This window comes from Sciurus vulgaris (assembly GCF_902686455.1).
Source record: "Sciurus vulgaris genome assembly, chromosome: X".
NCBI classification, from domain to species: domain Eukaryota; kingdom Metazoa; phylum Chordata; class Mammalia; order Rodentia; family Sciuridae; genus Sciurus; species Sciurus vulgaris.
Genome location: NC_136471.1, coordinates 99,495,725 through 99,567,813, shown reverse-complemented (window position 1 = coordinate 99,567,813; position 72,089 = coordinate 99,495,725). Strand labels below are relative to the sequence as shown.

Below are 72,089 nucleotides of genomic sequence, written 5' to 3'. Positions count from 1 at the left end.
AGAGTGAGACAACTTAATGACACTATGTCAATATTCTTAGATATCAAAAAAATCAGAGTTTTACTGATTTTAACAGAAGTTTTGTCAAGATTTAATATCCAGGGGTCTTTATTTGCAAATTCTCTGTTATCTCTTATGGATGTGCCATCCAGTTATTTAATATGTCTGCAATCTCTAGCAGCAGATAAGATAGGAAATGATTGATAGATGTTGACAGGTTGATAGCTGTGGAACTATATGTATAATTCTTGTGACAAATTGCTCTTTATTCAGGTCATAAATGTGTGCAGAAATATTATGAAAATAAATCAATTCTTTTTTCCAAAACATTGTCAAAGGCTAAAGCAAAAATATTGCTCTGAATGACTTGCTGCCTTTATCTGACTTCGTCTAGAATACTATGGACTCCTTGAGCCATAGCTTTTGCCATATAACAAATGACTCCAAAATGAAGGTGGTGAAAACAATCCATTTTTAGCTTATAATTCTATGAACTGATCTTATAGTTTGGATCTGGAATGTCCCCCAAAGGCTCATGTGTTGAAGACTTGGTCCCAAGTGCAACAATATTCAGAGGTAGGACCTTTGGGAGGTGATTGGATCATGAGAGTTCAATAGATAGGTTGGTAAGTAGATAGATAGATAGATAGATAGATAGATAGATAGATAGATAGATAGATAGACAGACAGATAGATAACTACCCTGCCCCACATGTGCTATAGCCATCTAAACCCTCCTTTCCACCCGGCACTTTCCTATCATCCTTCAGATCTCAGTTTGAATGTCTCTTCCTTGATAATTGTGTTCCAAATAAGTTAACCCCCTGAAACCAACTCTCACAGCATCCTGTACTTTTCAGGCTGAGTCCAACTGGAATGACCACCTATTACATTTGGGGACTGCTGCTGGACTCTCAAGGGCTGGTTCTTTGGCAGGAAGGCCGTTCCTTGAGTAGTAATTTATTATTCCATCACGGAACTGATAGTTGTTTTCTGGAGCAAGCCAACTCTCTTGTGGTCTTCTGAAATTCAGCATAAAGACCCCATAGCCCATCTCAGAATCCCAGAACTCACTCCCAAGCTGAAGGACTGCAATACCTCCTCCCTCATATGACCATACCTTTCCAATGCATTGCTGTCTCCAGCCAGCTCTATATTAAGGTACAACCCTTCAGTCAAATCTTGTCATCTATGGAAGATACCTGAAGATTAGCAGGACTCTAATGCTTTAAACAAATGGAACTGGAGAAATAAGATAGAAAAGAGAAAAGAAAAAGAACCTTGACTCTTACCTTTGTGCCATTCACACACACACACACACACACACACAAATGTATTCAGGATGGATTATAAACTGAAAGTAACACCTAAAATCAAGAAGCTTTGGTAGAAGAGATAGGAAGATATCTTCATGAATTTGAAGCAAGCAAATTTTCTTATTAGGGACACAGAAATCCCTAACCATATGGATTTTAGTTATTTAGACTATTTATTTATTTAGGTGCTGAGAGTGGAATTCAGGGCCTTATGCATGCTAATCACAAGCTCTTTCATTGAACTATACCCCCAACCTTAGGTTATTTATTAAAATAGGTCATTTTTCATTCTGCTATATAGCCCAAGCTGATATCCCTGATTATGTTTGACAACTGATATTCGAAATTCAATCTTCAATATAGCCTCTTTCATTTCTGAAAATTCTAAATTTTTAAAAGTTTATGCTTATTAATATCACCAATAATGTATCCTAGTGGATCCTGAATCAGAAGAAAAAATATTGTTTAAAAGACTTTATGCAGATAATTGTTAAAATTGGTGAAATTGAATTGCTTTGAGTATGCAATGTATGTATAGTTTTGCCCTGATTATATAAGAGAAGGTCCTTACTCTTAGGGAAATGCATGATAAAATATTTAGGAACAAAAAGGATTATAATGCCATTTACTTTCAATTGGTTCAGAAATATGTAGGTATATATTTAGAAAGAAAGATTAAAGTAAAGGTAGCAAAACAAAAAACACTAAGAATTAAAGAATCTAGGTGAATAATACTTGAGCATTCTTTATACTTTCCTTGCAACTATTGTGTAAGTTAGAATTTTTTAAATTTTAGAACTGTAGAAAAGAAATTCTTGCTGAAGTTGAATTCTATTTCCTAAAAATTTTCATCTCTGTGGACCTAATTCTGTCTCTGATATTGTCTTTCTGGACCAATTGATTTTTTCCCCCACTATAACAGAATTTGAGACACTAGAATAGTGATACTATGTGTCTCCCAAACCTTTTTCTCATCGAATGATCTGCATGAAAACTTCACTTCTCTCTTGCTCCTTCCTACTCCCATGTCCTCTTCTAATCAGGGTGAATATACAATATACATACTCACATAGAGACATCACATATCTGTATTAAGTGTGACATATAACTTGGGGAACCAATGTCAGTTTTCACATGTACAGAGCTGTCCATGGGAATGGACACAGAGTACTTTTCTTTCATACATAGAAGACCTCAACCATGTTCAGGGTTTCTCAATGCCATTGAAACATAGTCTGTCTGTCATACATTGCATTGGCAAAGAAAAACTGGATAGCAAAGCATTGTCTCTTTTGGCAGGATTATGAGACTAATGGAGTTTCAGGAAGTCATAATGTGTAGGAAACAGAGGGAATGAGATGTTAAAACCTGCTGTAGAGAGGTTGCTATGGTGTAATGTGTTCTTCCCCGCACCTGTTTTCAGAGCCAGAATTAAAATGAATGATGCTGAGTTCGACCGGTTCTCTCTTAAGTGAACAAACGAGGTTTTCTCAAACAAAACTGTCCCACAAAATGAATGGGTTCATCACACAATCTGGAGACACAGTCGTACCTTATGAATCAAGATCTCCACAAGCTCCAGTCAGTGCCCAGAGACACAACATAAATCTGAAGGTAGAGGATGTATATTCATGTTTAAGGTATTGACAAATGGCATGAGACCTGCCTAAAATAGTCCAGTACATTTAGCTTTACCAAAACCTGGTTATGACAACCAAAGTTACAGAAATTTATTTTTATTAAGATGACTTTAGAACTGTTTGTGCATTTTGGGATGTGGCCTGGCACGTGAGAATTGAAATATAGCTGGCCTCTTTAGGTCTCATCTACCTCCTTGATTCCAAGTACAGACCATGTGCAAACTCTGTTGTAGTAGACCATCAGCACCATCTAAAGGCTATATACCAAATGTCTTGCCAGCCTGCATATTGCACAAAATGCTTTTTGTTCTGATGATATATTTCTTTGGGGGACTGACACTCTGAAAAATGTTGCCTACCTGAAGTGAAGTGATAGGCCACTATGGCATGCCACATGTTTCTGACAGTTATATTCCTGGGAAGGTACATGTTGTCTGTAGCACTTGCCTATTTGAAAGAGGTCAAACAGTAGGCCATATTTATCAGAAGCTATGTTGGCTTGATTTCTTGTGTAGGTGCCCCCTCCTTTTTCCACTCAGCAAATTCAGTCTCCCAATGGCCTAGTTTGAACTTGACCATAAAAGCTAGGGTTGGAAAGAGTGGGGTAGGCATTCCATAGTCATTAACCTGGGCCTGAGAGATGGGAGTTCCAGTTCTGCTTTGCTATGTGCTAAAAACAACAAAGCACATAAGTTTGTGACTTTAACCTCTCATCACCTCCCATCTATAGAATAAGGCCATTCAACTAGACTATCTTTAGGGTATGACTCCTGTTCTGACATTAGTGAGGCCCTAGATTCTGGGAAAGTGGTAGAGATGGCCTGTTCTCTTCTATTTCATTGCAGTGAAGAGAATGAAATAAAAAGCTCCAGGCAGGTCTCCATTATGGAGTTCCTAAGCATGGCCAACTTTCACCCAAATCCTTTGGATTCAAGGCCAAGGAATGTCTGACTTAAAATTTCCTTGGAAAGTTTACAGGGGCCCCAGTGGCTAGCTGGAGTCCCCAGAGTCCCTAGAAGCTGGAGTGTTCCCAATAGCCTTCTAGAAGTAGGGATTGGGGCTATAAAAGACTTGGATGATAGAGGGTTTTTAGAACAAATTGACCTTGATTTTGACCCAGGTCTTTTGCTGTAGTCATCCAGTGGGAAAGTGCCCTGTCTGAGATCAAATCTAGGTAAATGTGGAGAAGGAGGGTGAATGGAGTTAAAAAACAAACAAGAAGAAAAAAATGAATCTTAAGCTTAGGAGACAGAAACATCTGTGGTCAAAGTTTTCTCCTGCCTCTTCCTAGATGTGAGCCTTGGGACAAATTATATCATCTCTCTGAGCTTTGATTTCTATGTCTGCAAAACATGGCAACCAATAAAGTTGTTTAGATGATTAAGTTAGATATTGTGCCCATGGTACGTAGCACCATGCTTGCTACAGAGTAAAGATGCCAGAAGTGATATCATTGGTTTCTTACCTTAAAATCAGATTCTCTGGCAATTATCAAGAATACAAGTGACAAGAAATGTTGGCAAAGATGTGGGGGGAAAGGTTCACTCATACATTGCTGGTGGGGTTGCAAATTGATGCAACCACTCTGGAAAGCAATATGAAGATTCCTCAGAAAACTTGGAATGGAACCACCATTTGACCCAGTTATCCCACTCCTCAGTCTATACCCAAAGGACCTAAAATCAGCATACTATAGTGATGCAGCCACATCAAGGTCTATAGCAGCTCAGTTTACAATAGCCAAGCTATGGAACCAACCTAGGTGCCCTTCAACAGATGAATGGATACAAAAATGTGGTATATATACACAATGGATATTACTCAGCTATGAAGAGGAATAAAATTATGGCATTTGCCAGGAAATGGATGGAACTGGAGAATCTCATGCTAAATGAAATAAGCCAGTCCACCAAAAACAAAGGTCAAAATGTTCTCTCTGATATGTGAATGCTAACACCAAGTAAAGGAAGAGGGAGAGAAGAATAGAAGTTCATTGGATTAGACAAAGGGGAATGAAGGGAAGGGAGGGAGGATGGGAAGAGGAAAGACAGTAGACTGAATCAGACCTAACTTTCCTATGCTCATATATGAATACAACACCAGTGAAGCACCACATCATGTTCAACCACAAGAATGGAAAGTTATTCTCCGCGTATGTATAATGTGTCAAAACACACTCTCCTATCATGTATAAGTGAAAAGAACAAATAAAAAAATTAAAAGAAAACATAAAAATAAAAATAGTGACCACAAAAAGATAATAATTTTTTAAAGATAAAGCATACAAATCATACTTTATTAAAAAATCAGATTCTCCTATTTGAGGCCACACATATCACAAAGAAAAGCCGAAGGCTCTTGTGATAGATTCCAAGCTTCAGATACACCAAACACTTGCCAGATTCCTCTGATACATAATGCAGGATTTGGCCTTTGTCTTTCCAGATGTCCTCTCTGTTGATTGTTTTCTGAGAATCTGCCATCAGCTCTGCCTTTCCCCTATGGGATTCTGCATATGCTTTCAGCACAGGTGGCTCTTCCTATCAAGGTATTTGAAGTTTTCCTTTGATGGCCCTGCAACTAAGCAGCTTAATTATGGATGAGTACTCTGCCTAAAAGGTTGCATCTCTCTTTTTTTCCTAAAATTATTTCCAGGGACTTATTTCCAGGGCCTAGATACAGAAAAGCAAGGCGATGGCTGACCAACCCACTGCTGGCTGACTCACCCCTCCCATCCATCTGCTAATGGGGCTTTTATTTTTTACTTTGTTTTGTTTTTACAGTCCTAGGAGTAGAACCCAGGGCCTTAATCATGTTATGCAAGTGGTCTACCACTAAGCTACACTCTCAGCCCATTTTCAATATTTTATTTTGAGACAGGGTCTTGCTAAATTGCTTAAATCGCCCTTGAACTTGCAATCCTCTTGTCTCAGCCTATTGAGTAGCTGGGATCATAGGAGCTCACCATCATGCCTGGCTACTTGTGGTCTTTGTTAGAAGGGAAGAGAGAGGAAGACTGAGCTAAGAGGAAAAGAGAAGGAGAAATATAATACATTTTATAGAAAATATGCTATTGTCAATTTTTTCATTCTCAAAATGAAGGATGCATTATCAGCAATTCTATCCTATGCAATGTAATATGGATAACTATGTCCTGAGATTGGTCAAAGCAAAATTTTAATGATGCTGCTATGTTACTTCCATTTATAATCATGCATATAAAATATCACTTATGCACAAACATTGACATTTTTTTATTGAACCCAGGGCCTCGTGTATGCTAAGCATATTCTCTACCACAGAGCTACACCTCCAGGCCCATGCACAATCATTGAAAAGAAGAAAAGGAAAAACAGAAAAATCCACTAAATGCAACTACAAGTTTTCTTAGTGATGAAAATGAAACAGAAACAGATTTGAACAAAATAATAACAAAAAATCTCTTTAACTTGAGACCAGTAAGTGTTAGAGGAGGTGTGTATGTGTGTGTGTATGGGTGTGTGTGTGTATACACAAAAAGCATATCATAATACAAGAAGAGAGTGTCACAATCTTGTCTAAGAAACTGAGAAATAAAATCTTAATGATTCTCTTGGGATCACTCAGTTGGTTAGTGACAGAGCTTGCAGTACATTTGTGTTTCCTGAATCTGAGGGAATTTGTGGGCTGAACCAAATTGGCAATCAAGTGTTTGATACAATCAAGTAACTATTGCTTACCAAAATTCTAAACTGGTTCATCCATAATTTACGGGCCAATCCTCTTTGCTCTTGTTCTTAGACTTGTCCACCATATCTTCCCTTGTTTCCCAGTGATTTGGGAACATTCATAAAATCTCAAAAATATATATATTTCAAATCGACATGCCTTGTGAATGTAAAATAAACACCAGACTTCAAAGACTTGGTATGAAAAGTAGAATCTAAACTCCCTTGTTAATAACTTTTCAGATTGATTACATGTTAAAATCATAGCATTTAAGATAAAGCAAAATATGTTAACATTAATTTTGCCTGCTTTTTTGTTAAATATGGCTACTAGGAAACTTAATATGATATATGAAGCTCATATAGCATTTCTCTTAGGCAGCACCGACTTAAGTAATACGAAATTATAATTTTCCAATTTTAATGTGGTATTCTAACTTTTGTTCAAATCACAGACTTGCTATAAAGGGTTCTGGCTCTGAATGAATGGCTGCTAGTTTGGAAAAATGAGAATTAATTTAAGAGACATTAAATTGCTAATCAATAATTGTGCTGTTTTTAGAAAGTACATAGATTGTGCTAATCAATACTTGTACTGTAAGAAAAATGTGGCTCAGTTGGGGTCCCAAGGCAGCTCAGACCCTTGAATCCAGGGGAGCAGGCACTCTGGGGTGCCTGGTCTGAGTCATGGTCCAGTGACAGCACCCAGAAAGCCACTCTGGACACGGGAACATACACCAGAGATTTTATTGGGTGGACAACCAGAGCGTCTGCTCTTGGGGCTGGGAGAGAGAGAGAGAGAAACGGCACAGAAGCTTCTCCTAAGTACTGAAATTTCGTGGGCTAACAAAGGACCAATGACTGAGAAGGGGACTCGCAGGCTGACTAGTGGACCAATAACTAGCCAGGATGTTCACAGACTGACAATCTAGGTTGTAAGATGGGAGGGGAAGAAATGGCTGCAGCCTAAAGGGCAGGGGAGCAGCTTTATATTATGTACTATTTTAGAAAAATAGAAATTAATGTAAGGAATCAGATGTATTAACTTGTACTATTTACTATAATCCTCCTTTTCTTGGGATAGAACACATAATCCTTGATCCTTTAGTGTTCTTAGAGTTAAAATTGACCAAAAAATTAATCTTCATGGAGGTCTTCTATCAGATCACTGCCAGGACATATATAGAAGAGGACCAGTACCTCATAACTTTAGGAAGAATTATTACGGGGGGGGGGGGTGTTGTTTTTGAGAATAATCAGATAATGGAAAGAAGCAAAGGTTGTACATTTACTTAAGAGCAATATAGGGCTGGGGGTGTAGTTCAGTGGTTGCTTAGCTTATGCAAGGCCCTGGATTCTATTCCCAGTACCAAAGAAGGAGAGAGAGAAATAATTTCTGGATATTGAGAACTTGCACATTTCATTGATTTAGTTGCTGTAATCTTAGTTGCTGTAGTCTAAGCCTGACTTAGGCAGGTAGGTGGGCACATAAAATGATCTCATAGACACATTACGTTGCTAGTTTGAATGTAACTTGAAGACAATACACAAACTAAAATTTAAGCTATAAAATAACAATGAATTCTAATTTTTTCTATTAACATAGTATTCCAACTTTTAAAAATGAAAACTTTTTATTGTAGAGTAATAGAACAAGAAATCTCAAGAATGCATAATTTTGCTGGGAAGAAAAATTAGAGGAAGAATAATGTTCAGTTTGATCAAAGCTGTATTTACCAAGTTACAACTTACCTGAGCTATGAGTGCATAAATGGAAATAATAGCTAATACTCAGGAGTGCTTATCAAGGGTCAGTCATGGTTCTAGGTCTCTAAACTTCACATATTAACTCATTTTTCAATATAGCACTGAATCCAGAATTAAAGACAGGCAATTAATGTAGATAGATGATCGGGTGGAATCAAGAAAATGGAGGCCGGTTTGGATCTAGGAAGTTGGAAACCACCCCTGAGAGATTGGAATGTTAATGTCTCCAGAGCCTTTTGATTACTAAGATTTCCTGCCTATACTACCCCTCCCAAAAGGTTGCAAAGAGCTGTTAATTAATGCCCCCTGGGCTGCTTCCTGCCTGGATCACTCCATTTAGCCCTTCCCCCTCCCTGCCATCTGCTTCTCACCTTTTGGCCACCCCAACAGCATCTCCTGGGCCTATGCAGGAAGAAGAGAGGTAAGCAAGGAGAGAGCAGGAAAACAAAGAAAATAAAAGTCTATAAAAGGGGCAGGGTGCTCTCACTTCTTGGGATACCAGAATACCAACTATGGCCCCCTTCTCCCTCCCAGGAGAAGTCTGTGTTACTACTTTTAAATAAAACCTGCTTTATGTGCTTGCCTCAACATGCTTCTCTAATGTTCAAACTTCAACATTTGAGGACGTAGATAACCGGTGGTACCAGCACCATGAAACATATGCATATTATCCTCATCTCTGCCTTACAGATGTGGAATCTGAGGCACACAGAGGCTGAATAACTTGCTCATGGTCACATGACTAATAAGAAGCAGCGTAGAGGCCTGCAAACCCAGGCAGTCTGGGCCTGGAGTTTGTGCTCTTGACATACAATGATTAACAGTATGAATTGGCAGGTAAGAGTGGACAGTCTCAGAGATTCACAGCGTTTTGTTTTCAACAACAGGAACAACAGTAAAGAATTATTGCATTGTCCATGGGAAACTATCATACAAGAATTAAGAAGATAGCATGGGTCAAAGGGGTGAGCACTGGTTGGGAAGTCAGGAGACAGAGGAGCAAGAAACTTATAAAATTAGAGTTCAAATATAGGCCTTTCACATTCCCTTTCAAACCAGCAACAGCAACTACCTACAGAGTCATGAATTGCAAACAAGAGTTGTGGAACCTAATAAGGGAAGAAGGAGACTGTCCCAATGCAAAAGGGGAAACAATTGGATATATTAGGATTATGGAAAAAAACACAGTGCTAGAGGAGACCAAAATTCAAAGAGAACACATTGTGAAGAATTTAGTTATTTAAAACTACAAGCAGGGTTTAGAATGTCAGCCCTTACAAGGAGATAACTTACCTCTTTAAACTTATTTCCACAACACATATATGTGCACTAATACTTTATCTACTCTTTACGATAACAATGGCAATATTAGTTTTGGTGATCATTTGGAAGATAATGAAGAACTCTAAGATACAAAAAAAAAAAAGCCAGAGTGATGTAGAATCATAAGCATTTACTCATACTATCTGTTGGAAGGATTAAATGAGATAAAGCAGAGAGAATACTAAGCATAGTGTCTGTTTCATTATATGCTCTTAATCCAGTTAACAATGATGATAATGACAATGATGATGATTACAGGCCACACAAATCAAACCGTTTCTAGTGACCCATGTCTAACTCTCAAGTTTTAGCTAAAACATTCACATTATACATGTAACTCTCAAACTCAATGTTCTATTCAAAAGATCACAGCAAAATTTGATAGTGTTAAACTCACAAACTCATATGTAATTTAGAATCTACTTTCTTCAGAATTTCATGGTAGGATATCATATTTCACTGCACAATCATTACTAACTTCTTTGATGTATGTTCATGAGTATTCTGTGCATTCTGATCTTATACCAAAGACAGTTCAGTAATAAATTATTGTTAAATAACACTGACACAATATTTTTAGAAAAGTTTCACATAATGGTTGCATCCTATTTTTCATAAAAAAGAATTTTCCATAAAATCTGTGAAGATTACGCCATGAAATTGAAGGACCTCCAAAAAGGAGACCCCAACTCTATCCCTTGGATCGACGGCAACCCCAATCAACCACAGGAGGCGTCACTTGATGCAAACCGCAAGAGGTGTTTATTCCAGCGCGCTGGGACCCGACTCGTGACTCACGCAGGAGTCCAAGGGTCGAGTCCCAAGCAAAAAATCTTACAAGTTTATAAAGGCAGAAAACCACACATCGGGAGGGGTCACACATGAAAGGGAGAAAAAGGGGAAAAAAAGAAAAAATGGGGGAACAAAGCTGCCGGGAAATTCCAAAGGGGGTCTGAGTTGTCTGATAACATACAACATGTTTTACAATGTTTAACAACAGGGCGTAGATTCTGGTCAATAGTTTCTGGTAATCCTACTGTTTGAGCACTATCTAGCTATCTGGCTCAATTTACTCTTTTACTCTCTGTTTGGGGCTATTTCTTGGAACAGCTTTAGGGGCTTTGTTCCCATTACTGGGAGGGTGACCTTAGGGAGTTAAGACAATGGGAGGGAGACCTTAGGGAGTTGAGATAAAACAGCTTAAAAAAATGTAAAAAAATGTTCATTCTTTAAAACAGCTTAAAAAATGTTCATTCTTTCAAAATATGGTAGTTAGTGTATTCTATAAAGTTCTGTTGGGTCAAAATTCCATATACTATGTCAAAGGTCTCCTTGCATTTTGAGATCATAGTTTGTTAATGAAAACCGATGGATAACCAACACATGATAGTTTGGTGGGTCTTTCCTTTTGTTCCCCTGCTTTAGAAAATAGAAAAAATCATAGTTGGAATCTAAAAACAGTTGTTTATATAGAATAAAGAGTAGAACAGTGACAAGAGACTGGAGAGGGCATGGGAGCAAGAGGATGGAGAGAGGTCAGTCAATGGGTATAAAGTTACAAGTAGATAGGAGGAATAAGTCCTGATGTTCTATTTCACAATGGGGTGTCTAGAGTTAACAAGGTGTTGTATAGTTTAAAATAGCTACAAGAGAACTTGTGTTTTTTTCAATATTCTCACAGCAAAGAAATGATAATATGCACATGGACCTCAGATGATAAATGCATGAGGTGATGGATATGCTAACCATGCTGATTTGATCATTATACAATATATACATGTATTGAAACATCAAATTATTGCCCCATAAATATGTACACTTACAAAGTGTCAGTAAAATGTTTTCTCCCATGTGTGGAAACTAAATCACAATAACAGGGGAAAGCATACTGGGCAGGGGAGTCCCATGAAAATAGAAAGATCAGTGGAGCAGACAAAAGGAATTGGTGGGGAAGAAGGAGGGATAGGGAAAGGAGGAACAGTGGAATGAAACTGAACAAATTACGCTATGTACATGTATTAAAATATCATAGCAAATTTCACCTTTTATACCTATCTATAAAGCACTCATTTAAATAAAACTATAAATAAACAGAATGAAGACCTGTAGAGAACAGGGAAGGAGAAGGGGAGGGAAGGAGGAAGTACTGGGGACTGAAGTGGAGCAAATTATATTCCATGCATGTATGATTATGTCAGAATGAACCCCACTATTTTGTATAACTACAATGCACTAATAAAAACATCAAAAATAATAAAATAAAATCCTATAAAGTAAAAAAAAAAGAAGAGAAAAATGAAAGTTTGGGGCCTAGCAAAGACTTTGAGGCTGGAAGATGAACTCCAGTTCCTTATCTATGAAATTTTATAATAATTAACTTTGGCCATGAGGATATTTTGAGAACCAAATGAGATATTATTGGTGCTAGTGTTGTACAAATGCTAATTTTATTATTCAAAGTCATATTTCTTTACATTAAAATGACTGCATTAAATCCAAGCACCCAGATTATTTCTTTGTGGATTATCTCATATATTTCTAGTGAACTTTGTTATAAGTCATCTTTCATCCTCTCTAGCCTATGTGCATTTTAAAAACAAGGCCATGATTTCTCATCCCACTATCTTTAGCATTTAGCATCTTACTGGTACACATAGGCACTGGCACATATTTTTAAATGTGAAGGAAACCAAAACAATGATTTGAACCCTTAAATATTATGGGTCACATAAGGAGACTAGACAACATAGCTCTGAAAATAATATACTTCTTTCCTCTTATAGGCCAATAAAAGTGCTGTTGCAGGCTCAATTCCCAAGATTCAGACATTGAGATAGAGCTTGTGCAGCTGGCTCTTTATTAAGGATTAGCAGTCTTGGAGACAAGAGGGAGAAGCACGCATAGGTAGAAAACAAAATGGAGGTAGCACACCTCAGTCAACCCTGTGGACAATTCTGGAGTAAGTACTACTCATTCTAGTCATCCTTCACTGGATTAAGAGTCCTGTACAACCTGGTCCTCCATCAGGCCCTGGACATGAACCTCCCCTGGGGAAGCATGTCCTTGGGCATAGTGACTCCTGGCAGCTAAGGTAGTCCCTGAAGGGGTTGACAACTGAGGCAACAAATCTTTCCTTGAAGGGGAACCTGGTTGGTGCATCTCTATGTTCACCATAGTCATTTAATTTAAAATGGTCTCTCTACCATGTGAGAAGATAGCTTTGTTATTTGAGAACACAGAATGACCTTAGTGAATGAGACATTTCAAACTATATTTACCATTGAATTAAAAAGCCTTGGTCTATGCTCTTATAGACTTGGGGTAGAATGGACCAAAATATTTTATTAATATAATGAAGACTTAGGAAGGCAAAGGGCTCTCACATTGATTTGTTAGCATGTAATGTCATTTTCTTATAAAATGCGTCCTTCAGGAAGTGCAGCTGGGTACCTCTTGCACATGGAAACAGGCATTACTGAGCAAAGAGCTCTTTCTGGGATGTAATGAAACAGAACTTTCCAGACCCAAGCTTCTTCGTTCTGAAGGAAATAGGTGCATCCATCCATTAGGATGTGCTTGTGATCTGGAGTCAAGAAGAGGGCAACATCAGTAGAATATGGCTTCCCTTTTTGACCTAAGCCTTTCCCCCAGTCCACCACCACTATCCTTTTCAGCCACCCACACATTTAATGATCCATCTTAGGCAGCTCTCTTGTTCAAGGGAGCATGTTTCAATGGGACCTAAAGAAATGTTATAGTTGGATCTGGAATGTCTTCCAAAGGATTATGTGTTGAAGGTTTGGTTCCCAATGCAGCAATGGTTAGAGGTGGGGCTTTTGGCAAGTGATTGGATCATGGGGGCTCTACTCTCATCAGTTGATTAATCTGTTGATGGATTCATAGCTTAATGGACTATTGGAAGGTGGTGGAAATTGTAGGAAGCAGGACCTAATTGAAGGGAACAGGTCCTTGGAGGCTATGTTTTGTCCCCAGTCCCTTTCTCCCCCACTCTATTTCATGGCTATCATGACCTGAGCAGCTTTTTTCCACCATGTCCCATCACCATGATGTTTTGCATTGCTTCAAGCCCAAAGCAGTGGTTCTGCTCATCCATGGACTGAAAGCTCTGAAGCTGTGAGCTAAAATAAATTTTTCCTCCTTTCAAGTTATTTTTCTCAGGTATTTTATCACAGCAATGGAAAACCAACTCAAGAAGTAACTGAAATCAAATACATACTTCTTCCAAGTCACAACGAACATTCTCATTTACTCAAACCACTAGTCCAAATGTGCATGCAGCCTGATCTACTTAATACAAAATAATGTATTTGGTGAATTAGTAAACACTTGAGTTTATAATAAATTAAACCACTATTTCCTCAGGACCAAGAGAGGTTGATTTGTCTGTCATTCCAAACTTTCAGAGAAAGTTCAGGAGCTTACTACATGTAGAAGATTTAAGAGATTGTTCTGGGAAACTGAAATTTCAAGAAATTCCATTAAGTTTGTAAACCTCTCTATCTTCAACTGCAAAAGTAACTCATTATTATGAAAGGCTTATAAATGATTATGATAAGGTCAGGTTACAGGAAGCTTTTCCTCCACCATTATGAATTATCATATGGATTTTTAAAATGTAAGCTACAAAGATTATAACATTGTAATTTCCCTCTTTTCATGCATAGTAAATGGGGAAGGCAAGAGAACATTTTTTAGGCATTCCAAGAATAGTGCTTGTAACTGATCAATGTTTTCATTTAGTTCTTTCTGAATCCTTAGGGGTAAACACTAAAATAAGGCTAAATATGTTTAATTTTTAAAAGATATAATACAAATTCCATAGTAACTTAATATCCAATAATGTCTGGATTCTCTCAGTTCCCAGGGCTATTTTGGGGTCTTTGGGGAAAATGTAACTCCTTTTCCTCTTTCTCAGCTTTTATATACTACCATTGAATTTTACCCTGTCTCACCACACTTTTTCCGGCCTATTAACCCTATTCATTATCCAAGATCTGAAAAGGAGCAAGACTCATTTGGTTGGTGGGCGGGGGAGCATATATGGCTGTAGGGAGTAGGAAGCCTGGGCTCTAGTTCCAGTTCCAAGACTAAATGTGTGGCTTTCTGCAAGTTCCTGGATTTCTTCAGGCCCCCATTTGCTCACACATTTAGGGAGAAAAGATGCTGGATGCCTTCTAATAGCCCTTAAAATATTACAGTCCCATGTCCTCTAATGCTGCAAGCACATTCTACTCATTTCCATGGTAGAAGTTTTGACAGTAGACTATATAATGGTATTTGAAAAGACCATTTTCTATGGCTTCTGGAGAATTTGGAAGATATGAGTCATATAACTCACCCCTCCAGTCCCAAATTAGTAGGAAGGAAATCAAGACTGCAGTTTGGGGGTATATTTTACAGTCCCAAGGCAAAAATGAGATTTCAAAGCCAAGAAGAGAGAATTTAAATCTAGAAGTATTGTTTCCACTTTTCAATTATCAACATTAAAGAACAGCCATAAATGCAACTAGCAGTTAATACTTTCATTATCGGTTAAGGAATATAACCATTTAACTTTCAGTTTTAAATTCAGTTATTTTTATGACAAAATTTCTCTTCAGGTAATGGTCTAAATTGCCATTTCACATTTGCTTTCAGAATAGGAACAACCTCCACTTTACTGGACTGGCTGGTTCCATAACCATGAAGGTTAAAATCAAGGTCAGGGTTGGATAGCATTAGTTTCATTCTGTTTCAAAGACACAAATACAAATTTAACCCTGCTGGCTTTCTAAAAAAAAAATGTGTGAAAGCAGTGCCAAAGAGTGTACAAAATCATCATCTCTATAGGAAAAGTAATTCACAGGTTAGCAGTGCTAACAGTGGGAAGTACTGTCATCTCTGGTTAACCAGGACAGCATGGTGTCAAGGTTGCCTTGGAAACTGAGTCGCCAAGTCTGGGTCAGTATTGAGATGCCTATAGTGGACATAGCACAACACTCGTGTCATGAGTATCCTTGTAATATTCAGTAGTATCATTGTATTCAGAGCACTGGACTGTCAATGGCATAGAAACCATTGTGTATTCCTGCTTGCTCTTTAGATTCATTTATAGATGCTTATTGTCTTCTGAGATTAAAAAGGAGGTGGCTTCTCTATTTCTCTCCATAACATCTAAGGAAGTCAGAATACACCAGATTTTGTCTTTGTTCAAAAGGCTAAATTTTGAGACTAGCCAAATTTCTTAAGCCCTCACTACCTTAGAACACTGATTTTTAAAAATGTCCCCACCATTCATTTTGGAATCACATCTCCTTCTTCTTTGGACCCTACTTCACAATATAGGATATGTCCAAGCACTAGCTGTATGAATCCTACAATCCACATCACTGTAGGATACTGAAGAGAAAGAACAAAAATAAACAATACTTACACAACCAAAATGTTGAAGGTACTCTCTTTTTATTTCAAAACATGGGAATAACTCAAAATTTGAGCCTCAAGGACCAAAATATATTCAAACCAAATGTTCAGAAGATGAGCCAGGCCACTATTATGGCAACAAGGCTCACATGGAAAAGTGGACATTAAAGGACGATGCCCGCAACATGGTTAAAGCTACAGCACACCCACAAATAGATTCAGACTTGGTTGTCTAATTTGCATGCATGAGTACAGTGCCTTCTCCACGCCACTAGTACATATATGCCTTTTCCAAAGTCAGTGCAGGATCCATATCTGTGCAAGTCTTTAAAAGTTTGCTCCCTTACAAAATTTTATCATAATTTATCTGCAAGAGCCTTAAAGTAACAATTCTTTATGCCACCTTTACCTCCCCAAAGTCACTTCTGAATAATAATTAGAGTTGTCAGGAGTTCCAGCATCACATGAGAGAATCTGTTTGTTAGTTATTTTAATGTCAGTTAGCTGTCTGTGAGTAAACCTTGCTAAACATATCCACATGCTTGGCATCCAGAATTTGAAATTGGTAACTTTTAGTGGCCATGGCAACCTTGGATCATAAAGACGAGATTAAGAAAATAAAATAGAAGATGTCCCAGGAAGAATTGGCCTTTCCTGCCTTCCAAAGCAAATTCTTTCCTAATATGTACCAAACAGTTACAGCCTGACACACTCTTGCACGGGGCCCCACTTTTTCCCACTAATACAGAATTGTTGGAAACCCAAACAGCATTTAGAGCCAAGGGGGAAGTGCCTGAATCTGAAAAGGAACCAAAAGAAAATGTACCAGGGAAAGGAGATGGGAACTGGAAACAAGTTCCCAGAGTTGCTCTCTGTCAAGAAGCGCATTGAGTCTTTATTACTAGAATATGCAGAATCCCCTGGGAATGACCGCATCTTTATTTGCCTTAACTCTTTTCTTGCTAGTCCTCCCCTGGTTCTTTGAACTGCCTCTGTGGTTGTCCCAGCCACTCTCAGCCGGCCTCAGGAGCTACATTCCTCACAGTGACAGGAGAGGATGTACCGGTAGGTGGCGGTGAGTCGCATGCCCCCAGAGCAGCGCAGCCGCAGAGCCTTCAGCTTGGAGGTCTGAGGCCGGCAGCAGTGACAGGAAGAACGGAAAGGCTGCTTGAGGACAGTGCTGAAGGACACCAAGGGCTCAGAGCGTGATGCCTGGCTGCAGTGCCCCTCACACCTGGCCAGGAGCACCATCTGGGGAAAGAAGAGGAGAGGTTACCCTCAGGCAGCTACCACAGCATCCTTTGAAAAGCCCTGACACTGCTTGCCAATTGCTGCTGTATAGACCCATAGATCTCATTCCTGGTTTCATATTGAAATCAACGGGAAACTCTAAAAATAAAATAAACACATCAGAGCTGAGGGCATAGCTCAGTGGTAGAAGACTTGCATGCATGAGGTGCTGGGTTAGATCCCTAGTACTGGGGGGAAAATGTCAACACCCATGTTTATGTGGGAGAGTTTTACTTGGTGGATTTCAAGCAAGTTGCCCTATAATTCCAGTGAGATCATAAAAAGTGGAACTGTTCAAACCAAAGATCAAAAAATACATATATATGCATGAAACCTTTTGACATTTACCTTATGATATTTTGGATATTTCAGGAATTGAAGACACCAGTTATTACCTCTGACATCATCCTATAGGGCATAATTAAACACTCAAAGATTAAAATAAGGGAATGGTCAACCTATCTTTCCAAAAGAAGGAAAAGATGACTTCTGGCAATTATAGATCATTAATATTATCTGAGAAGATGCTGGGGGTAAATTCAACAATCACTTAGCAACCACCAAGGAAATATGAGATTCTAAAAGAAGAAGAAAACAATAGGGCTAGGGAAAGCATAAGTTGGACTAGGCAACTGCTTTATTTTTTTCTGAAAGATCATACAGGCAGAGAGAAAATGGCAGCTGTAATCTGTTTGGATTTTATTAAAGCTTTTGATTGTATTCTACTTTCTTTTCACATTGATAGGCAAAATAAACATGATATAAAACAGGTTCTGGGAGATTATGTCATAGGTCAGCAGTATATGGGCCAGTCCCTAGTGTCCACCCCCATCTCTCTAATAAGAGAGTGGGAAAGAGAGAGAGAAAGAGAGAGAGACAGAGACAGAGACAGAGATCTAAGATCTTTCCTGGTTTCTTCTCCCCATCTCTCTTTTACATTTCACCTTAGAGCAGTGTTAAATTTGCTAATTTCTAATGTAAATCTCTATTAGGGAGATTAATCAGTTATTCAAAGTCACCTCCCTAAGGTTGGGGATTTAGCTCAGTGACAGTATTCTTACCTAGCATGTGCAGGGCCTTGGGTTTGATCCTTAGCACCAGGGGAAAAAAATCCCTTCCCAAAATGGAGTCTTTAGAGATCTGGTTTTGAGTGGATACAGTGATCCTGTGCCAAGAGACTTAATTAAGAAAAACCAAAGGTGATGTGTGGTATTGTACCTAGATGATACACACATACATGAGCCAGACATAGACCTAACAGATCAGGCCATTAGCTGCCCATAAAATTACCAAGTTATCAGCTGATGGCCATTTACAGATGAGTTAACCTGATTCTGATTTCACTAAAAGCTTTCAGAGTGTCAAGCTCCAAGTCTAGCCCACTATGAAGGACAAGAATCCCATCACTGAAGGACCTGGGGTCACCTACAATGGACCTGGCCCCTCTTCCTCAGAATTTGGACTTCCTGCACAAGAAGAATGCACAACCACATATAACAAACACCTTTAGGGTAGCTCCTCCTGGCTTTAAAAACAAAGTACAAAATCCTGAACAGGAGTCCAGGCCCTCCATGACCCAGGTGTCAGGTATCTTTTTCAGTCTTACTGACAGCTGTCCCTGATGCATCAAGCTTAATTACTTAGGAGTCCATGGAACTGCCCCAAATTCTCCTACCTCTGGCCTTTGCTCTTCTCTCTCCCAAGAATGTCCTTTCCACCTGGCTCAGCCTAATGAAATCCCACCTATCTATCCTCTTTAGCCAAATTCAAATGCTACCTCCTTTTTCTTATAGGCTTTATGGGACACTGTATCATCATGAAACAATTATTGAACCCTTGTTCTCAACACACACACACATTCCCTCTCTGGGATATCTTAGCATATAGATCTCAGCTCAAAGATGGAAAATGGATAAAAATCTAACTCTGTTTGGTGAGGGTCAAGGCAGGAATTTGGAAGATAAGATCCATAAATTGGTAACAATTAGCAGTGGAAGGATAACCATTTCCTTTCTGTGTTTACTCCTGATAGCCCATATTTTAGCCTCAGTTATGCCTCACCTGTGTTTCAGCACTTAATGAACATCTGACTAGAATGTGCATGTGAATTATCTGAGTTCTTGTCAAAATGCAGGTTTCTTTTGAATAGTTCACAGAGACTTTGAGATTTCGTATTTTTCATGAGATTCTAGTTGATATAGAAATGCTGTGCTGACACCCACAATTCAAGTAGCAAGGCTCTGGACCAATTAAAGTTTGAGGACTCTTCTCTAGACGGATCACTAGGAGCAACCATTTAGCTAATAACATTGAGTGCTCACAACATGAGTATCACATTGAATGTTTATAACAATACTACACAAAAGGTACTACAATGGGGGTTAGGGGTGTAGTTCAGTGGTAGAGTGTTTTCCTGGCATGTGTGAGGCACTGGATTTGATTTCTCAGCATTGTATATAAATTAATTAATTAATTAATTAAAGGTCCGCCAATAACTAAAAATAATTTTTTTGAAAGATACTACAATGACCTATGCTATTATTGCTGATCAGCAAATTGAGGCTTTAGAGAATTTCAGTTACTTGCCCAAACTCTCATATCTAGAAAAAGGCAGATCTGGAATCAAAACTGGTCTATCTGAAACCAAACTCTGCATTTAAACAACTGTAATACCTGCCTCCTGATAGGAGGTTTTCCCAAGGCATGAGCTGACTTACATCGTTCTCTAATCTATATTAACCTGCCTTTGGGGGCCCTGACCGTATCTAAGCACTTTCTTTCTTCCTTCCTTTCATTTTTCCTCCCTCCCTTCCTTTCTTTCTTTTCCTTTTATTCTTCCTTTCCTTCCCTCCCTCTCCCTCCCTCCCTTTCTCCCTCCCTCTATATCCTTCCCTTCACCTCCTTCCTTCCTTCCTTTCTTTCCTTCCTTCTTCCTTCCTTCCTTCCTTCCTTCCTTCCTTCCTTCCTTCCTTCCTTCCTTCCTTCCTTTCTTCTTTCTTTCTTTCTTTCTTTCTTTCTTTCTTTCTTTCTTTCTTTCTTTCTTTCTTTCTTTCTTTCTTTCATTTCTTTCATTTCTTTTTTTCCATTCCTCAGGATGGAACCCAGGGCCTCGCACATGTTAGCAAATGATCTACCACTGAGCCACACCCAGCCCCCTAACTTTTTTCTTATGGGCTTCATGAGCCACAGTGTCATCATCTCCATGTTTAAGCAGAGTCAAATCTTCCAAGCCCTAGGTGACGAAGAGTCCCCATTAGTATCAGAATAAAGATCCACTTGTCCCACATTAGGCCAACATTTGGGCTATTTTACCCCAACCAAGTGGGGAACATATTTTACCTTTTTTCTCAGGAGTGAACACTGTGTACCCCTATTTATAGGGCACTCCCTTTCCCCTGGGAATTAAGATTCATCCATGATTCTTCTCTCATTCTTTCCTTCACCAGCAGCCTCAATAAATGACTGTTTAGCTCATCTCCAGGGACTCAGCTCGACCTCCAAAGGGTGTGCGCCAGACTGAGGACACCACCAAAAGAGCAACTAGGGAACAAATTAGCATGGGGTAAAGGGAGCTTTGAAAAGCTGAGTGGAAACACAGCTCAATCCAACTGGAATCTTGTACCAACATGGGGGTCACAAATCCAACTGCCATGAAGAGGCCTTTGCGCCCAGGTTATATGTACAAGTTTCTGTTCCTCTCTCCCTTGTTTTGGCAAGCATTACAAGTGCAAACTCTCTCTCTCTCTCTCTCTCTCTCTCTCTCTCTCTCTCTCTCTCTCTCTCTCTTCTTTCTTCCCTCTCTTTCTCCCCCTTCCTTCCTTCCTTTCATGTCCTTTCTTTCTTTCCACTTTTGTGTGTCCATCACTTCCCACAGTGCCTGCACATAGTAGGCATTCAGTATATATGTTCCTATTTTTAAAATCAAGTCAAATCTCAAGTGATCCATTGTGTTGTATTCCTGACTCCCCTCATTTCTCTTACCATACTACAAACTTCCTGGGTAGCAATAGAAGATGTCTTGAGGGGGTTCCAAACAACTCCCTCCAGATCCTGAGGCTCAGCCCTTGGCATGCCAAATCCCTTTTCCTCTGGAAATTTTCAGACTTTGTCCCCTAAGCCCTTTACTTTCTCCTTCATTGCTGCCTTTTGGGCACCTCCCACTCCTGTAGCCCTTAAGGATTAGATAATTGTGCCCTGGGTTTGCACCCTCACTTGGGACCACCATCTCCCACTTCTCACCCAACTCAGACTGCACAGGCCTGTCCTACCAGCTGGCTTTCCTAACCTGGCTTCCTGAAACTCTTCCCTGACTCAGTGCCAGAACTCATCCCCCCCACCCACCCATAGTCCCTCTTTCCTCCACTCACCTGGTAAGGGAGGTCAGGCAGTAGGATCTATTTCTCTTTTTCTTTTATCTTCCCTCTTAGCACCCAGGTTAGTGGCTTACATTCACTTTGCTCTTTTACCCCACCCTGTGTCCAGTGAAAACCACAATGAGGTTTATTTTCCTAATCCTTTAAGGCTATAGGAGATCCCAACAGTTATTGAGATCCCAGTGATGACTGAAATAGAAAAGTGAGTCGAAACACCTGTCTAGTTTATAACTTCTTCATCAAGATCATAATATCATTTATTAAATGTCTGTGCTATGTTGGACACTGTGCTGGCTGTTGTACAAATATTCTCACTAACATGCAGACTTACCCTTGCCCTCAAATAGATAGACCCATTTGCATGGGAAGAAATTGGGGCATCAAAGAATGGCTTAGTCTTCCCAAAGTCATCTATTTGGCAAGCTATGAAGCTGGAATTGGGAACCAGGTCTCTGACATCAAAGCCCCAATTCCCTTAAACATTTCCTAGCAGGTCATTTCCCCTAACCACTGACCTCTTGTGTGTTCACTCCACAGTCTTTACTCACAAAGAACTTCAGGAAAACCTGGTCTTCTGGGAAGGCTGTAAATGAACCTGCCACTCCCAGGACCTTTTATACCCAAACCCAGGAGGTGTCCCTACTTACAAAGTCACTAGGTACATCCTAAACTGTGACTATACTCTCCTCCTTGGTGGGTCAATCTCTTCAACTTGACTCCAACTCTGTCCTTTCTTGAATTGCTAGGAGATGGGCACCAGGATTCTGGAACTGGTTAAGTGCAAGTTCAGGGCTAGTGTGAACAGACAGTCCCACTGGAGGCTTCCAGAAAAGCTTTCTCTGCTATTTCTTTTTTGTAGAACAATTGCTGGGTATCAGTCATTATTGTTGGAAGAGTAATCATTGCCAGCAGACCAAAAGTTGGAGCCTGGATTTCTAAAGAGTGGTTCCTACATTCTATGTGCATTTCTCTAAGGTAAAGGACCAAGTAGTTGAAAGTTGAGTGCTCTGAGACAGAAGTGTCATTCCAGGGCTATATCGCATTAGGGTTCAATTTTCCTTACTAATAAGATGGGAATTCAAATGCCTGCTATCATAGGTTTGTTGACAATGATTAGTGCATCTAAGATGAGGCTCCTGCTATATATTTGGTGTTTGAGCTGGTGACCTCCCTTCTCTGAGCCCAACAGTAGGCAAGTGTCTACTAAATAATGGCCTTGACTATAATGTCAAGGGAAAATATTTGTAGAGAGGATATTTGTAGTCTCTTCTCTCTAGACATGGGCTAAATGTTTTATCCCATCTCTAAAGGCAAACAATTTCATTAAACGAGACCCATTAAGAGAGAAGATCAGCCTGAGTCCAGAAGTTAAGAATTATAGAATATTTCCAAATGAAAACAATTTTCTTCCTGGATACATAGAGAAAATCTAATCCAGAAAAGGTCTGAGTAGCTGATATTCTGCCAGGCATATTTTATGGCCAAGGAAGAAAGGTTTATAATTACAAGCACCATTTACATAAAACTATTGCTATATTTGGGAGAGTTTGGGATGTTTGAAAACAGATTGTTCCCATGAAATTACAAACATTTCTCCTATTATCACAATTTTGCACTGTCATTTACTGTGGAATTCTGGAAAAAAAACAAAGGTGAACAACAGTAGTCTAAAGTCTGTTTCTATGAATCATGCTCCAGGTCTGTAAGTTGGAGTTAATGATGTCTCTTCCTTGACCTTCTTCAGGTCAGTGTGGTAGTTGCTAAGGGATTTTGCCCAATCTTCCCAGACTTTTTCAGACTATTTCTAAGTTTCTTTTTCTTTGTTTTTTTTTTTTAAGGTTCTGGGGATGGAACCCAGGCCCTCATGTATGCCAGGCAAGCACTCTACCCCACATCCCCAGCCCTTTTATGAGTTTTTATAGATGCCCCTTTTCTATGTGACACTTTTCTAAGTGACACTTTCTTTGAAATAATTTTAATTCCTTTCTCTTTTTAAAAGAATCACGACTATGGAAAATAACTCAACAATGGAGAATTCATCTGTGGAATAAGCAATACTAAATAATAGTGTCGTATGCTTCTGAAGGGGGAAGAGAAGAGAAACGAACAATTACTCTCGTCATCCTACCTTGGCCTGCCATTTCTAAGCAATCATGGTAGTAAAAATACTTCTCGTATTTTTTCCTCAATTTGTTTTAGTTTTGTTGTTATTTGTTTTGTGCTGTGCTGGGGATCTAGCCCAGAACCTTGCACAAGAACTGAGCTCCACCCCTAGTCCCTAGTTTCCTTTTCCTAAGAAGGAATTTTAGCCTTGCAGAAATTTACATTTGTCTATTTACTACTCTTTTATTTTTTATTTTTAGTACAAATAAGAGCTAGGACATTTTTCTTAAGTGGAAAATTTCTATTTTTCCCCCATAGTCATAGGTGTTTATTAATATAATAGTTAAATTTATTTAAGTCAAATTTCGATCCCCCAAAACTAAAACAAGTCATCTTCATTGAGCTATAATCATAGAAGTTATGGAAAATTTAAAAGCAGACTGAAGTCATGATGTTTTTAAATAGAGGGTGGAGAGACTGACTTATATGGTCTTAATTCTCATGGTTGATACTACAAAAAATTCTTAATTATACTGGCAATTTTAAAAAATACTTGCCATATGAGAATGTTTAAGTGGTTTTAGTCTCAGGACTAAAAGACAATCTCTGAGGTTGGATTAAACAAATTCTTATTTACCAAGTGTGGACGAATTTCATTCATGTGACTGGGGGTAGTGACAGTCTTGAGAACTTTCATTTGGAGTCCATTCCACCCTACAATGTGCCTGCCTTCTGGGTGGTCTGCGTGGCTGGCCATTCTTGGTGGCCTTTTAAGCATGATATTCCTTTGTACACCTTGTCTCAACACTGAGGCAGTTGCCTCTGCAAAATGCATGCCACCTAGTCAACAAAAATGATTTGGATAACCAATATAAAATAATCAATTATGATATCACCACGTTATCTTTTGAAATCATTTTAATATCAGTGTGGCACATGGAGAAAAAGGCTCAGACCACAGAGTTGTTTACTGACAATTTCACCAGGAAACTCCCTGAAGAGCCCTCCAAGAGATATGTTCTACTGCTCAGTCCTATATTGCATTCCCTTTCTCTGTACTGTTATTAGAGGCAGAAGGAGTCACAATAATTTGCAGACTCCATTTTCCTTTATTGAACAAGGACACTACTGCTCATGAATTTCCCAGGCAGGGACAAAGACAACCATCCACCGTGTACATGTGCTTGATTAGGCTGGCAAAAAGTACAATGAATGCATTGTGGGAAATCTTAAAAAGAGAATTCTCCTACAAGCCCTGGGTTTGGGTTATGACCACAGTTCTCCATCCCCTGACAAAGAAATATGGCTTCCCTATTTTTCCTTTCATTCTTTCTTCCTTTTTCTTTCTTTCTTTTCTTTTCCTTTTTTTTTTTTTTGGGGGGGGGTGCTATCCTCACAGAGACCTTGAGCTTACCTTTGAGCTACACTTGTACAATGGGTGACTGATAGAATCAACATAGTGGTGCCTCATGCATCGTCGAGGGTCCGAGTCCATCATGAACGAGCTGTCTGTTTTGCTGTCTGTATCTCCCATTATTGCCAGCAGGGAGAGCATAGAAAAAGATGCAGCTAGAACATGATTTCTCATTGTTGTGAGGGAAAACTTCTCCAGAAGAACAGCAGAGGGAGGCAGAGGACAAAAAATTGGCAATGCCTTCACCTCCTAGGATCCAGTTCCTTTCAAGGCAAGGGCAGGATCTGGCTGAAGTTTTCTGGTTGTCATTGTCCTTTGTATGCTGGAGTTTTGTCTTACTCTTTGCACTTGGAATCCATCATAGTATCTGCTGCACGGCTGGAATGAAAATAGATATTATTTTCCCCAGAAATATTTACCCAGAAACATTAATGGAACCTAGGCGGTATTAGGTAGAATTTTTCCATGTCATTTTGGGTGGAGAACATTGGTTTCTAGAGTGTTATTAGCATAAACTGTCATTCAACTTCCTTCCTCCAGTGCTTATGCTTCATATTTATAACCATTTGGAGGTGGGCACGATGGTTTAACGGAAGTACATGTTGAATTAATTGCTAGAGTCCATGTTTCCAGGAGCAAGAACCCATAGTAAAGAGTAAACATGTGGTTCTGGCCACAGTATAAGTAAATTGGGCATCTTCATCTTTATCCTTAGTTGGCAGGAGTGGGAGGGTCTAGTCAGTCTCTCAAGAAGCTTTGGTATCAACATCAGCTTACGGGCTGGAGGGAGGCAGGTCAGCACTAATGAACATGGGCTGTGTCCCTTGGGAGCATGTTTTCCATTTCCAAGTCCATACCCACCCACCCACCTAATTTTCCATTTCTGTGCTCTGGGCTCATCCTGTTTTTGTTCTAAGCCCCATGCCACCCAGCGTCAATGGCAAACTATATCTGAAATACACATTATGTTCACTGGCCTCCAGCGTGGCTAAGGCAGCACATGTGTATTCCCAGCAGAGTCACACATTTCTGCAGAGCCTTTGTAGCTTGAGCCCATGGTGTAATTTGAAAAGGAAAGTGGTCATTGAAGCAGAGACTTACCATTAAAGTGGGATTATGTTATACCGATTTTCCTGAAATTTGCTTTGTTCTTTTAACCATACCTTTTGGTCAAAGTCCTGGGGTTCAGAGAGCTTTCCAAATCACCTCACAACACCCCCCCACACCCTGGCATGACCCACACTGTTGCTTTTTACTACATCAGAAGACAGAAAGTACCAAAAACATTTTTAAACATTTAGGAAAATTGGATTGGTGGGGGGGCTGATATTACATCCCAAACCAAAGGAATGGGGTAATTAAAGCTTCAGAAATCCTTTCAAAGGTTATTTCAGATCAAACTTCAATTGTCCTGTTCATAGTACAACTTTTTCTTTAACTTCCTACCTACTCATGGTCAGTCTGAGTAAACAGAGCAAAGAGTTGATATGTTCAAGATGGGACGTTCAAGTGGGTATAAGCCAATTCATTTTGCCCTAACAAAGTGACCTTAGAACCACTTTGCTACAATTATCTGTCTTGCAACTATGGGGCAGGGAATCCTAACTGGGAAAAGCTGTGTGAGATAGGGTTGCTTCTGAAGCACAACCCCACAATGGCAAAGTCTGAGTACAAGTGTTTCAGGGAAGTCCTTTAGGAAAGGCAGGGGCCACGAAGAAGGGAACCCAAATAGACTCAAATCATGGCAACTGCTGGGGCATGTTGTACCACTGACTTCAACTCTTACAGCCCATTTCCTCATCTGTAGTATAGGAGAATTGACAGAGATGACACCTATTGTCCCCTTCTGCTCTAGATTGCTACTACCTAATAGCTACGGATTCAGCTACCACCATTTCCATACGCAGAAGATAGGAGAAGACCCCATTTTCATATAAGCTTGCTTCTCTTTTCCTTATGTGCATGCTAACGGTAACATTTCATTAAAGTGGATCAAACTTGTGCCTGAAGTTGCAAATCAGTAGATGCAGAAGAACATTTTTTTGAAGGGTGATTGAATTTGCTCAGTACATGCTCTTTGCATGTGTGGAAATATCACACTGAATCCCATTAATACATATAATTAATATGTGAAAGTAATGAATTTTAAAGATCATTTTTTGTTTTCTTAACAGCTGCCTGGGCTAGGTTTTCCTATACAAATGACCCTAAAACTCATCAAGATTTCATTTAGCTCAAAGAGCCAGAAATTTCTTGGGGTCCATGTTCAGAGGATGCAATATTATTACTAACCATTTCCTGAGTTTCAATGTGACTAAATTATCCCAAGTGGTTATCTGTCTCTTTGAAGCCTTAATTAGTCTCAGAAAGAGAATTGATTTGATTTGTCCTTTCACCACTTCAGTGTACAGATATTTCCCCTGGGAGTCAGTGGCAAAAGGATGAAGGGAAAAGCAGACATTCCAGTCTTGGCCCTCTCTCCCCATTGCCAGCAACTTCTCTTCAGAGCCATGACTAGGAGGTATGAAATGAGCAAAGCAAATTAAAGAAAAACTTGTATGGCACTATGGCAAAACCAAGCAACAGCACCATTAACAAATCTCTACACATGTGTATTAATGGTCGCGTTTGTTGGCATTTCCATTCTCTCCACAGGAAAGGAAACATAAAGCGCCCTTAAACACAGAAGATGGGCACCTGTCACTCATGTAGGAGAAATGAAAATTTAAATATTTTGAGATACTTTGTTCAACCCATCAGATTTACAAAGATTCCAGAGTCTGATAAGACAAGTCTGATAAGAGTCTCATGATATAACACTGAGATTCTTTTTTTTCTGAAACGTTCAAATTGAATGAACCAACACGGTTGTGTTGAAAAAGAAATTAAGATAAAGTTCAAGAAAAGGGCACTGTTGAGCGGAGTTGTCTTGACATTGTGTTGGTCAGGGAGTGCCTGGGTGAGAATGTACAGAGAGCAGGAGAGGAGAGCTCAAAAAGGGGAAAATCACACCACTGGAATCTTCACTTTCTGGCATTCTAGGGGTTTCTCTGCTTTGTGGAAGAGTCTATCATTTTCTCAAAACTAAATTACTTTTTCTTTAAAGCCATATGTCACAAAATCAAATGCTGCCAATCAAGCCTTAGAACCTTGGCCTGGTCAGTAATAGATTGAATGGGAAAACAACTCTCTCTCTCTCTCTCTGCACGCAGGAGCCTGTGACTGCTCTGTGCTCTGGGTACAGTCTCTGAGACATGGACTTGGCCTATGTACAGAGCCTGCATTCTAATAGCTCCAACGTGGAGCCTCTGCCGGCAGGAGAGGCACGTAGGCTGGCGTGCCCGACTTTGGAGCTACCCTCCAAACAATACCAGTGGAAAAGAACAACTGGTGCCCAGATTCCCCCACCTGTCATCCTCAGCGAAATAATATCACAGCCTCCTGGGTGAGAGATGGTGTTGTGCCCACAGATCAGCTCACTCTTGGGCTGACCTTCTGCCTGGCAGAGAATAAGTACTGGTTTTACACAAGTGATTCCAGCAACAGGCTAAGACAAGTGGCATGTGCCAAGAATGGCCTTATTCTTGTCCTGCTTGCCAGGCAAAGGAGGGTGGTGCTTCAGTCTCCAAATTTTTCCCTGGGCTGTTTTCACTATTAACATAAGAGGTGATCCCTTCTGTGACTTCTTTTAACAAATATTTATTTAACACATATCCATCGAGCACCTATTAAATGTCTCCTTTTGCTCTAAGAGATAAAAGATAAAGGTCAGGGGGCCTGTAGGTATAGCTCAGTGGTAGGAACACATACAAGGCACTGGGTTCAATTCCCAGCACCAAAAAAATAATTTAAAAAAAGCCAGACTCTGTGGTGCACACCTGTAATTCCAGCTACTTGGGAGACTGAGGCAGGAGTATCACAAATTCAAGACCGGCCTCAGCAACTTACTGAGAGCTCGCCTCAAGTTTTTTAAAAATAAAAAAGATCTGGGGCCAGACAGGGTGGTGCACACCTATACTCCCAGCAGCTTGGGAGGCTGAGGCAGGAGCATCGTGAGTTCAAAGCCAGCCTCGGCAAAAGTGAGGTGCTAAGCAACTCAGCGAGACCCTGTCTCTAAATAAAAGATTTAAATGGGCTAGAAATGTGGCTTAGTGGTAAAGCACTCCCTCGGTTCAATCCCTGGTACCAAAAATAAAAAGAACTGGGGAGGTAACTCAGTGATAGCACCCCTGGGATCAATCTGTAGTAGCACAAAAAATATCAATCAATAAATAAAAATTTAGAAAGAGATCAGGGGTCAGGGGAAAGAATAGGTCCTATCCTAGATCCCTCTTCTAGCTCACTGCATCTATAAGCAGAATATTGGCCTGTGTTTTCTGGGTAGTTTTTTTTTTTTTTTTTTTTTTTTTTTTTGGATACATTGATATCTAATTCATATCAACATGCATTGAATCATTTCTAAAAAGATCAAGAAAAGCAGATAAAATATAACTTTGGAATGGAGCCCATGAATCAGACAGAATTATTTGTTATTTATTGTAATTTTTAAAATCATGATATGAGCGTGAGTAAGGTAAAGATTGCAGAACCCAGAGCCTCTCTCAAAGAAATTGCCAAAAAATTAGAAAAAAACCCCTGAAGATGTATAATGGTGGCTGAAAGCTTGCCAGTAGCTAACACTTCACACAACAATTGGAAAAGCAAGAAAATCTAGGTCTAATTCAGAGAGTGTGAAGTGCTAAGTAGCCCCTTCCCAGGAACCCAAAGAATTCCAATGGGATCTAGTCAACTAGATGCCTTGGAGAACAAGTCAGATGCTTCTTCCCAAGGCACTTAATTTATAAACTGTAAACAGCATTTTGGATTCTGTAAAGCATCCCGTGTGCTCAATGAATGGTTTTTAATATTTCTATCTGACAGCACATGAGTGGCAGCTAAGAAGTCAAGCCTAGGCTGACCCAGAGGCAGTGTTCTGACTGGAAAATCTGCCAGGCCCCCAGTCTGCCAACCCCAGGGATCTCCAAGGATGGGCAGCCATAGGGTCAGTGGGGAGAGAGTAGCTCCTTCCATTTTCATTCCACTGCTTAGATTCTACAGTGGGAGGCAATGGCTGCCCCCATAATGCTACCTCGGGAGAGAGAAGAAAACACTTTTGTGATTAAACAATAGACCATCAGTCTGTGATAGGACTCTGCATTCTCCCAACCTGCTTGACTAGCCATCTGTGGCCAAGCTCAGCAGCGGGGTTGGGGGATGGGGTGGGAGGGTGATAGAGGAAGAACAGAGACGGGAAAAGCAAAAGAAAAGGAGGAATATAGCCAGAGGTAATAAATCACAATCCTGGGGAAGATAAGGGTGCTCAAACAAAGGACTGGGAAAAGAAATAATTTAGGGGGACTGAGCCAATAATCAAGTGACCCCACCTGTGTGTGTGTCCTTGGCTAGAATAGTTTCGCTGTCTGGGGAGGAACGCAGTGGGAGGACTTGACCTTGAGCCTGACAGAAACCTAAAATCTTGGCTTTCAGACAGTGTCAAGGAATCCAGAGGAACCTCTCTTTATTATCCAAATTCCCACTTACCTGCATCTTTCTGTTCTCTCCCCGTACACATTGCTAGTTGTTAGAATGCTGTGTCCCAGTATTTTACACTCATTTGTCAGAAATATTGAATAACAATTGCACTGTATCCCAAAACCTACAGAGCATTTAACTATTGCCCGATTGAATGAAAGAAAGGCTCAACTGAATGTCCTTGAGCTCTAGTCCTGCCCTCCCATCTTGGGCTGTGTGATCTTTATCAAGTCAATTGTCTTCTCTGGGACTTAATTTCCTTACCTACAAAATTAATGAATTGGTCTAGAGGTTCTACAGCTCTTCACATTTCCAGTCATCTCTAAATCTACCCAAGCTTCTCAAAGTTACAGTACCTGCTCCGAGGCTACATAGTCCCCGAAAGCAATCCTACAACAATACTTCCTTTCTTATTTAAGGAGTTAGTAACTACTGAAGAGTCCATACAACTTCCAATGTGGTGCCTGAGCCAACACTGAAGGCGGAGCTATAAAAACATGCCCCTTGATGAGGCCCTATGGGTAGCCTGAAATAAAAATAGCCTTTAATCACCAATTGATTCAGTGCTTGCAATGTACTAAATGTAGTTTATAAATTAACCATATCCTGTTAATAATAGGATACACTTAGTTATGATATTTAATCAGTATTTATGTATCTTAAAGTTACCTTAAAATTTGTGTCTTAAAATTTTTGTCTCCAGTTTCCCCCAAAGCATAAATGGGGAGGAGAGGAGGTTGAAAGTAATCAATCATGCTAGAATTAGACTTCTTTCATTGATAATGATGATGATATAGGATGAGTTCAACCTGCCTGTGCCTTTCTTATGAATGACCTTTGTTCCTAAACTGAGCTTCAGCCTCAGATCCTAAGGCCCTAATGGGGCCATCTGTGATGCTCTGGCTCAGGATAGGAGAATAAAATTGATCAGAAGAGTTTATCTTCTCTGTAGATATAGAATTAACAAGTTCTCAGTGGTCAAGAGCTAGCTAGGTACTCTGCTTGGTAAAGCAGCACAGAACATTCCTCCTTATGCTAGGGGAGGAACATTCCTGAAGCCCTGGGCTGGGACTGGAGTCTAAAAGAATTGACTACTAGATATGGCTCTTGATTCTTCTACTAGGCATCTGTGAGCTTCTGTTCTTTCTATGGAAAGACTCATTCTGTGCTCTTAACAGGTGATATAACTAATTGACTTTTAGAGTATATACCCTGCATAAATTGAAAATGACCAGGTCTGATTAACCCCAGTGTTGGGAAACAGTTTTCTGTCGAAGTCTTTTCCTCCTGGGATTTAGATTAGTTATGTAATCTAGCCACCTGTCTATAAGCTGTGACTGATAAGGTGATGAGCTGTTAGAAAATGCTCAGGGGTGGCCTTTTTATGGTGCCACAAATCACCAGTAGCTCTAAACACAGAGTCCCCTTCCATTCTTTCAACTATGTGGAATAAAAATAGGGAGAATGGAAGCCACACAAGTAACAGAGAAAGCGGAAACACCATTTTTGATGTCCCAAATCTGCCACTGCTTTTTCAATTTTTTCAAGTGGTACAATTTCAAAAAGGGAAAGATTCCTTCATTTTACCAACTCCCTCCCAGGAATCTGGGGATAGGGGCAGGGATATCTCACGTGATCTACTGCTCACCTTGCATAAGACTCTTCGGAAATAAAGCAGGAAAGCTCTGATATACCCAACCCAGAGGACTCAGTCCTGCCAAAACACATGAAGATTACACCCTCCCTGTGGAAAAGAAAAGATGGCCAGGTATTCTGGGGACCGTTTTGCTTAAACAACTCCACACTTGCTCTGCCACTGGACTGCTGGCTCTGGTCTGACCTTAGAGAAGAAAGATGACCAATGTTAGCTCAGGGTTCAGGCTCCCTTTTACCCTGGAGCCAAATGAGTGTGTTGGCTTTTCTTCAAAGTGTCCAGCAAAGTGTTTCCAAAGCTGCGTTTGAATCTCCTTGCCTGCAACCACGTTTTGGAATGGTGGGTAGTGATCTCACCTAACAGCTGTAGTGCCCTTAGTTAGGACTAGGGCATAAACAATAGGAGCAGTTCAGTCTTTCCATGCCCCATTCAATTTGCTTTTTCTGCATGATGGTGGGATTTGAATACTGAATTTAACCCTATTGCAGTCCAGAACACTTCTGGATGCAAGCCCATGCAAAAGAGGAAAGGCTGACATAAAAGTCACATAAAAATATTGCTGATCACCCTGACCTTGTCAGGTCGTTGTTTTCCTATTTGTGTTTTGTTTTGCTTAAATCATGCATACTACAGCTACATCTCTTTTTTGTTTTGTTTTGTTTTGTTTTGTTTTGTACTGGGATTGAACCCAGGGCACTCAACCACTGAGCCACATCCCCAATTCTCTTTTATTATTATTATTTTTTAAATTTTTCAGATAGGATCTCAGTAAGTTGCTTAGGGCCTTGCTAAATTGATGAGGCTGACGTCAAACTTGTGATCCTCCTACCTCAGACTTCCAAACTACTGGGACTACAGGTGTGCACTACCACACCCAGCTAACTATATCTTTTTTTAAAGATTTTTTTAGTACAACCATAGAAACAAAATGATGTACCCCATTTGTGTACAATGAATCAAAATGCTGTCTGTGAAAAAATAAAAAAAATTTAAAAAAATAAAAAATAAATTAAAAAGAAGAAGAAAGAAGAAGCAAAACGAAAAAAAATTTTTAGGTGTAGATGGACACAATACCTTTATTTTTTATTTTTATGGAGTGCTGAGAATCAAACCCAGTGCCTCACACATGCTAGGCAAGCACTCTATCATTGAGCTACAACTGCAGCCCCAGCTTTATCTTTTGATTGCCAGCTCTCCTATAACAATCCTATTCTGCTTTTAGATCTAGAAACTCAAAATAAAGTATAATTTAAACTCTTAAAAGGAGTTTAAACTTAATGAGGAGGGATGGGGAGCATGGAAATGTATCAAGCCCTAAAATATCTCTATTGAGTTTTAAAGAAAAATTGGACTTTGATTAAGGACTGTATTTCTTTGATTCTTCACATCCATGTTAGGAATGTGTGTATCTACATTTTACTTAGAGTTGAATATGAGGGGTGTTTTTTCACTTGAGAAGTTGCTCTCCTTTTCAGGTAGAGAAGACAACTTCAAACCCCTTCCTGGGAGGGAGTGGGTGAAATGAAGGGAAAGCTTCCTTTCTGATTTTGGTGCTATTTGAAAAAAAATTGAAAGGGCAGTTGCAGATTTCGGACATCAAAAATAATCCTTCCTTCTTCTCTTTTGTTACATCTCCCATGACCTGCTGTCTTCTTACTTTTATTGCCTATGGTTGAAAGGGTGGAAGGAGACTCCACATTAGGGATATTGTCAGTCTGTGGCACTGTACAAAGGTCACTGCTGAGCATTTTCTGACAACTCATCAACCTTCTTGAATGTCTTAACCTGTTACCCTTTCATTTTTAAAGGATATTGCAATTGGTTGGATCACAGCTTAAAAGAAAAAGCTGGGACTGAGCCAGACCTTGGAAGAGATCAAATTGAAGAATTCTTAGCTTTTGTGGGGAAAAAAAAAAGGGAAAAAGAAAAAAACTATCTACTGCAAATCTTATACCCCGCTACTAGTCAATGTTCATGTTCAGATTTTGACATGAGTGTGAAATGGAGCCCGACTGGATGAATTCCTGATTATATGCACTGGGGATGTATTGCCAGCTGAAGTTACCCATTCTTTTAATTTTCTGAGTCAACACTCTTTCTAACAAGAAAGTAGTTGTTCCAGACTGTAAACCATCCAGGGTGTTAAGTTCTGACTGCTGAAAATGGGTCTAGGGATCGTGACTCTAAGCAATATGTGCCCAACAATCAGGCTTGGAGAACCTCTAATGAAAGGGACAGCAAGCATGAATGGTACCAAGCAAACTATTGCCAGAGACATGATAGAGAAGGAATCTCTGCAGATGTGAGGGAGTCTGGCATCAGTAATAGTGCCATTGACAGGATCTTCTTCAAAACTCAGATGTGTGGGTGTGCGAATCTGCAGTGTACATCCTGCAGTCAAGCAAGTATTCATTTTAATCCCATCCTCCCTGCCCCACTGCACACATGTGGGGGTTTCCGGAAGGATTCCCCACCCGTTCCCAGAATCAAATATAGAAGTTGATGGCTGCTGATCTGATGGGTGAGGAGTGGGTACTACCAACTGGAATGCTGCCACTGGCAGGGGCAGACAGGAAAGCAGGAATGCTCTTAATGTCCTCCCAAAGAAAACCTTTGATGGACAAAGGAGTGGTTGTATTTTTACCCTCTCCCTTCATGCTGCCAGGCGTCTTTAAATAGATCCTCTAGCCTAGGGACTTGTATGGAATAATTCATATTAAAACCCAAGAAGTGGCAGCAGAGGGGAGTCCATTCTTTCTTCAATCTCTCTCTCTCTCTCTCTCTCTCTCTCTCTCTCTCTCTCTCTCTCTCTCTCTCTCTCTCACACACACACACACACACACACACACACACGCACTCACACACACATCTTGTCAAACTATCAGGAAAAGACTCATTTTAATTTGGCTGTGTTAAATTTTTCCTTTTGTGTCCTTTAATGAATGTTAGCTAATTCCAAAAAAAAACAATCAAAGCCCCCAGGAAAAGAAAAGGAATAGGAAGCTGCCTTGTAGATTGCTCTTTAATACCTCTTGGTCTCAAGGACATTAGCAGCATCTTTTAAGGATGCTGCACAGGGAGGGTCTTAAATGGGAATCTCTAATTGAGAAGTCCAGTACCTTCCATTTACAACTCATCAACCAAACTGTTGTTCTGTTATTAAGAGAAAGGTCTCTCCCCATCCCCAGAGCCTCATGCATTTTCAGTTGGTTCAACCCAGGATCTATTTCTTCCCTCTCCCTTCCACCAAAAGGGTTTCATAAAGACATTCAGGCCTGGGCTAGACAAATTAAAAATTCTGTCTTTCCTTTCTGTTTGGGGAGGGGAGGACGACGTGGGAAGGATGAAGAAAGGGGGCAGGGTAGGGCCCAAGGATCCGGGGAGCTTTGTTCCAAGTCACTTGTCTCTCCCCCTGAAACAGAGAATAACCACATTTCTCTTAATGTGGGCCGAAGTGCATCCAGGCATTCCCATAGCACTCCCACCCCCCGGCCTTTGCCGGAGATGTTCGGGTCACCGTGATGGTATGCTTGTCCCTGCCAACCCGGGTCACTCCAGTCCTGCTCTCCACGAGCCACGTGGCTGCTCCTCTCTGTGAGTGGGTTCAGGCTTGGGGCTACAAAAAGCCCCCATATCCTATCAGCCCAGCAGAACTAGTGCCAAGAATGACATCCTGGGAATACTATGGAGATGAGGAGACCGCATGGGCTGTTCTCCCCGGATGGAACAGGACCCAGGCTGTCTGGAAAACAGACCCCGCAAAGAGCAGCTCACAATGGAAGCAGCTCAGGCGAAGGGAAAAGGGGGCGGGCTGGGAGCGGTGGTGAGCAAAAGAAAAGAAAAGCCACATGCCACCCAGGAAGATTCCAGGGCGAGCAGTGGGAGGAGGTGGTGGAGGAAGGACTTGCAGGAAACAAGTACCCAGACATGGCACTGCCAGTCTAGCTGAATTCTTTTCTGAATTAGATTATGCGAAAGAAAGAGGGGAAATATATAGCCAGCCAGCTGTTCAAAGGCTTACAACCTTGCTTTTATTGTCCGGGTAAGCTGGTGAGGTGGGGCATCAGAGGAATTCCAAACATACCATCCTAGAGAAATTTTAATATGTTCCACAGTGTCATACACGAAGAGGAAATGACAGCTGATCACAGCCAGGACCGGTCACAGCAATTCGGGCCCTGAAACTCCCTCACCCTCCAAAGGCCCCACTTCCCTCCTTGGTGTTAGCACTTCTCAGTCTGTCCACCTGCCTCCCTATCCCCTGCTCCTGCTGGACTGTCAGCCAAAGTTGCATTAACTTACTGTCACAGAAAGAGGTGAGGATGAACTCAAAGGCGATGGCCAAGAAGCTGAGGGCTGGCTAGGGTGAGTCAGGCTCCCCAAGGGAGTTAGAGGCATTTTAATCCAGCCACAGGGGATTATCTGCTGATAAGGACCAAATCAAGATCCCTTCAGGGTTTTTTTTTTCCCCAGTAACCTAACCGCATGATAAACCAAACTGGGTCATTGGAAAGCAATACTCTGTGTGGTTCCGAGACCTGAGTTTGGCAAACAACTTCTGGCAACTTCTTCCCAGGGGCCTTTTGAATTTAAGCCAAGCCCAGAGGTCATTGGTTTCGTGGATCCTGAGAGTAGGACAAGTAAGTGGTGGGAGATAGTGACTACATCTTTCTCCGTGCATGTTTCTAATTCAATGATTCATCAAATGGCCATGATGTCAGCTGCTGAGTAGGTGACTCACTCCCATTCTCCACCCCCCCCCCCCCACCATAGAGATAGCACGTGGTCCTTTCCAAAGGGTGCTCAAGAGAGAAAAAAGGATAAACTGCTCTTTTCCCAGACCTCTTCTACCCAGGCTGGTAAAATCCAGGCCACTTTAGCTGTGCAGGTGAGATACACCTAGGAACTGGAGATGAAGCCTTAAAAGGAACCCCTTGATCATAAGTGAGAAAAAAGCCCATTGATAATTGAGAATCATATCAAGTAAATCTAGGTACCAGCAACTATTTTTACAGCTTCTTTATGACCAGAAATTTCATGCTCTGTTTGCCCATTGGAAAAGACCATTTCAGTACCAAAATCTAACTGGAAAGAGCATGTGGATGGAGAGTCAGGGTACAAGACAATGTCCCATTCAGCTTCTCATTCAGCAAGACTAGCATAGTGCCAGGCATATTGCAAATGCTTAATAAATATTTATTAAAAGAATGATGGAATGAATAATTAACCAGCAAGAATGATAGTAGCTGATTTGTGAGTTTTTAAAATAGAGTGAAACTCGCTGACCACCATTGGTGGCTATAATTCTAAAAAAAAAAATCACCACATTTTTCAAGAACCCAGGAAAATAAATGAGTTGGAAATTGTTAAAGGTATTGAAAAATGATTTATTTTTCCCTTGACAGTGTCATTGGAAGTCGAATTAAGATTGAAAACTCCACAGGCACATTTCCATATGTGGGTATCAGTTGCTTGGTCACCAGTCATAAGACCTCAGCTAGTTCTCCCCTACCTGAACCAAATGTATTTTAAAATAAATGATGCAATACATTGCATTGTGTGTTCAAACACTCTCATATAATGATCTGCAAAATAGTTTAAGAAAATTGTTTTGAGTCGGCTAAATGCTTTGCTAACAGCAGTAGTTTTAAGCAAATCACCATCAAATTTTACAGCAATACAATCCTAGTATCTTTCTTACAGGCTTTCTTGAATAGTGAATATCCCAAAGTTGTAAATTAACACATCCAAAAGTCAGATTTTCATTCAACAATGCTTGTTAGGTGAGTTATTAGAGAAAATCAGAAAAGTTCCCCATAAATCATGCCCCCACATTGCAAAGAAAATCGGTTGATAGGTTTCTGAAGTTCACTTTCAGAAGCAAGACGTGTGAGAAGAAAATGAGCAATATATTTGTATCTAGTTTAAATGCTCAATTGAGAAGCATTCTGCAGTCCCCACTGTATTCAGTTGACCCTCCACTGCATTTTATGCATCTCTGCGCTTTCAAATACATCTGGTATTTAAAGTTATGTGTTGAAGCAATTTGCCCATGCCAGCTCCTTGTAATTAAAATGCACTAATATCACAAATGAAAAGAGGCATGCTTTGTAGCAGTCATGACTTTTAGCAATGACAGTTACAAAGAAAGTAGGAGGGACTCCCATCTTGCCAAATAACTTCCTTTGCCGCACCTGAATCTCAGTAGAGATGGGAGGCCGTCTCTAGTGCAGGCTTATCTGGATTTGTCCATTACAATGAGCCTCAGTTACTGTGTGTTCTGAGTCATTAACATTCTGTACACAATCAAACTTCCCGTCCCCCAAGAAAGAGTTATGCCCAGGCCTCCCACAGCTCAATTGTTCATTTAAAGAGAGAACTTGTATTTGGGAGTTTGAAAGGACCCTCCGAATATTCCTCAGGTGTCTGTAGGAGTCTTTCCTTCAGGTTCTGGTCCCTGTGCTGGTGGGAGCATCCTTTCCCCATCACTCCTTGGACAGTGTAGCGTTCATCATGCTGCAGGGACGAGCTGACTACTAAAAATAACCCCTTGCAATAAGGCCAAGGCAAACAGCATGCATTTCCTTGGACATTTTGCCCAATCAAAATCATACAGCAAACCCATCCTCATCTCTCCCCGGGGCTCCCGAATGTATCTATGGATGCGGAGTCCCGCGCGCATTGAGAGAAGAATGCAAAGGAGCAGGATTCCTGCAAAGCATGACACCGAAAGCTAGAAATAAATGTTGCCTATTGTTTGAAGTCATTCTGAGCACTCCGGCACAGCCCTGGCAGGAGATCAGCAGCACACAGAAGTAGTAATAAAAGTAAACAGTGCGCGTTTTACCTCGCAGGCTTGCCTGCGTTAATAGTGCCCCCATTGTAAGAGGGATGAGGGCGGTGGGGAAGATACTGGGCTCCAGGAATCCATGTCAGCAAGTTGCTGCTTCTCTGTCCCCTCTTACAGGGTCAAATATAAGAACCATTACAAAGTTACATCTAACTACGCAGAGAGTTTGGAAAGAAAATCTAAGTCAAACCAAAAAAAAATATTCTCGAGCTTCTTTGGGAGGCTCCCTGCTCTGTCACAGACTTCAAAGACCCGTTCATTTGAAAAACACAAGGCTAGCAAGCTACAAATTAATGCAAATGAAAGTAATGCAAATTTCAGTGGTATTTAAAGGTTGTCTCTTTGTCTGAGAGGAGGATGAAATGCTCGGTTTGGAAAGAAGTAATTTCCTAGGCAAGCCGTCAGCGCTTGTTTTCCTGCTTACCTTGGGGGAAACGCAGGGCTCCTTTCTTCTCAGACTTTTCTGAGAGCTAGAAAGAGGTCCTGTTACTTCCAAATGCTTTTGTTCTTCTGTCCCTCTGTCACATGGCTTGCCTTTTATATTTGCAACACACAAAAGTTAGGACTGTTGTTTAAGCGACACAGGGAGAGAGAGAGAGGGAGAGAGAGGGAGAGAGAGAGAGGGAGAGAGAGGGAGAGAGAGAATGTCAAATGGAAAAGTGCCATTGCAGGCATATATCAATCAGGCGTGCGGCCGCAGCAGCGCACTAGCAAATAGGAATGGCACGGAAATGTGAGGCGCACGTTATCGGGGACTGACGGCCACTGCCCACCGCTAGGCTCCCTTCCACGGAGCATCTTACCATGGGAACAGTGTAGAAGAACAAGGAATTTTTCTTTTCTTTCTTTCTTTCTCTCTCTCTCTCTCTCTCTCTCTCTCTCTCTCTCTCTCTCTCTCTCTCATATTCTGAAAATAATACAAGACTGAATGAATACTCTGACTTTAATTCTTTTGCAAGCATGTAGCTGTCATAAAGATGTGCAGTCCACAATAGAGACACAGTTTTGGAAATACAAAGGCAGAGTGGCATTCTGTTTAACGATTCAGCAGCTGACTGGGATGAAGTTGAAATGCTAAGACGGGAAAGATGGACATCAGAAACCTTTCTCAGGCGATGCTGTTGAAGCAAGTGCAAAATGCTGCCCTGTTTTATCACGTTGTGTGTGGGTGGCAAGAGTTCTTTTTTCCGAGTTGTTCATACATTAAATGATTTTAGCAGCATATACATGATTACATTCACAATGGCACTTTAATAAGCACCTTCATCTGCATCATTTAGAATAAAACTTTCCATCGGATTTAGAAACAATGAGAAATGTGGTCCGTGATTCCTTGAGACATGGGAGGGTGTGACTAACAGGTAAGGCTAACCCACCCATCACAATTAGTAGAAAAATGACAAAGGTAACTATGTGAGTTAAGGATCTGCTGTTGAATAAAACTGTGTTATGAGCTGTGGGAACACAAAGGGACATATTTCGTAAATTTTGCTTTTAGTTTAAAATTAAGACAAAACTGTCAACATTTTTTTTGTGGAAAATACAAAGAAACATTTATAAGTTTTTAAATATCAGATAGATTCAGCCTCAGAATAATTTATTTTATTAATACTGATGAAGAATTAAACCAAGAATATATTTCAAAAACCATATTTCACAAAAGAGTAAATATGTCACAAAACTTACGAAAAAATTTCTTTTGGGAGTAGCAGGTAGCTGTTGGCTGCCAAAACTGTCACGTTCTGTTGTATCAGACTTTATACTACTCATTAATAAATTGATAATCACACTATTCTTTTTCCCACAGAAACTTTGCTCCAGTCACTGTTGTTTACAACAGACATCTTGAAATTTACAGTTTTAGCTGAGTGCAGTGGTTCATGCCTAGAATCCCAGGGACTTCGGAGGCTCAGTCAGGAGGATCACAAGTTCAAGGCCAGTCTCAGCAACTAAGCAAGACTCTGTCTTTAAATAAAAAAGGCTGAAGATGTAGCTCAGTGGTAGAACTCCCCTGGGTTTAATCCCTATTCAATGCCAGAAACTGTTTTGTTCAGTTTTGCCTCTACATTTTAATAAAAAGTCCCTTTCCTTTTGCTCTACTTTCAAAACCCTGTCTACCTTGGACAAGTCACAAACTGAATCCACCTAGGAGGATAAAGGATAAGTGATAAGTTTGAAGCCTTGAAAGAAAACCTGGCCCTTGGCTGATGATGATATTGGCTAAATGTCTTCAAAGCAGAAGATCAAAAAACAAATGGAAATTGGGCCTTAAAAATGGAAATAATCTGAAAGGGGAAATGACTTGTCACTGAGTAAGAACCATGGAAACAGTCATGAATACATTTTCTGGCTCAATTTGGTGGGTCAGATTGGGAGGGAGAATGAAGCCTTCGGCCACGGACATTTTCAAATATCAGAACTTGCTATCCATCCACCTTTCATTTCTCCTAAGAAACAATTCATGGCTTTCTCAGCCTATGCTCACTACTCCACCCTACCATCTTTCACCTTGAGGTTCTCAAGGTCACCCTATCTGCTGAGAAACAAATATGAAAAGGTGTGGTTCTTCCTGGGCAGAATTTTCCAGGCTTCTGTGATCTGCCCTTCTGAAAGAGCACCACAGAAAGTGTAAAGGTTGCACACATTGACTTGGCCACAGAAGACAGGCTCTCTCCCAGATGGGGCCCCACAACTTCCTGCAGCCATTATTGTCAGGGGTGGCAAATACTACCATCTGCTGCCCCTTTCAAGAGGCACCTATTTATAAGCCTGTCAATAGGTATCTGGCAACAGCAATTCTTTTCAGCACATCACCATGCTTTTTAGAAATGTCACTCTGTCACATGGCCATCACTAATATTGCAGAGAAAGAAGGGTTTCCCTTTAAATTTCCATCTATGCAACAAAGAAATGAAAATACCCCTGCAGTTATTTTATGTGCATTCAGGTTAGGAAGAGTTTGCTGAAACAGATCCTATCAGCTCCACAGGAAATCCTTCAAGGGATCACTTCTGAGCTTTTTGTTCCTGGTCCTGTTTTCAGGTTGCATCTCTTTTTCTGGGTACCCTAGTGAACATTTGCAAGAGTCATCCAGCATCTAAACACTCCTAGTGAAGTGGATAAGCCCAAGGCAGGTGGTTGACAGGATTTGCCTACTTGCTGTGAAACCCGAAGGAACAGATGATTCCTCTCACTTCCTCAGGGCAGCTGGAGGAAGCAGGTGTGACCTAGCTTGGTGCATCAGAGGAGCCATTTGGGAAGAGTGACCAAGGCATGCAGATATTCAAAAGCTATTCCCTGTGGTCACACTGCAATTGAAAGCCCAGAGGCTGAGGCAGGCCAGTGTCAGGGCAACAGAGTATAGCAATGTGACAATGGGTATCCTGGGGACACAGGCCCCCATGAGGGCAACCATCTGGTCTTTTTGGCTGCATCATGTTGGCCACCATTTTTTGAGCCTGAATCTTCAGCTTCCTGGTGATTCTGTGAATTGCAGCCCTTCCCTTCCCTACCCCCACCAAGATCTTGCCAATAAATTCCTTTTCTGCTTTAATTATCTAAAAACAGTTTTTGAGGTTGGCAACCCAGAGTACTGACCTGAATGCTATATTTTACAAATTTAGGCAAACTAACATTATTAACATGCAAATAAAAATGCAGCCTCCACTTCCGCCTAGATACTTTTCCAAACAAATAAATGGTTTCAGATTCATTGTTAATCTGCTATAGCTTCTACTTTAACATTGTGAAAATAGATGATTCTTACATGGGTATGTAACAAGATGCATGGTGTTATGTGTGCGTGCACAATTCCAACCTTCCAGCATAGTCTACTAGGCACAGTTTATAATTATCTATGAGAATACTAATCTTTATTGTCCCCATGAAAATATTTATTTATTCAAAAATATCTTTTAATAATAATAGCACCTACCTTATGGATGTTTACTCTTTGCTGGGCTTTGCACCAAATAGTTTATGTGCATAATCTCTTTCCAAGAGATATATCAACAATGCTATAAGGTAGAGACTATTATTGTCCATTTAACAAATAGAGAATCTGAGGCTCTGAGGTGTTAGTTGAGTTGCTAGTGGTTGACACCCCAAGCAAATGACAGCTATGAATTCTGGCTTCCCTGCCTCCAAGGGACATGGCTTAACTACTATGCCACAAATTTACAGAAATTCTTTGAACAATGCCTGCTAGTTGTCGAGGAGACAAAAGTAGGATGCAATCTAAAAAGATGAATTAAAAAAAAAAGTAGGATGCAAATCCAGCTCTTAAGGTGTTTATGGTATGATATGGTAGGGAAGAGAGAAACCTTTGCTTATGAAGCTAATGCCTGGTAGAACATGATCAGGATCACAATAAACACAAAAGTTATAATAAGAAGTGGTACATTCAGGAGCACTCCACTGATTTCATGTGTGTGTGTTTCTGGGGATGGAACCCAGACCTTTGTGTGCCCTAGGTAAGGGCTAAAGCACTAAGCTACACTCACAGTCCCAGGAGAACTCCATTGAGACTGTGCTTTGAAGGCACAGAGAGAACTACAGGATCCAAGGGAGTTTGTGGAGTGGCACAGTCAGACATTTTGACTGGGCCTAAACTTATGCAGGGAGGATGTGGTAGGCAGAATGGAGCTAGGCTAGGAAGCTAGGGCCAGATGGGATTTGAAAGGAGAGGGTAGAGTAGAAAGCTAGTCTGAGACAAAGGAGCAGTTATATAATAAGTAGAAGAAGATGATTGAGGCAGAAGAACAAAGATAAGTAGCTGACTGGGAATGAAATAACTGCTTTCATTCATGCATGTAGTCATTCAACAAGTGTTCTTTTATGATGAAAACTACTTTTCAAAAATTCTAATAATCTAAAAATCCATGTCACAAAGCCATACTGGATAATTTGAAATAAACTTTGAAATTAAGAAAAAATATTTGTTTTCTAATTGCTGCTCTTATCCCTGACACCTAAGCATTGGACGAAGCAAAGTTTTGATGGTTATGGGGGAGCAGTATGGTAGTAAGGACAAATTCAGGCAAATAACAAAAAACTTGAGTATTGCTGACTTCAAACATAAGGACATTTATGGTGCTCAATCAGGAAGTGGGCAGTTCTAGGGGTGATACATGGGCTACATGGTATCATCAAAACCCCAAGCTCTTTGCTCTTCTGTCATGCTCAGCATTGGTGGCTTCTGTTCTCTACGAGGTCAATTCATGGTGTAAATCTAGAAATCACACTGAAGAGTGAAGAGGGAAAAAGAGAAGAGTGTATTTTTGTAGACTTCAATCAGGAGAAAGAACTTTCCAGAAACCTCAAAGGCTTCCCTTTACATTCCATTGACCAGAACCTGACCACAAACCCAGCCCAATGGCAATTTATGCAAAGGGAGACATAGTTGTTGTTACTGGTCTGGCCCAATCACAATTCATGTCTTGGGGCTGGGTTCATAGCAGACTAAACATAGTTAGATTCTCTTAGTGATGAAAGAGGGTGAAAGGTATGCAGTTCAGCAGATAACCAGTAGCATCTGCCACAGTGAAAGCAAGTATATACACAAGGTGACTTCAGGGTGTGAGAAATGCTAATGAGGAAAATGAAACAGTAATGAGATAAAGAATAACTAAGGTAGTTCAGGAAGAGGAGTGAGTTAATAGGGTGATCAGAGTTGGTCTCTTTGTGGAGGTGACATCTGTATTCAAATGCTAAGAGTGAGCTTGGTTAGCAGAAATGCCAAGGTAAAACATAGTGAGAGGGGGAAGTGATTGAAGATGTAGTATCAGAAGTGGAATCAGGGGACATATGCAGTGGTCCCTTGGTATCTTCAGGGGATTGGTTCTAGGACCCCTGAGGACATCAAAATGCACAGATGCACATGTTTCTTAAATAAAATGGGAGAATTTGCATAGAACCCACATGTATACTTTTAATCATGTCTAGATCTCTTATAATATGTAATACAATGTAAATGCTATGCACATAGTTCTTAGACTGTTTAAGGAATAATGGTAAGAGAAAAAAGTCTATATGTATTCAGTACAAATGCCAATTATTACTTGTTTTCAAGTATATTTGATTCATGGTTGGTTGAATCTGTGAATACGGGATCCATTGATATGGAGGGCTTATATAAATTTGTAAAACACTATAGGAAATTTGGGGATTTGTTCTAAGTTCAATTTTGTCTCCCTACAAAAACATATGCTAAAGTCCTGATCCCCAATACCTCAGAATGTGACCTTATTTGAAAATAGTTTTTGCAAAGATAATCGAGTTAAAATGAAGTCATTAGGGTGTTCCCTAATCCAATATTACTGCTGTCCTTATAAAAAGGAGAATTTTAGCTGGACATGGTAGCACACTTTTATAATCCCAGCTAGTTTAGAAGGCTGGGGCAAAAGGATCACAAGTTTTAGGATAGCCTGGGCAACTTAGTGAGACCCTATCTCAAAATATTTTTTGAAAAATGACTGGGGACATAGGTCAGTGGTAGAACACTTGCCCAACATGCATAAGGCCCTGAGACTGTTCCTCAGTGCTAGACACACACACACAGGAGATATTTTAGATCCAGAGACAGACAGATATGCACAGATTATGTGAAGATACTCAGTCATGTGATTGGAGTGATGTATCTACAAGTCAAGGAATGCTAAAGATTGCCAGCAAACACCAGAAGCTAGAAGTAAGGAAGGATTCTCCCCTACAGTTGCCAAAGTCAACACAGCTCTGTTGGCACATTGATTTCAGACTTCTAGTCTCCAGAAGACTCCAAATTTATGTTGTTTTAGACTGCCCAGTTTTTGCTACTTTGCTCCAGCAGCCCCAGGAAATGCATATGCTTTTGCTTGCAGTTGGGAGGGAATTCATAGTGAGTTGACAACAATGATTTACACTCTTAGAAGCTCACTGTGGCTCATATGTAGAAATGAAGCATGAGCAGATGAGGAGGTGGGAAGAAACAAAGAATGACTAGAGAGAAGCCATTGGGGTCTTTCAGCAAGAGAAGGTGGTAGCTTGTACCAAGGTTCAAGTGGAGATGGAATGAAATGGACAGATTTCAGATATGTCTCAGGGGTAGAATATATAAACTTTTTCCTAGATTGAATGTGGGAGGTGAACAAATAACAAAAAATGGGGGAAGCAAGGATAATTCCTGCCCTGTGGTGGAGTAGGGAAAGTATAGTTTTGATGAGGGGCATGGATAGAATCATTAATTTCATTTGGAACAGGTTCAGTATGACATTCTTATAAGACATCCAAGATGAAATGTAGAGAAAGCCATATGGTAATTTACAGAGCTTAAGCTCCACATTTGGAGCTTGTCAACCTATGGAGGGTGTTTAGGGTGTTTAAGCTATGTGGCTGATTGAGATCACCTAGAGGGAAAAAATAGCTAAAGAAAAGATGGGGACTTAGATGGAATCCTGGAGCTCACCTACATGGAGTGATTTTGAAAAAGGTCAAGGTGGTAGGGGAAAACCAGGAGAGTATATTGTCACCAGAAAAATAAATGAGAACTTTGTTTTAGTTTTTAATCCTAGAAAACTGTTTTCTGAAACTAGAGAAAGGGTTCTATGGGTTTAGACCTGTGCTTCTTGACTTTAGAATCAAATGGAGAGGTTTTTAAAATATTGATGTTCAGGCTAATGAAAACAGAATCTCTAAGGGTGGGAACTGGGCACTTGGTATTTTTTAAAAACTATCCTTGTAACAACAAACACACAGTCCATAAAAGATATAACTGATCATTTGCATATCATTAAAGTTAAAAACTTCTGTTCCATGAAAGACAATGTCAAAAGAAATGAGATTAAAATCCATAGGCTGGGAGAAAATATTTGCAAAAGGCACATCCGATAATGGACTGTTATCCAAAATATATGAAGAACCCTCAGTCTCAGCTGTAAGAAAATGAACAACCTGATTGAAAAATGGTCAAAATACCTGAACAGACCCTTCACAGAAGGATCTATACAGATGGTAAATAAGTATATGAAAAGATGTGCTACATCATGTCATTAGGGATTTGCAAATTAAAATGAGATTCCACGACATGCCTATTAGAATGGCTGAAATCCAACATTGATAACAACATCAAAAATGAAGGAGGGTGTGGAACAACAGGAACTCTCACTATTTGACTGGTGTAAGGCAAAATGGTACAGCCAATTTGGAACACAATCTGGCAATATCTTACAAAGCTAACCGTAGTCTTACCATATAATCCAGCAGTTGTGCTCCTTGGTATTTATCCAAATGAGTTGAAAACTTAGGTCACACAAAAATCTGCACACAGGCTGGGCATGGTGGTGCACACCTGTAATCCCAGCAATTCAGGAGGCTGAGGCAGAAGGATCACAAGTTCACAGCCTAGGCAACTTAGTGAAACTCTGTCTGAAAATAAAACAAAATGAATATATATATATATATATATATATATATATATATATATATATATATGAAAGGGCAGCAGGGCTGGGGATGCAACTTAGTAGTAGCATACCCATGGGTTCAATTCCCAATACTGCAAAAGAAAGCATATAGATACTTATAGCAGCTTTATCAATAATTGCCCAAACTTAGAATCAACCAAGATGTTCTTCAACAGTTCTGGATAAATAAACCGTAGTATAGCTAGATAATGGAATAGTATTCAACACTAAAAAGAAATGAAATATTATTGTGATGTGTGTTCTGCCATGTTATGATTCTTGGGAATCTAAGTAAATTGGTATTCTAATCATGACTAATGTGAACTATGGTTTGACAGCACTAACTCCATTTTGAGCTTTCTCTTGTAACACAAGCTATAATTGAGCAAAGTGGCTGATGTCACCTTGACAACTGGCTGAGGCAATTGTGTGCCAATGTGCAAATGACATGGTTGATGCCTAATAATTTTCCCTCCAAAATTAACATCTGGAAACTGAACACCTTTGGGGATTATAAATACCAGTGTGTTCAGACTACCATTTGAGACACATCTTACCATGACTCCACAATGCAAGTGTTGACTCTGAATCACACCAGCCTCCAGAGACTACCTGAGTGAACAAGTCCTTTACTTCATGGTTGATAACTTGATGGCAATCAGGATTCATTCAAGTGTCAACTTGAGGGAACTGGTCTTCTAGGCCACTTAGACAATTTTTACCATGGATGAATGGTGGTTGGTTCATTATTAGCACTGTGTTCAAGTGATTTTTAATGTATTTTTGCCTATTTTTCATATATTCCTGTTGGGTATTTTTGCTAATTTTTCTCTTTGCTTATTCATAGAATTAACTGATCGATGTGGGAACTATCTTTGTTTAATTTGACATTTCATTTGGTTCAAATAAACAGCCTGCCTCTCTTGGAGGAATTATATTGATTAAGGTTAAAATTGTGGCAGGTACTGGGGAACCAGACCATTCTTGTCAGTCCAGCTTGACAACTATCAAGCCATGAATAGATATGGGAAAATCTTAAATGCATATTGCTAAGTGAAAGAAGCCAATATGGAAAGGCTACATACTCTATGCTTCTGACTATGTGACATTCTGGAAAGGGCAAAACTATGGAGACAGTATGAAGATCAGTGGTTGCCAGGAGATGTGGGGAGGGAGGGACGAGCAGGTGGGACACAGAGGATTTTTTAGCACAAACTACTCTGTTTGATACTATAATGGTGGATTCATGTCACTATACATTTGTCCAAACCCACAGAATGTACAGCACCAAGAATGAAGAATGAACCCTAATGTAAACTGTGGACTCTGGGTAATAATGATCTGGCAATGTAGTTTCATTATTTGTAACAAATGTATCACTGTGATGCTGAATGTCCATAGTGGGGGGAGGCTATGGGGTATGGGGACAACGAATGTGTAGGAACTCTCCCTTTACTTTCCACTCACTTTTCCTGTGAATCTAAAACTGCTCTGAAAAATAAAGACTATTTTTAAAATGTTACCTAACTAAGGAGACAGCCTCAGAAAAATGAAACAAAACAAAAACAACTTCCCAAGTGATTCTAAAGAGCAGTCTTTAGTCGTTTTAAATGTACACAGTCAATTCAATAAATAATTTCAGAGTATAAATTCCAATTAATGAGCTACTAGGTATGTGTTAATTTCAATGAATTATCTCTTTTGGCATCTTTCCCACCATTTATGAGCTTCTTCATCTTTTCTTACAACATACTGTACATCTCATCAATAGCATAAATCAGGGAAAATCTTTGGTTTATGAAAAGATGCTGAAATTTAAAAAAGACTTTCAGCTCCAAATTGAAGCATCTTATGAACTTTGTAAAAAAAATCACACTAAAGCAACATTGTTGGCATAATAGAAAAATTAAGATTTTATCTAGCCCTTTTCTTTCTAAATAAATTTTCTATGAATTATTTTACAAACTAATGAAAACTTATTTTATATACAAAATTAAAGTGCAAGGATTCAAAGCAATCCAAAGAACATTTGAGAAAAAAGAACTTGTCTTTAAGGATGAAACAAATCTTCTAGCAAAGTATGTCATTTTACTTCACTATGGTTCTAAAATTAGCCCTGAGAAATAAGGTGAGAAATAAGGTTATTAAAAATTATCACTTAGTACTCTGATAAACTGCTGGGGGCACTCCATGTACCCTAAAGTCCATTTTATTTCCTCAGTACTATGTGACACAAATGAGCAACTCTGACACAAATGAGCAACTCTTTTGGAAAATTCTTTCCTCATTATGTTATAGGATCCATTTCTACCCTAGCATTTACTTCTTTCAAGATCTCAATTCTCAGGGGAGGATCCAAGATGGTGGACTGGAGGGTGACTGCATCTCCAGTCGCTCCAGAACCCAGGATTCAAGAAGGGGAGGCAATGAGAGACTCAGACTAAAATAGAGCTGCGGGGTGAGTCTCCCCCACTGGGTGAAACTTGGCCCGGGCAGCAGGCCTGGACAAGGGCAGCTTCTCAAAGCAGGGCAAGGCAGCTAGAGTCCTCCCCAAGCAGCCCTGCTCCCTCTGGCAGCAGGCTCCTTCCACAGCCAGCTTCTCAGAGCAGGCGGCCCAGTGAGAGCCTTTCTGCACAGAGCCAGCTCCAAGCCCGGGATCCAGCAGCGGGCCCCGGCCCGAAGGCAGCTTCTGTGACCAGGGCAGGGCAGACAGAGACTTCCCCAAGCAGCCCTGCTCCCTCCGGAGGCAGGCTCCTTCCACAGCCAGCTTCTTGGAGCAGGCTGCCCAGTGAGAGCCTTTCTGCACAGAGCCAGCCCCCAGCACTGGAACCAGCAGCTGGCTAGGGGCAGCTTTCTTCGGAAGCACTGTATTAGCAAGTTCCTCCAAGACTTCAGGCTACTGAAGGCTGGGAGGTGATATAATCTCAGAGTCCCACTGACATCTGACCAATATGAGAAAACAAGGGAAGAAAATGTCCCAAACAAACCTAGGTACTATATCAATAAAACCCAATGACAGCACAGCAGAAGAAATGTCAGAAAGGGAGTTCAGAATGTACATAATTAAAACAATCAGGGAAGCAAACGAGGAGATGAAAGAGCAAATGCAGGCATTAAATGATCGCACCAATCAACAGTTAAAAGAGCAAATATGGGAAGCAAGAGATCATTTCAATAAAGAGTTAGAGATACTGAAAAAAAAAAACCCAGAAATCTTTGAAATGAAGGAAACAATAAACCAAGTTAAAAACTCCATAGAAAGCATAACCAATAGGATAGAACACCTGGAAGACAGAACCTCAGACATTGAAGAAAAAATATCTAATCTTGAAAACAAAGTTGACCAAACAGAGAAGATGGTAAGAAATCATCAACAGAATCTACAAGAATTATGGGCTGTCGTGAAAAGGCCAAATTTAAGAATTATTGGGATTGAGGAAGGCTTAGAGAAACAAACCACAGGAATGAACAATCTATTCAATGAAATAATATCAGTAAATTTCCCAAATCTGAAGAACAAAATGGAAAACCAAGTACAAGAGGCTTATAGGACTCCAAATATACAAAATTACAACAGACCCACACCAAGGCACATTATTATGAAAATACCTAAAATACAAAATAAAGACAGAATTTTAAAGGCCGCGAGAGAAAAGAATCAAATTACATTCAGGAGGAAACCAATAAGAATATCAGCAGAGTTTTCAATCCAGACCCTAAAAGCTAGAAGGGCCTGGAACAACATTTACCAAGCCCTGAAAGAAAACGGATGCCAACCAAGAATCTTATACCCAGCAAAACTTACTTTCAGATTTGATGATGAAATAAGATCCTTCCATGATGAACAAAAGCTAAAGGAATTTACAAAAAGAAAGTCGGCATTACAGAACATTCTCAGCAAAATATTCCATGAGGAAGAGATGAAAAACAACAATGCAAATCAGCAATAGGAGGAACTACCCTAAAGGAATAGCCAAATAAAGGAGAAACCAAATCATGTCAAAAAATGAGTCAAATGACTGGGAATACAAATCATATCACAATAATAACCCTGAATGTTAATGGTCAAAAGACATAGACTGGCAGATTGGATTAAAAAGAAAAATCCAACAATATGCTGCCTGCAAGAGACTCATCTCATAGAAAGAGATACCCATAGACTAAAGGTGAAAGGATGGGAAAAAACATACCATGCACATGGACACAGCAAAAAAGCTGAAGTATCCATCCTCATATCAGATAATGTGGACTTCAAGCCAAAACTAGTCAGAAGGGATAAAGAAGGACATTACATACTGCTTAAGGGAAGCATAAATCAGTAAGACAACAATCATGAATATCTATGCCCCGAACATTGGCTCATCCATGTATGTCAAACAAATCCTTCTTAATTCCAGAAATGAAATAGACCACAACACAATAATACTAGGCAATTTTAACATACCTCTCTCACCACTGGATAGATCTTCCAAACAAAAATTGAAAAAAGAAACCATAGATCTCAATAACACAACCAACAATTTGGACTTAATGGACATGTATAGAATATACCATCCAACAAAGAATGAATACACTTTCTTCTCAGCAACACATGGATCCTTCTCTAAAATAGACCATATTTTACGCCACAAAGCTAATGTTAGCAAATACAATAAGATAGAGATACTACCTTGTATTCTATCAGATCATAATGGATTGAAATTAGAAATAAATGACAGAATAAAAAACAGAAACTTCTCCAATACCTGGAGATTAAATTATATGCTATTATATGATGAATAGATAATAGAAGACATCAGGAGGAAAATTTAAAAATTCTTAGAAGTAAACGAGAACAAAGACACATCATATCAAAATCTCTGGGACTCTATGAAAGCAGTACTTAGAGGAAGATTTATCTCATGGGGCGCATTCAACAAAAGAAGTAAAAATCAACAAATAAACGACTTAACACTACAGCTCAAAGCCCTAGAAAAAGAAGAGCAGACCAACACCAAAAGTAGTAGAAGACAGGAAATAGTTAAAATCAGAGCCAAAATCAACAAAATTGAAACAAAAGAAACAATCGGAAAAATTAACAAAATAAATAGTTGATTCTTTGAAAAAATAAACAAAATTGATAAACCCTTAGCCACACTAACAAAGAGAAAGAGGGAGAAAACTCAAATTACTAAAATTCGGAATGAACAAGGAAATATCACAACAGACACGAGTGAAATACAAAACATAATTTGAAGGTGTTTTGAAAATCTATATTCCAACAAAACAGAAAACCTGAAAGACATCAACAAGTTTCTAGAGACATATGAATTACCTAAACTGAATGAGGAGGACATACACAACTTAAATAAATAAATCAATTTCAAGCAATGAAATAGAAGAGATCATCAAAAGCCTACCAACAAAGAAAAGTCCGGGACCAGATGGGTTCTCAGCCGAGTTCTACAAAACCTTTAATGAAGAGCTCGCTCCAATACTCCTCAAAGTATTCCATAAAATAGAAGAGGAGGGAACCCTCCCAAACTCATTCTATGAAGCCAATATCACCTTGATATCTAAACCAGACAGAGACACATCGAGGAAAGAAAATTTCAGACCAATATATTTAATGAACATTGACACAAAAATTCTCAACAAAATTTTAGCAAATAGCATCCAAAAATATATTAAAAAGATAGTGTACCATGATCAAGTGGATTTTATTCCGGGGATGCAAGGTTGGTTCAACATCCGGAAATCAATAAATGTCATTCACCATATCAACAGACTTAAAGTTAAGAATCACATGATTATTTCGATAGATGCAGAAAAAGTATTCGATAAAATAAGCATCCCTTCATGCTCAAAACACTAGAAAAAATAGGGATAGTGGGAACATTCCTTAACATTGTAAAGGGCATCTACGCTAAGCCCATGGCCAATATCATTCTAAATGGTGAAAAACTGAAAGCATTCCCCCTAAAAACTGGAACAAGTCAGGGATGCCCTCTTACCACTTCTGTTCAACATTGTTCTCGAGACTCTAGCCAGAGCAATTAGACAAACCAAAGAAATTAAAGGGATACGAATTGGAGAAGAACTCAAACTATCCCTGTTTGCTGATGACATGATTATATATTTAGAAGAACTGGAAATTCCACCAGAAAACTCTTAGAACTCATAAGTGAATTCAGTAAAGTAGCAGGTTACAATATCAATGCTCATAAATGCAATGCATTTTTATACATAAGTGATGAATCTTCAGAAAGGGAAGTTAGGAAAACTACCCCATTCACAATAGCCTCGAACAAAATAAAATACTTGGGAATCAATCTCACAAAAGAGGTGAAAGACTTCTACAATGAGAAATAAGAACACTAAAGAAAGAAATTAAAGAAAACCTTAGAAGATGGAAAGTTCTCCCATGTTCTTGGATAGGCAGAATTAATATTGTCAAAATGGCCATACTACCAAAAGTGCTATACAGATTCAATGCAATTCCAATTAAAATCCCAATGATGTATTTTACAGAAATAAAGCAAGCAATTATGAAATTCATCTGGAAGAATAAGAAACGCAGAATAGCTAAAGTAATCCTCAGCAGAAAGAGCGAAGCAGGGGGTATTGCAATACCACATCTTCAACTCTATTACAAAGCAATAGAAACAAAAACGGCATGGTATTGGTACCAAAATAGACAGGTAGATCAATGGTACAGAATAGAGGACACGGACACAAATCCAAATAAATACAATTTTCTAATACTAGACAAAGGGGCCAAGTATATACAATGGAGAAAAGATAGCCTCTTCAACAAATGGTGCTGGGAAAACTGGAAAACCTTATGCAACAGACTGAAATTAAACCCCTATCTCTCACCCTGCACAAAACTCAACTCAAAATGGATCAAGAACCTCGGAATCAGACCACAGACCCTGCATCTTATAGAAGAAAAAGTAGGTCCAAACCTTCAACTTGTTGGCTTAGGATCAGACTTCCTCAACATGACTCCCATAGCACAAGAAATAAAAGCAAGAATCAACAACTGGGATAGATTCAACTAAAAAGCTTTCTCTCAGCAAAGGAAACTATCAGTAATGTGAAGAGAGAGCCTACAGAGTGGGAGAAAATCTTTGCCATTCATACTTCAGATAGAGTGCTAAATTCCAGAATATATAAAGAACTCAAAAAACTCTACACCAAGAATACAAATAATCCAATCAACAAATGGGCTAAGGAAATGAACAGACACTTCACAGAAGAAGATGTACAAGCAATCAACAGATATATGAAAAAATGTTCAACATCTCTAGTAATAAGAGAAATGCAAACTACCCTAAGATTCCATCTCACCCCAATTAGAATGGCTATTATCAAGAACGCAAGCAACAATAGGTGTTGGTGAGGATATGGGGGAAAAGGTATACTCATACATTTCTGGTGTGGTTGCAAATTAGTGCAACCACTCTGGAAAGCATTATGGAGATTCCTCAGAAAGCTTGGAATGGAACCACCATTTGACCCAGCTATCCCACTCCTTGGCCTATACCCAAAGGACTTAAAATCAGCATACTACAGAGAAAAGCCACATCAATGTTCATTGCTGCTCAATTCGTCATAGCCAGATTATGGAACCAATCTAGATGTCCTTCGACTGATGAATAGATAAAGAAACTGTGGCATGTATATACAATGGAGTATTACTCCACCATAAAGAATGATAAAATTATGGCATTTGCAGGCAAATGGATGAAATTGGAGAATATCATGCTAAGTGAGATAAGCCAATGTCAAAAAAACCAAAGGACGAATGATCTCGCTGATAAGCGAATGATGACATATAATGGGGGGTGTGAGGGGTTAGCGTTAGGGTTAGGGTTAGGGTTAGGGTTAGGTTTAGGGTTAGGGTTAGCGAGAGGGGCAAGAATGGAGGAAGGAAGGACTGTATAGAGGGAAAAGAGGGGTTAGTGGGGTGGGGGGAAGGGAAAAAATGGCAGAATGAATCAAACAACATTGCCCTGTGTAAATTTATGATTATACAAATGGTATGCCTTTACTCCATGTACAGAGAATCAAAATGTATACCATTTGTTTATAATTAAAAAAAAAAGATCTCAATTCTCTTCTCCCCTAACATCTACCTCAGTGATTTATGTAGTTCATGGTTCAAATGTTAGCCCAATGTCCATTTCTATTCTTAGCCTACTTTCTGGACTCCAAAACAATAATTTCCATTTACTCCCCAGACATCTCCATTTAAATATTCCATTGGAACCTCTCTCTGGGATAACAAGTGAAACTGATTATTTGTTCCTCTCATGGGGCTCCTGGTTTTGTATCCTTAACCCAATGGCATCACAAATTCCCCAGCCTAGAAACTCTTAATGAGGTTGACAATTTGGGGGAATTTATTAACTTCTTGCAGCCTCAGTTACTTCATCTGTTTTATGGGCAAAGAAAACCAATTTAAGAGGCTTAATGTGAAGGTTACTTGAGACAGGGAACTGCAGCCCCTTTAGATTTCAAGCATAATTACTCTGTGTTTTTCAACAAGGCCCTGCAGGAGAACATCTAAGGAAATGGTGAACTCATTCCTAGCTATAAACAGACTCAAGGTCTTTGACTCCCATATTATGATGCCTATAAAACTATTGGCAGGCTCAGAAGCAACAATTTTCTCCACAGAATGAGACAGAACTATTTCAGTCATAATTGAACTTCGATTTCTTATATCCTTGCTATAAAATAATAGACTTTACTGACAAATCTTATTTTCTCAAAATCTTAAATTTCATAGTATTAAGAAATATTCACGTCCTTTAGTATAAAATGTGACATTCATTTAGAAATGTATTTTTAATTAACTTTACTTGTCTTGGGATCACTACTTTCACTCGTAGCTCAACAAATTTGTGTAAGGTCAGTTTCAATTTTGTTTATGGTCAATCTCACATAGAAAAATTATTTTTAGAGTTTGCACTGTCAGCTTATAATTAATATACACTTTTGAAACAATGAATATCATTGACTAGATGTTCAAAGAAATATTAAATTTCTTAATCTTTGCACAGCCAAAGAAAATGATTTGACACTTCTTTGGTTTTCCCAGAATTTTTTCACTTATTGAACAGTTCCTCTGCCCCAAATTCATGACTTTTTCAATTAAAACTTAAACTTAAAAAACATAGTTAATGGTTTTAATCAAGCAAAACATAACAAGCTAAGAAATACTCCATAATTGTTCTATATGATCTGTAAAAGCAGCTTCATTTTATACATGTATTTATTCAGTCTGTATTCATTAAGTACTATTAAGTACAGAAAACTCCGCCTTTACTGAGTTGATGAATAAATATATTTTCAGAAATAGTCCCTGTTTTTTTTCAGATATCTGAGTAATGGTTTTTCCAAACATTTTTTCACTCTCTTGTTCATTTATTCAACAAATAATTTTGAGCAGTGTTAAACCCTATTTTAGACCTTAGGGATAAATGTTCTGGCTCTCATGAAGCTGACATTCCATTAGGGGAACAGACCACATCTCATCAATAAATATGTATTATACGTTCAGGTCACAGTACATGCAGCATAGAAAATCAAAAAGGATGAGTGGATATAGAGAGAAGATAAATGTTATTTTAGGTGGGATGATCAAAAAATGCACACAGGAGGAGGTGATATTTGAAATGAGACATGGTGAAGTAATGGAAGTCATGCAAACACTGGGAGAAGATCATTCCAGGCCGAGAAGATAGCCTTGCAAGGGGGGCAAGCTAAGGAAAGAAGGCTACTGTGGCTGAAGCAGAGTGAACAAGAGCAAGAGTAGAGGAAAATGAGCCAAGGGCCTGATCATGTAGAGCCTATGGCCATGTCAAGTCTTCAGGGTGCATGTTAAAGTGATGGAAAGCCACTGGGAGAACTGAACTAGAGGATGACATGATCTGGTTCATGTCTGTAAAAGATTACCCTGTGTCCTTTGTGGAAAAAGGCAGTCTGGTTGAGAGGCCAATGCAGAGAAACATGGTGGAATCCTGACTGTGTTTTGAAAAATAAAGCAGAGCTCTTGTAGAACTTGCCTAAGGATTTTTATGGTTTGGGAGAAAAAGAGCAATTGGAGATGGCAGTTAGGTTTTTGGTATGAACAACTGGTGTTCCCATTTAACTGAAATGGGCAAGATTAGAGGATAAGTACAATGGATGTGGGAGGCAAAACCAAGAGCTCTGATTTGGACATAATAGAACATTTATTGTGTAACAAGGACAGATGTTCTGATGGGAAATAGTGCAGGCCTGTTGGAACAGAGTTCATTGAAGATATGTGAATTTCCTATTGCCCCTTACACACTGTGGAAGCTGCACTCCAGATGTGGAAGAGAGACAGGACTTTTGGGATGCAGAGCTTTTGTACTGGATGATTAGGAAAGAACCAGGCTCTTTCCTGACATAACCAAGGGCCCGGACATAATAGCAATGTGACACAGTGGCACTGTGCTCCTTTCCTGTCCTGCCAGTCTCTCTTCTGTTGTGATCAGGGAACAAGATATAATAGCAATATGATATATCAGAACCTTGCAGCCCCTCCAATCTTGTCAAATCCTTTTCTAATGCTATGAAAGTGAGGGGCAGATCAGAACTTGCGTTATTGTTATATGGCACAGAAAATTAACAGCAGGATTTGCCACATCAGTTGTTCCTGATTGGAGAAGCACCAGCCCCTATCTGGGCATACTTGGAGGACTGAGATCTAAGCCTACTGGCTGACCAGGATTGATTGCCTTAAGTACTGGCCTTTGCCAGTTTCTATGGAGACTAGCAGGAGACCAATTCCCTCTCTACAGGGGATCATTCATGGACAAATTACCTCTTAGTGAAAACTTGAATTAGGTTGGTAGTGGTGGAGTGGTTAAATGTTGCTGGATTCTAGAAATACTCTGAATGTAGATTTCCTAGGGAACCTGCTGATGGGTTGGCTTTATGATTTGAGGGACAAAAACAAAAAAAGGAATCATGAAGGATGTGTAAGTTTTTATCCTAAGCAACTGATTTGATTGTGTTGTCATTGACAGAAGTAAGGAAGATAGATCAGGCATGGTGCTGCATACTGTAATCCCAGCAACTCAGGAAGCTGAGGTAGGAGGATTGCAGGTTTGAGGGCAGCCTCAGCAATTTAGAGAGACCCAGTTTCAAAATAAGAAATAACAAGGGCTGGGAATGTAGGTCAGTGGTAGAGCACTCCTGGGTTTAATTCCTAGTACCCACCCTCCAAAAAAAAAAAAAAATACAACAAGAAAAAAAGAAGGAAGATAAAAGCAGTGTGTTCTAGGGATGGAGTTGTCAGCATGTAGGTGCCTTTGAAAGCCATGAAACTGGATCATCTACAAAGCAAATAAAAAAGAGAAGCCACAAACAGAGCCCCTGTCCAAGTTGTGTCAATCAATATTTAGAAGTCTGTAGCAGAACCCATGTCCACTTCTATTCCAGGCAGACTTTTGGTTGTCGATGCTGAGAAAGAAGAAACATCAAGCACAGTGAAATCTCAGGTTGATACCTGTGATTTACTGCGTGAGGCAGGTTTGAGATAGACATGAAGGGTGGAGTTCCAAGGCGATGGGAGAATGTTTCTGTGCACATGGATACAAATGATGACAAAGACACAAATATTAAAAGCACAGCTTCTTCCCTACTCCTCTAAGGAGAATTTTCTGCCAGGTCAACAAGAAACTGACAAAAGTACATACTTTATTTACTCTTTCAGAGATTTCAATTAAAACTACATAATTATCTCAAAGTTATTTTGAGTAGGGCTTTTTTTAATGCAACATTTTATTCTTTTGTTGTGGTACTAGAGATTAAACACAGGCACTTTACCACTGACCTACCACTCCAGCCCTGTATGAATTTTTCTTTTTATTTTGAGACAGGGTCTTGCTAAATTGCTAAGGCTAGCCTTAACTTGCAACCCTCTTGCCCCAAGTAACTGGGATTACAGGTATATGCCACTGTTCCTGGCAACATTTTATCCTATTTTTAATAAGTCTATATTTCACTTTCTTGTCCCCACAAACTGCAGAACTGTCATACTATTGGATATTCCCTTTGCATGATATATCTGTTTTTGGTTTCAAGCCTAAATTTCTCAGACTGATGTTTCAATGAGGGAGCAATGATGCTCCAGTTATAGTTATTCCACTATAGACCACTGGTATATTCTTTATTATTGTGAGAAGAAGTCATCAAGGAAATTTGGAAATATCATTGGCTTTTCTTCAGCTTTTGGGTCTACATCCAGGAACTGGTTATGGCCCACACTAAATGAACTACATTTTAAGTCATGGTTTACAATACTTAATCATGGACCAAAGAGTCTTACTTGATAAGAATAGCACAACAAATAAAAATGTCCAACAGTATAAACTAGAAACTCAGGTACTGGGCATGTAACTCAGCAGTAGAGTTCATTCTTAGCATGCACAAGGTTCTGGGTTCCATCCTGAGCACCAAAGATAAAATAAAATAGGGACTCATTTAGGTTCCCCCTTATTTTAACTTATTTCCTGCTCTTTCTGTCCTGCACTTAAAAAAAGCTTTGATTTTTAAAAAAATAAAAGCAGTTAAAATTTAATGTACTGGCTTCTAAAATTTGTCAGGGCCAATGTATGTGTGAGAACATATGTTCAATTTCTGGACAAAATATAAACAGTGAATAATGAAAGGAGTGACAAAAACATTTGCTGCTCACTCAGTATCCATGTGCTCCTCTATTTGTTCAAATCTTTTGTTGTTGATGGGACAATGTGACCAGTTCTGGAATTCTCTGAAGGCTCATTTACTCACGTATCTGAGGTTGATAACTGGCTTTTGGTTGGGGCCCTACCTGGGACTGTCAGTTAGAACACCCACATGTGGCCTCTGAATAGAATGGACATTATTACAACATGGTGACTGGGTTTTAAGAGTGAATGAAAAGAGAGAGGAAAGAGAAGAGAAGAGAAGAGAAGAGAAGAGAAGAGAAGAGAAGAGAAGAGAAGAGAAGAGAAGAGAAGAGAAGAGAAGAGAAGGTGCTAGGAGGTCTTTTGTAACTTAGCCTCAGCAGTCACACAACATACCTCTAGCCATATTCTGTTGATAAAGGCAGTTACAAAAGTCCACCCACGTTGAAGACAAGGAACACATACCCCACCACTCAATGGAGAAATGTCAACATCATATTGTAAGAAGGGCATGAAAGATGGGATATTTATGCTGCCATCTTTGAAAAATACAATCTGCTGCAGTGAAATGGGCAATTTGTTTCTTAAGGATCTGATACAATTTTTGGACAAGCTGAATATATGCTTTTATTGTTTTTTAAGTTTAATGTATTTTAATAGCAAACTTACAGGAACAGCACAGAAGACAGACAACATTAAAAACATGTACTTGCATGTAGGACAACTCAGAAAGTACAGTGAATGGATGGAAGCTACTCTATGATAAAAATGCTACAAACACCATTTAGTTGCTGTAAATAAGAAATTTACTTGTTTAAGAAAGTCCAAATGCTGGCATTGTCCAGAAAAATTTAAGATTTATTTATAATTGTTATAAAGTTGAACTGCTGAAACTTGTTCACTGAAACATTTTGACTTGCATTAATGCTTTACATTCCTGCATTTATATTAAAAATTCACACACAAATGAAAATGGAAAAACAGCCAATACCTGATTCTGTCCCCTATTTTTCCACTCTCAATCATACACTTAGGTACCTTTTGACTCCATGGAAAAAAATATATAACGTTCAGAATGACCAATAACAGAAAAAAAAAAGAAAAGGATTTTTTTTTTGCTTTTCTATTATGAAGAGAATAAAAATATTTTCTTCTATACAGATACTATGGTGTGAACAGATTTCTGAAACTCTAGCTAATAATTGCACAAAAGAAGAGGTATGAATAGGCATTTCTAAAATTAAAAACATTTTAAGTAGGTCTTATTTAAATTACAAACTAGTATACAGATAAAATTTCCATACACATTATTTTATTCAGTTATCATCTTGTACTGTTGGAAGGAAATAACTTACTTTGAGTCCTTTACTGAGATATTTTTAATAGCCAAAGTCTTGAAAAACCCCAAGCTAAATATTTTTCTGTCATATTATATGGGGTAAAGCTTCAGATCTTTATTTTTCTTGTGTCTATACTTGGTACTAAATGAAAAACACTTTTCTAAAAGAATCTTAGCCTCACCTATAGTTTTCCCATTTCTTATCTTAAAGCAGAGATACTATGGCTTCCTATTCAGGCATGCACCCTTGTTAGGTGGTCTGTACTTTTCACAAAAGGATGTCCACCCTACTCTAGGCCATTGATCTTCTGCAAAAGCATTTCAACATAGAGGGGTTGAATATTGGAAGTTATCAGAGAGTATAATCTAAAACTCACTGTTGCCCCATTTTTCATTTAATGTTCACTTGAGGGAAGTGTTACTTGAGAGCTATAGAATTCATCTTGTAGCCAGCATTGTCACTTCTCTACCCAGACCTCCTCAGATCTTTTTTACCAGCATGGACGCTTATGCAACTTCTGCAACTCTTTTTAGGAGAATTAAACTAGGACTATGGGAGTCAAGACAAACTCTCCCTTGTAGCTTCCACTAGGAGAACTTTTTACATGAATCATATGAACATGAATTCTCAAATTAGGATCTGCTTCTGAAGAATGACTCCAGATATATCCATCTCATTAGATATTCTACTATCTTTATGAATTAAGGTAGAACACTTTTTTGAGAGTGGAATACTCACACTATTTGGTAAATCAGAATCTACAAGCTAGTGAGATCTCTAGAAGATCTGTATTCATATTAATATTCCAGAACCATTTTTCTGAGAAAGATGTATATGAACAGGTTCAAGAAAAAAGTGAGATATTGGAAGAGACCAGAAACTATGGAAGAAATTGAAAAGTTTTTTGAAGAAAAATTGAGTTCTTTTCATTTCTATATTATCCCAATATTTTTAAAAGTAATTCCAAAGAAAAGAGTGATAGGAAACTTCCAATTCATTTTATGAAGTTAATAAGGCCACAATATCAAAACCTTATAAAGATTGAATACTCAGAGAGAAACCTTATTAAATAGTCTAGTGAATGTAAAGAAACAAAAATCTTAAGAACAGCACTGCAAAACTGAAACTAGTATGAAAATAAAAGACTAGTACATCAAATATTGTAAAAAGATTTTTTTCTAGGAATGTAAGGGCTATTTAACATTTTAAAATAAACTAACAGAATTGATCACATCATGGGGAAAAGACCAGTCTTTCAAAAGATGTCCCCAAATGAATGAATAGATGATAAAATTAAATATTCATTATTTATAAATATACGTGCTAAACTTGGACAAAAGAACATTTTGTAACACAATAAATGATATATTTTGCAAATTGACAACCTACATCATTCTGACAAGGTTTTTCACCTGAAGTCAGGCATAAGATAAAGATGCTTAAAATCACAATTATTCTTTTCAATTTCTTGCGAGTTTTGAGCAATATAATAAAATAAGAAAAAATAGAAGACATGAATATTGAAAGAGGACAAAAGTAACGCTATTTTCAAGTTTTTTACCCTACCTTGAAATCTCAAGAAAATCATACTTGAAAACTTTACAACTATTAGGAAGTGGCAGATAACAACGCAATTATACCAAGTATCCGTAGCTGTCATGTATTTTTAAATAAATATATTTCATTCATAAAAGTGACAAAGAAAATATCATATTTTACAAAATAGCTTAAGAAATGTGCAATATCGTGCAAAGTAAACAAAAAGCCCACTCTAAACAAAAAGTTTAAATAGAGAATGATATTGTATTTCTGGATAGAAAAAATATTATTTTAAAAGTGTTAATACTTCTGAGTTGGTTTTATAAGTGTACCATATTTCTAATCTAATCCAACTTGAAAAGTGCTGAAACTCTATCTAAAAGAATACAGGTGCAATGGTGCATGGCTGTACCAGCAACTCAGGAAACCAAGGCAAGGGGATTACATGTTCAAGGCCAGCCTGGTCACCTTAAAGAGAACTTTTACTGTAATAAGAAAAAAAAAAAAAAAGAACTTGGGATCGAATAAAAGGAAGGAAGGGAGAGAGGAACAAAAGAAAGAAGGAAAGAAAGAAAGAAAGAAAGAAAGAAAAAAAAAAAGAGAGAGAGAGAGAGAGAGAAAGAGAGAGAGAAAAAAAGAAAGAGAGAGAGAAAGAGAGAAAGAGAGAGAGAGAGAGAAAGAGAGAGAGAGAGAGAGAAAGAGAGGGAGGGAGGGAGGGAGGGAGGGAGGGAGGAAGGAAGGAAGGAAGGAAGGAAGGAAAGAAGGAAGGAAGGAAGGAAGGAAGGAAGGAAGGAAGGAAGGAAGGAAGGAAGGAAGGAAGGAAGGAACATTTAAAAGAAAAAATGAGAAGGGCCTTAAAACTAAATGTTGAAATATATCATAAATTCACAATAATTGAAGCAATGTGTTACTAGTGCAGGACTAGATAAACAAAGCAAAGTCACAAAAATAGGAAGTCTAGAACAGACTTCCTAGTGACAAAAATATTTGAGAATTTAATGTATGATAGTGGTGGCATTTAAAATCATGTTTATTATGTAAAGTGCATAAATATTTGTGGAAAAATTATGTTAAACTCAGTATATTCCAAAATAAATTTCAATTGGGTTAAGATGTAAATCTTTAAGATAAAAATCAACATTTCAGAAAAAAATATACACACATACATACATATTTATTTATTTTGTTTATTTAAATTCTCAAATCTCATTTATTAGTAAAACACATACAGGTATATGAGCCCTATCAGAGTGATTGCTGAATTCTAAGACAACATCAAAAAACAGAATGGGTCAAACATTTTAGATGAACACAGATTTAACTATTCATTTGTTTAAATTCATAAATTCCAAAAATATGACATAGTTGTTTTACACTTGATCTGATCTGTATGCTGTAGCTCATCTAGAACATTTCTGATGTTCTGCACACAATTTAACCTCTGTGATGGTTTTTTGATGCAAGATTCCATACATTTTCAAATTATTCTTCAGAAAGCTTGACACCAACGTTTCATAATATCTCTGCAATCTCTTCTTTTGATCTGGTTTTGAAGAAGTCTCTTTCAAACAGTCCTTTCTGGGCAAAGATGGTATAATATAGTAATGAATAGGCATTACCCTCTGTTTTAGTCAGACTTTTTTGCTGCTGTGACTAAAAGATTGGACAAGAACAATTTTAGAGGAGGAGAAGTTTATTTGGGGGCTCACAGTTTCAGAAGTCTCAGTCCATAGAAAATGGCTCCATTCCTTGGGGCTGGAAGTGAGGCAGAACATCATGGTGGAGGGAAGTGGTTCACATGATGATCAGAAAGCAGAGAGACTCCACTTGCCAGACACAAAATATATTCTTCAAATCCACGCCTCTTAGGGACCCACCTACTCCAGCCACACCCTACCAACCTTCAGTTACCACTCAGTTAATCCCATCAGGGGGTTAATTCCCTGATTGGGTTAATGTTCTCATAGCCCAATCATTTCTCCTCTGAATGTTCTTGCACTGTCTCACACAAGAGCTTTTTGGGAACACCTACTATCTAAACTACAATGCCCTCTTCACCATAATTAGTTCTATCACTGATATGATAAATTTGGTGGATGGGAGTATCAATCACATTGAATGGTTAGAACACCAAAGATGGGGTAACAGATAGAAAGAACAGTTCCTACAACTGCATTGATATCAGAAGAGTTGTCTTATAGAAGACAGGAGTGTTGGCACTTGTCTGTAATCCGAGCAGCTTGGGAGACTGAGGCAAGAGGAGTGGAAGTTCAAAGCCAGCCTCAGCAACTTAGCAAGGACCTAAGCAATTTAGTGAGACCCTGTCTCAAAACCAAAAGTAAAAAGAATTGGGGATGTGGCTCAATGGTTAAGTGCCCCTGGGTTCAATCCCTGATGTCAAAAATAAAAGTTGTCATATAGTGGTTAAAAACTTTATTACATGGTCTCAGAAACATCTGAGGAGTCTTTTCCGAGCTCCCTCGGGTTTCATCATAAGAGTTGGTTCAGATTCTTTCAAATTAACCTCTGTAGGTTTTACACAATCTGGTTATCTACCTTTAATACTAACTACCTTTTTCTGAAGACTCTCCATACCACTTTCCATAATAGTTGCACCAATTTGCATTCCCACCAGCAATTTTTCTCACATCCTCGCCAACATTTATTGTTGTTTGTATTCTTGATAATTGCCATTCTGACTGGGGTGAGATGAAATTTTAGAGTAGTTTTGATTTTCATTTCTCTAATTCCTAGAGATATTGAACTATTTTTTATATGTTTGTTGATTGAAGGTATTTCTTCTGTGAAGTGTCTGTTTAGTTCCTTAGCCCATTTATTGATTGGGTTATTTGTTTTTACGGTGTTAAGTGTTTTGAGTTCTTTATGTATCCTAGAGATTAATGCTCTATCTGAGGTGCATGCAATAAAGATTTCTCCCATTCTATAGGCTCTCTCTTCATGTTATTGATTGCTTTTTTTGCTGAGAAGCTTTTTAGTTTGAATCCATCCCATCCCACTCATCGGTTTATACACAAAGAACTTAAAATCAGCATATTACAGTGATGCAGTGACATCAATGTTTATAGCAGCTCAACTCACAATAGCTAAACTATAGAACCAATCTAGGTGCCCTTCAACAGATAAATGAATAAAGAAAATGTGATACACACACACACACACACACACACACACACACACACACACTGGAATATTACTCAGACTTAAAAAAGAATGAAATTATGGCATTTGCTGGTAAATGGATGGAGTTGGAGAATATCATGCTAAGGGAAATAAGTCAATCCCAAAAGACCAAAGGCCAAATGTTTTCTCTGATATTTGAATGCTAAGTCATAATAAGGGAAGTTTGGGAAGAATAGAGTTACTTTAGATTAGGTAGAGGCGAGTGAAAGAATGGGAGGGGGTATGGAGGTAGGAAGGACAGTAGAATGAATCAGATATTATTCCCTATGAACATATGTAACTATGTGACCAGTGGGATCCTACATCATATATACTTTATCTATATATGATGTATCAAAGTGTATTCTACTGTCACATATAACCAATTAGAACAAATAAAAAATAATAACTGCCTTTAATAATGACTTCATAATATTTGAGAAGCATCGTCTCTTTCCAGTTGAGAAAAGATGCAAACTCTAGGTAATTAATCAAGCCATCATTATCCTCATCACTGTAGGCAAACAGTTTGTCTAGGAGCTTCTCATCTAAATACAAGTTGGTCTATTCACAAGCTTCCTGTAGCTCTGCTTTATCTATTGTCCCATGTTTCTTGGTATCAGAGGTCTCAATCCATAGATGGCCAACTCTGTTGCTTTGGGCTCAAGGTGAGGCAGAATATCAGGGTGGAAGTATATGGTGGAGAATAGTGGCTCAGGACACTACACCAGGAATCAGAGAGAGCCATACTTATTTATTCATTTTGATACTGGGGATTGAACCCAAGGGTGCTTTACCACTGAGCTATATCCTTTTTATTTTTTATTTTGAGACAGTGTCTAAGTTGCTTAGGGCCTTGCTAAATTGCTGAGGTTGGCCTCAAACTTGCAATCTTCCTGCCTCATCCTCCCAAATCACTGGGATTACAGACGTGTGCCACCACACCAAGCTTACATACATATTTATTTATGCAATCTGAAGAAGGGTTAGGCTTTTTAAATCATAACATCCAAAGCAGTGTCATAAAAAATAATACTGATCTATTTGACTATACAGTATAAAAAAAAAATTAAAGGCATACACGTAAAAGAAAAAAGCAACTGGGCCTGGTAGCTCATACCTATAATCCCAGTCACTCAGAAGGCTGAGACAGGAGGATCACAAGTTTGAAGTCAACCTTGGCAACTTCGTGAGAACCTCTCACAAAATAAAATTTTTACAAAAGGACTGGGGATATAGCTCAGTGGTAGAGCACTTTCCTAGCATGTTCGAGGCCCTGGGTTCAATCCCCACATATACATATACATAATTATATATATATATATATATCTATATATGTATATGTATGTACATATAGTTTTCACAAATAAAAAATGTAAAAAATATTAAAGCTGGCAAAGGTCATAGAAGGGCAGTTCACAAAATTGCTTAGTCATTTACTTTTAAAAAAGTTTAACATCAGTAATAAAATACACACTAAAACAAAGGTGAAGTATATATAACCTTTTGTGTATCAAACCAACTCGAGCTACATAAGACTATCACTAACCAATTGCTGGTAATTGTGCAAAACTGGTACCCTCGATCACAGCAGTCGAAGTATACATTTTCTAACAGTTTATATGAAAAAGTAGTAATTCATATTTTAAAAACACTTTAAATTTTGACCTTTTGATTGGCAGAGAATTTGTCCTGAAGAAATAGTTAAAATATTTTCAAAGATTTACCTTTAAATATACCCATCAGATAGTTTGTTATAGTGGTCACTCTTGGAAATAAAATAAATATCCAATGATAAAAGATTGACTCAAAAAATAAATCCCTTTAATGAAGCACATAGAAGTATTAAAATATTTTCAAAAGAACATTTAACACCATGGGGAAATATGAATAATATATAGTTTAATTTTAAATCATGGGAGGAGTTGGGAGTGTAGCCCAGTGGTAGAGTGTGTGCTTAGCAAGCATAAGGCCCTTAGTTTAATGCCCTGCGTTACAAACAAAAGGAAAATAATATGCAATTTGAACTCTTTGTAAGTTAATACACCCACAGCATACAATAGTTTTCTCCAGGTTTTGGGAGAAATAGTTTTCTCTGGGTTTTAATGTCTTTTTTCTGCTTTCCTACATATTTCAGATTTTCTTCAATGAATGTGTGCTCTTTTATAGTGGGAAACTGTAAATACAGTACAATTAAATTTTTAAAGTCAAAAAAGAGAAATAAGCAGTCTTGTAGTTCTCTTGGTGTATGTCACTGAAAATGTTATCAATACATTTGTCACCATATGTAGTTCCTCCTTCAAAGGGTCACCCAAGAAAAACCCTTCTCCATTCCTGACACCAACGACCTTGTTTTTATCTAATAAACTCTATGAACCATATAAACTGGAAAACTTGGAGACAACCTAAGTCCAACTCTATAAACAAGGACATGAATCTATGTAACATGTGATTATTTCTTTTCTTTTTTTTGTTTTGTTTTATTTTTTGTTTTTTCAGTGGAGCATGAAACCCTGGGTCTCATGTATGCTAAGCATGTGCTTTACCACTGAGCTACATTCTCAGCTCTGTTCCATTTAAAAATCTTGTCATCTTGTATTTTGTGTATTCTTTTTTTAAATTTATTTTTATTGTAAACAAATGGGGTACGACTTGTTTCTCTGTACTTGAAGTAGAGGCATACCATTTGTGTAATCATACATTTACATAGGGTGATGATGTTTGATTCATTCTGTTATTTTTTTCCTTCATCCCCACCCCTCCCACCTCAGTCCCTCCTTTCTCCATTCTTGCCCCCCTGCCACCCTTCATTATGTACATCATCTGCTTATCAGCGAGATCATTTGTCATTTGTTTTTTTGAGATTGGCTTATCTCACTTAGCATGATATTCTCCAATTATATCCATTTGCCTGCAAATGCCATAATTTTATTCTTCTTTATGGCTAATATTCCATTCCATTCCAATATATATATCACAAATTTTTAAATTTTTAAAGTCAAAAAAGAGAAATAAGCAGTCTTATAGGTCTCTTGGTGTATGTCACTGAAAATGTTATCAATACATTTGTCACCATAAGTAGTTCCTCCTTCAAAGGGTCGCCCGTTGATATATATATATATATATATATATATATATATATATATTGATATATATACATATATCCATTCATCAATTGAGGGGCATCTAGGTTGGTTCCACAATCTGGCTATGGTAAATTGAGCAGCTATGAACATTGTTGAGGCTGTATCTCTGTAGTATGCTGATTTTAAGTCCTTTGGGTATAGGCCAAGGAGTGGGATAGCTGGGTCAAATGGTGGTTCCATTCCAAGTTTTCTAAGGAATCTCCACACTGCCTTCCAGAGTGGTTGCACTAATTTGCAACCCCACCAGCAATGTATGAGTGTACCTTTTTCCCCACATCCTCTCCAACACCTATTGTTGCTTGTATTCTTGATAATTGCCATTCTAATGGGGGTGAGATGGAATCATAGGGTAGTTTTGATTTCCATTTCTCTTATTACTAGAGATGTTGAACATTTTTTCATATATCTGTTGATTGCTTGTACATCTTCTTCTGTGAAGTGTCTGTTCATTTCCTTAGCCCATTTGTTGATTGGATTATTTGTATTCTTGGTGTAGAGTTTTTTGAGTTCTTTATATATTCTGGAAATTAGCGCTCTATCTGTAGTATGAGTGGCAAAGATTTTCTCCCACTCTGTAGGCTCTTTCTTCACATTGCTGATAGTTTCCTTTGCTGAGAGAAAGCTCTTTAGTTTGAATCTATCCCAGTTACTGATTCTTGCTTTTATTTCTTGTGCTATGGGAGTCCTGTTAAGGAAGTCTGATCCTATGCTGACATATTTGTGTATTCTGATAAGTCAGTTTAAATCTTTTCAGGGAAGACACAAGATCTGTGTAAAGTAATAAGCAAATCCACTAAGAACCCTGAAGCAATAAAAGAATTTCCCATCATGATAGGCCTGCAGGAGAGTTCATCTTTTAAAAAACTGGGAAGAATTAGTCACTCACTCATTCAACTAACATTTGTTAAGGGTCCATTATGTGCCATACACTGTTCTAGGTGCTAAGCAATCATATAATGGATGGTGGGAAAACTGCACAATTCTTTCTGTTATAGTCTGAATTGTATCCCCTTCCAAATACATATATTGAAGTCCTAACCCTCAGAACTTTAGAATGTGACTGTATTTGAAGATGGTAATTAAGTTAAAATGAGTTCATTAGTGTGGTCACTAGTCCAATATGACTGGTGTCTTATGAAAAGAGAAAATTTGGATACAGAAATACATATAGGGAAGACAGTGTGAAGACACAGGGAGAAAATGGCTATGTGCAGCCCAAGGAGAGAGGCCTCAGAAATAATCAGTACTCACCTCTTGATTTCCAGCCCCTAGCTTTCAGAGCTGGGAGACTAAATATCTGATGTTTAAGTCACTTAGTCTGTGGTACTTCATTGCATCAGCCTGAGCAGACTAATGTGTTTGCCATGATGGGGATAAGGAAAAAATAAGGAAACAAATATATAATTATTAATTGTGAACTGTTCAGATTGGGTACTCAGAAAAGGCTGACCTACGGAAGCAGTTTAAACTGTAACCTTAGGGAATGAGAAGAATCCAGCTGGCAAAAAGTGGGAAGCATCCTCTATTACTTAGATTCACATTTCTATAACAAAATACCTGAGAAAATAAACTTAAAGTGGAAAAGGTCTATTTTGACTCATGGTTTCAGAGGTTTCAGTCCATGGTCAGATGACTCCACTGTTTTTAGGCCTGTGGTGAGGCATAACATTATGGTGGGGAGCTCATGGTGGAGCAAAACTGCTTATCTCATGGCATCCAGGAAACAGGGAGAGAGTTTGCTTTTATAGCAAGGACCCTGCCACCAAACTCAGTACAGTATGAATTCATCAATGGATTAATTTATTAAGGAGGTCTGATCCCTCAGGATCCAATCACTCCCCCAAAGCCCCACCTCTGAACACTGTTGCATTGGAGACCAAGCCATCAACACATCAGATTTTGGAGAACATTTCAGATCTAAACCACAACACATCCCAAGTGGAAACACAGGAGGCATGCAGGTACACATGGGGAAGAATGGAGTTGGTTCTAGAAACAAAGTCAAGTGAAGCTGAACATATCCTATGAAGAGACATTGGTAACAGACACCAGAACCCACACTGACTCTTCTGTCAATTGTGTTCAAGCAGATGCAGGGAAGAATGGAGTCCTCAGTATGGAAGGCAGGCCCTGTCAATCATTATCAACTCAGTTTCTTGATAAAGCCCCAAATTCTCAAAAGTCTTTTTGATCACAGATACATGAATATGAAAAGTCTGGCAATGAGAATAAAAAAACTTTTCAGAATTCATTAATAACTTTGGAAAGATGTGCTTCATAACTAACTCATTCTCTGCATAAGTCTTCCAACTCTTCCCCTTCCTAA

General features: G+C 38.9%; 1 protein-coding gene across 1 annotated transcript; it reads right to left on the bottom strand.

Annotated features, from left to right (window-relative positions):
• Positions 1-16,208: 16,208 nt before the first annotated feature.
• Positions 16,209-40,252, bottom strand: NDP (norrin cystine knot growth factor NDP). The gene is made up of 4 exons (XM_079123677.1): positions 40,235-40,252; positions 39,856-39,965; positions 25,357-25,734; positions 16,209-17,427 (listed from the first exon to the last, which is right to left on the bottom strand). The coding sequence occupies exons 3-4, from the start codon at positions 25,528-25,530 to the stop codon at positions 17,200-17,202; spliced, it is 402 nt and encodes a 133-aa protein (XP_078979803.1). The 5' UTR covers positions 25,531-25,734; positions 39,856-39,965; positions 40,235-40,252; the 3' UTR covers positions 16,209-17,199.
• Between the last annotated feature and the right edge of the window lie 31,837 nt (positions 40,253-72,089).

Coding starts and splice junctions, on each gene's coding strand:
- NDP (XM_079123677.1), bottom strand. CDS start 25,530: ATGAGAAATCATGTTCTAGCTGCATCTTTTTCTATGCTCTCCCTGCTG. Junction 17,428..25,356: donor TGTACAAGTGTAGCTCAAAG/GTAAGCTCAAGG, acceptor TTCTTTCCCCAG/ATGGTGCTCCTGGCCAGGTG.